The sequence below is a fragment of the Dipteris shenzhenensis genome, chromosome 17, assembly GCF_047967505.1.
Source record: "Dipteris shenzhenensis isolate YYH24624 ecotype China chromosome 17, Dip_SZ_1.0, whole genome shotgun sequence".
Lineage (NCBI taxonomy): Eukaryota > Viridiplantae > Streptophyta > Polypodiopsida > Gleicheniales > Dipteridaceae > Dipteris > Dipteris shenzhenensis.
The window spans coordinates 246,361-315,457 of NC_141612.1; the positions used below are offsets into that span (position 1 = coordinate 246,361).

The window sequence follows — 69,097 nt, forward strand, 5'->3', positions numbered from 1 at the left end:
ACAGTCTCATACACCGAAGTACACCTGTCTCATATGCAATACATGCACGGCCAACAATTGAGCAAACCACGCTCACCACATCTGCAAAACCCGTAGATCTAATGGCCAAACCAAGACCTGTACCTGTGGATATACCTGCAACTTGTGAAATGCATGTGTGACCTGTGGCACGAGAATGGTACTCAACCACAATCACATACATCAATGGAGCATGCTACACAAAACCCTATGCCTTAAACCACCCTGCAAATACCTTGCAGATCTGCAAAACAGGCTTCTTGCAGCAAGAAATTTTAAAACAATGTTTTGATAGCCAAAACGTCCGAATTCGCCGTTTTTTACGCAGACCCAGGTACAAAGTACCTGCTTTTGTTCAGAGCGGCCGATTTGGGGGGTGTATGATGTGCAGTCAAAAATTTTTGACGATTGGGAAGATTTCTGCCTGTTTTGCTGCAGATCTACTACCAAGATGCCCACACTGCTCCACCACAAAGGGAGCACACAAGGGGCAATCACTATGCAGCAAAAAACAAGTACCTTGAGCTCCACAATGAGCTCAAAACGCAGCACTCCAAGCTCTGATCTGCTCACCTCTCTCACACACATGCTCGCAAAGCTGCGAAGCTCGCCATAGCCAAGCTCGAATCCAAGCTCTGATACCAGTTGTGCGGATAGAAGGAGCACACACACAAGAAGAGAGGGAGAGAGGAAGAGGGACATAGGATATGGTGCTACCTCATGTAGCTTATTCTGCATCATCCACAATAGAATGGCTATACACTTATGTAGTGTATGTTAGTGTTAGTGGGCGTTCACACTGGGCGGCTAGCCATTGGCCTTTTACCCCAACAGTAATTCTCCATATAAACATACGCTCTCTCGAAAAGGTTACTCGGTGAGAGACAGACCTTGTTCTTTAGGTCGGATTGACCATAAAGAGTGTAAAGCTGCCTACCTCTTGTCATTTCTTCTGCAGTTACATTATGAGAGAAAAAGAGGAAATGAGTTTTATGCAGAGCTTTCATACAGTAGCCCACCATACCTTCAAAGGTGTGCATTTTCATTTGTCGCAAAGTGCGACACATTACGATGCCACCCATCGGCTTGCAGACATCCCATGCAAGAAACTTCTTAATTGTTTTCCCTATAGCAATCAAAGACGTAGACATCAGCATGACAACCATCTGGAAGTGCAAATGATGGACCGTCCCCCCCTTCTCCAAGGAGAACAAACCCTTCACACACTCCAGACGTACAAACTCCTCCAATGGCTCCCAGATAGCAAGGTCCACATCGCCATTGCCCACGTCTACGGTCACAGAAACCTCGAACATCCTTTTTCTCTTCTCTTTTGGAAAAGATAGACACTTGCTGACAGAAGGGGTGCTCTTCACCGAAGGGGCTGAGACAGAGCGCCCTACATCCGAAGAACCCGCAAGGGGAAAAAAAAAAAAGACAGAATTCAGATTTTTTATGCCAATAATATTCTCGGAACAAATGAGAGAGCGCACAGAAACAGGCAGCATGCAGCGTTCTGCAAAGAAGTATAAAATATGCACTCTTATTCAATTTCTTATTTTCTGCAGAAATCAGAAAAAGAGGACAGATTCGAATAAAAGACAGACCTATATTTTCTTCTTGATCTGCAAAAACAAAAGATGAAGGACAATCTTTCTAGAAATGCGAAAAAAGAAATCACCAGATGATCTCGCGTTTCTCTTGACGGATTTAAGGTTGGGTACCAGAGCCTGGGTGCCAGGAGGTGTCAACACACGTGGAGTCTTGCTCCGCTTTGCAATGGCGTTGCCCCAAGCTTCTAGAGTGGCAAAGTGGAAGGAGAGGAATCCAAAGGAGCAGACTCAGAGTGGCAGACGAGATCGGGAGAGTCCGGGAGACAAACCGAAGCACAGTTGGTCTTGTCTTTCAAGGGCTTCCTTCTAGGAGGCATGCAGGCAGAACCAGGCAGAGCAACACAGACATAAAGAAGACTGCGAGCAGGTTTTTTATAACAGGGAACGAGCTTACCTCCATGTGGTGAACCATGCGGAAGCATGTGAAGGTAAGACCAACCATGGTGAGTTGCCATGTTGGGCGACGCTCAGTGATTCAATAAGGACAACAGTAAAAAACAAAAAAGGGGAAACAGAACAAACCTTTGTATGATGAGCGGGGACGACGTTTGCGGATCGAAGGCCATGTGCAGAAGCAATCCAGCACCTACAGATTTTGCACGAGGAGGACGAGGACAAGGGTCGCGAGGCAAACGACACAACAACGTCCAGGGCATGCGGGACGCAAAGATGACGATTCAAAAGTGGAAATAGTGGAAGATAACTTACCTGCCGGAATTTCAAGTGTCTTGCAAGAGAAAGACGAGCCGCGAGATAACGCAAGATTGCATGCAAAGGCCGGCGCCATGCGGGACGGAAAGATGAAGATTAACAAGTGGAAATAGTAGAGGACATCTTACTTGGCGGAATTTACAGGGTTTTGCAAGGGAAAGAGGCGCACGGAGCTCCCGCAGGTTTGCATGCAATGGACGGCGGCATAGAGGACGAGCACGACGAGTGGTAGGCGAGGACGACGATGCGTACAAAGTGGAGGAGAAATCATATGCTCACGCGTGCGTGCATGCAAAGGCAAGGGCGAGCACGACGAGTGGCATCCGTGTGGCTTTATTGCTAATTTCAAGCATAGCATGCATGATGGATCGCCGCGTGTTAATATGGAGTTATTTTTTGTAAGGACCTAGCAAAAAATGAAAAAAACCTTATTACAACTAATTAATAGACCTTAATTTTCGACATAGTGGCCCCTTATTGATATGACAATGGCACAAGCCTTGTCCACCTTATGTTTCCAAAGCCAAGCTGACTTGATTCACTAGAGGTGGAATTTTAATGCTTGGCAATGAGGAGGGCAAGTCTAGGTATGGACATACCAGTTCCTTCAATGTTCGACACGTTTCCACATTGGATATTGTCTATGAGGATCAACCATGGAAGAGACGCCTCTCTATGGAGTTTTTAGAGCTCATTTTCATACTTGAGCCTAAGCACATTTGTCATATATAATATATATATATATATATATATAGGTACAATTCGGAGCAACTTCAAAAATTCACTTATCCGCCATGACGCAAATTGGGGAAAACGAGCAGGAAGCTCGAATCGAGGCATGGTTTGACCCTGGGATTAGTATGAGGTCTACCGAGCACAACGGTGCAATAAAACGCTAGGGATTAGTCGGGCACATCGGAGGTATAAGCACTTAGACCTTTTTTAGAGTTCATTTGTATTTTTTGTGTGAGAGAGCTAGAGCACCTAGAGCGGGTGACCTTCCAACGCTTCGTACGAGCTACACACGCACACCCACACTGATCCATGAGAGGTATAGTTCAAGTATACCTTAAAGTTGATGTGTATGCATGCCTTGAACGGTGAGAAACGGTTCTTTACAGAACCGCACACACAACACATTGCATGACAGCTCAAAACAAATCTAAATAGCACAAAAATTGCATCAGAGCATAGGCACAGATTGGGCATCAAGCACGAACAATCATAGTTTGAAAAAGAGCTGGCCACCACTATAAGAAGATGGCCAAACACCAAGGCCTATACCGATGTCGTAAGACTGGGCTTAAAATAGCCCCATCATTGGTATGCGCCTCAGAAAAAACGGCGGTCTCATAACGTCGGAATAGATACATACCGACGCACATACCCACGCACATACCAATGCACATACCAACTAGTATACCAACGCACATACCGAGGTACATTCAAAGGAGCATTCCAGTGCAAATACCAACGCATATACCGTCGTTTTGAGCAGTAAATGTTTTTAGACGGAATGGCTCCAAATAGAAACCAAATGTATATACTTCCTTGAGTACCATATCAGTTGTACTCTTTATTGTACATTAAGATAAAATTAAGAAGACCAAAAAGAGGCCAATAACGATAACGTTAAAAATAACAACATGAGACCAATAACCATAATGTTAAAAAGACCAACAATAGGCCAATAACCATAACCATAACGAAGAACCATAACCATAACGATAAAAAGACCAACGAGAGGTCGATAAATATGTGCAGGATAGAATTGATTACATCATAATGAGAGCTAAACAAATCTTCTCTAAATCCAAAAATTGAAATCAATGTTGAAAATACATCATGAAATGCTAAAGAAAATTAGCTCAAGTGATTACATCATAAGGATCTAAAAAATGTTCTTGAAATCCAAAAATTGGCCTAAATGTCCATGATACATCATAAAAAGCAATAAATATGCGCTACTCAAAACCCAAAAAGTGACATATAACCTACACAAACAAGCAAACACGAAAATGCAAAGAAAAATTAGAAAGTGTTGTACTTGTTATAATGCTAGAACTAAAAATGCACTAAGTTTAGAATACTTGCCAGGGCAATATGTGAACTTGGACCAATCAACTGTCTCACTCGTTGCAATTTCTTCAAACAAATCCAGCGTCCCATGTTTGTATGCATATCTTTCCTCCTCAGCCGTTCGCTCACGACCCACATAGCGCTTCTATATGTACAAATCACTTAAATTAAGTCTCATGTGTATGAAAAAATCACAAACAACAATTATGAAAATGCTTACAAAGACTGGGCGCATCGACTCGTATCCACTGCTCCCAAGATGCGATGAACCCACACTCTCCAGTCGTGTGGCTACGGCCTCTCTCTGCTGCCTGAATTTGTTTGGCGTATCCCTGGGCTCGTGTGCTATGATCTCCCACTCCTCTGCATCAAGCCAAGTTGGCTTGGGTCAACCATCTCGGAAATCATCCCTCGCCTCTGACCTACGATGGGACATGCACGGCTTGCAAACCTCTTTGATCCAATAGTTGCTTACTGTTTCCCTTGGATCAGCTGGCCTATACTCACTTTTGATTGCTTCAATAATGTAGTTCTTTCTTTCTTTATCTTGTTCATCCCATTTGGTCATAATTCTATGACCAAATTGTATGGTGCACATTAGGAGAATTTGGAGCTCATTTGGAGGGCCTTCTAAGAAATTCACGAAAGTTGTATTTTCTTGTTGGCATTAATTTCTCAACCATGCAAACTGCCTCAATGGCGTTTAGGCGAGCTGCCTCTAGTGTATCTCTCCGTACTTCTTTCGTAGAGATCCACTGCACCAAGGAGCTAATTTTGTAGATGGTGGCTCGTAACTCCTCGGTGAGACAATCTTTTATTGCTATGGGTAGCACAAATTGCAAGAATTTGTGCCAATCATGAGACTTGAGGCCACATAGCTCATCATCTTTTGTAAATGCCCCCTTCAAAGAATGCATGCATCTTGTTGGAGTGTGAAATCCATAAATGGATCTTTTTACCTGTTGTTGTTCTGTCTTGCTCAACACCCAAGGTGCTTTTGGTAGTAGCAAATTGCCATTAGGCCTTGTGCGTGCCCAAAGATCTGGCCTCCTTTCAACGTGTTGCCATAAGTTAGAGTGCCCAGCCGCCCATGAGATGTCCGGCGGCCGTCTTCTTCCAAATCCCTAAGCTACTAGCTTTGATGAGTACAGTCGGCTGTACATATGTTGTAGGCTCGGCCCGCATTTACAAAATATCCAACGCTTAGCGCGGTTTTCACAAAAAGGTTATATTACAAGCGCATCCGCGCGTTAGGGTGTTAGTGTGAAAAGGCGAGCGGACGGTCCTATTAACCCGAGGTGCGGATTGGGTTAACACGACCATACTCCCCTCAGAACCCAAAAACTTTGATTTCTCATAAGGTGCTGGCGGAGTCATCAAAGTAACATCCGCCAATCCCTAGTCGGCATCGTTTATGGTTGAGACTAGGATGGTATCTGATCATCCTCGAGCCCCCAACTTTCGTTCTTGATTAATGAAAACATCCTTGGCAAATGCTTTCGCAGTAGTTCCTCTTTCATAAATCCAAGAATTTCACCTCTGACAATGAAATACGAATGCCCCCAACCATAATCATTACTCCGGTCTCGAAGACCAACACAATAGGACCAGAGTCCTGTCGCGTTATTCCATGCTAATGTATTCAGAGCATAGGCTTGCTTTGAGCACTCTAATTTTTTCAAAGTAACATCGCCGAATCCGCGTCCCAGCCAATTAAGGTGAGGAGTGCGTCCCCGACAGAAACGGTGGAGCGACCAGTGCACACCAAAAGAGGCGGACCGCTCACCCCGCCCCGCCCCGAGATCCAACTACGAGCTTTTTAACTGCAACAACTTAAACATATGCTATTGGAGCTGGAATTACCGCAGCTGCTGGCACCAGACTTGCCCTCCAATGGATCCTCGTTAAGGGATTTAGATTGTACTCATTCCAATTACCAGACTTGAAAAAGCCCAGTATTGTTATTTATTGTCACTACCTCCCCGTGTCGAGATTGGGTAATTTGCGTGCCTGCTGCCTTCCTTGGATGTGGTAGCCGTTTCTCAGGCTCCCTCTCCGGAATCGAACCCTAATTCTCCGTCACCCGTCCCCACCATGGTAGGCCTCTATCCTACCATCAAAAGTTGATAGGGCAGAAATTTGATTGAAGCATTGCCGGCGCCAAGGCTGTGCGATTCGGGAAGTTATCATGATTCACCGCATAACCGGGCAAGCCCGCATCGGCCTTTTATCGAATAAATGCGTCGCTTCCAGAAGTCAGAATTTGGTGCACGTATTAGCTCTAGAATTACTACGGTTATCCAAGTAGCAGGTACCATCAAAGAAACTATACCTGATTTAATGAGCCATTCGCAGTTTCACAGTACAAAAGAGTTTATACTTACACATGCATGGCTTAATCTTTGAGACAAGCATATGACTACCGGCAGGATCAACCATGTAGCTATCCTCGGTCACACGAGCGGCCCGAATCACCGGAGCCGTGTGCTTCCGATTCATTCCACGCACTTCACGACGCGGATGCGGGCGGCCTGAGCCGGCCAAACGACCGTCGCGGGGCCATCGAAACGGGTTCGCCGCCAGGTCGGGCATGAGGCACTCGCGTCATCCACGTTATGCGATCGCATGGCTACTCACCATAATGCAGAAGGGCCGGACACCAGCAGGATGGGCCGACCGTCGATCGGCTCACCTCCCGCGGACACGCCCTTGCTTGCTTGTAACACGGGCCGGCAAGGACGTGACGATTCTGGCACCATCCTCGTCGTCTGGCATGTAACATCCAGGGGTCGGACCGGGTGGAGAAACGGAGGCCGCTGCCGTCTGCCAGCGGCTCCTACGTCTGGCAGGTCCGAGCACCGCCCCGTCGGGGGCACAACGCGCCTTGCTCGCACCGACGGGGGCATAGCTCGTACACCGACAGCTCCGCTCACCGTCTAAGGCACACGGGCTCGAGACCTTCCGTATCGATACAAGCCACACACGTCGTCGCGGCGGGCGAGGCCCGCCGCCTTCCTTGATCACGTTCTGGGAATTTGAGGAAGCATTGTCAGCGTGCATGTGTATCTCGATGTGCATATCGATCTGCAAGCAGAGCTGAGAATTTAGCGTCAACGGATTTGGACGGTTGTGCATACGAGGAGTCGCAAGAGAGAGACCGAGCTTTGCAATCAAGAGATTTTCTGTGTGGCTTCACCCGGCTCCATCGAGATCATCGGCTGCGTTTCTCCGGTTTATTGAAGGAAGTGTTTACCATCAAATTGATCGAAGAGCTGCGTCTCTATCATCCGTAGCTATTTCTTCTTCACATCGAAAGTGTGCAGTATAGAGGTGTTGGGCCGCTGGCATGGATGGGCAATGGACACAGGGTTGACAATGGTGGGAAATGTCCATCACTGCCAAGAGTGACCTCCATGGATGAACAAATGAGAAAACTTGCGCCTGGCAAAGTGTCCGAAGATGACAAGCTTATAGAATACGATGCTTTGCTGCTTGATCATTTTTTTCAGATACTGCATGATTTATACGATGAAGAGACACAAGAAAGGGCTAGTAAAAATCATGCGCGGAAGGTTTCTTGGCGATTTCGGCACTTTGCAATGCAGTGATTAGTTTTGGTGGTTGGTATTGGGTGCAATTGCCGCAGAGAAGGTCGTTATTCTAAGTTAGTGAGGCGAGAACGAGGGAAACAAAGACTCCACGAGCGAGGACAACGGCTCATCGCCCACATCCCAAGTTATGCTGGACGTTGAGAACGTGCTAATCACGGCCACCGTGGAGAGGTTGCTACATTCTGTGCGAGATCGCATAATTGCAGAGCTCCACGAGGAGATCGAGATTCAACACCGGCGTCCCAAATGTCGAATTGATCCTCAATGCTTCGATCCTATTCTCTATCTCCGCAATCGCTCAACAACCTTCTTGTTTTCGCCTGCTTTTATTGAAGGCAAAGGATTTTGCTCCTCCTCTGTAACGTTCTTGTTGCAAGCACATCTATTACCCACCTTGAAGCAGCTGCCATTTTTTTCTATTTCGTGTAGCAGAAACCAATTCTGTGAAGCACTGCAGAGACTAAACAAAAAGCCATCATAGCGACAATTATCACGAAACTTATTGTGGTTGTAAAAAGCTGGATCAAATTGGCGCCACCGCTGAACAAGGTGGATCAAATTGGTTTGAAAAGATGTAGAGAGATCATGAATAATATGAGGATCAAGGTGCCAAGAAGAGGTCTATGACTCAATCATTGGGGGGGGGGGGGTGTCACGAGGGCAAAGTTTTCCCTTAAACTTTTTCACTTTTTTCTCTTTTCCTTTGCTCCCCGGTTTGGTCCCCTATCGGGATCCCAAAGTACCCACTTGATCTCTTGGAGTTGCCACTGACTTGCTGACTGGAACCTCTACTGGACTGAATGTCCTTCACCTTCACAAAGCTGCCTGGCTCCTTTAAATGCTCAAAAGAAGAGCATAGATCTCCTCCTGGAATCTACGGTCCCGAAGAGTCTCTCCTTCCCAAAACACTTGCTGAACCTCCGTGCAGCAAAAGCAACGCCTGAGGCTTGCTCCAGAAACTCGGTACGAGTGCGGGAAGACACCTGTGAAATCAGCTCTCCAAAACTCCTTAACTGGCTAGTTATGACTAGCTAAACTTAGCTGGGGCTAAGTTAGCAAAACCGCCACAATGAAATAGCCGAGCCGCCAAAGTTAGCCGTCCCACCAAAAAGAGAGGCCACCCGCCCGATTCGAACTCAGGACTTGGAGGTAACCATGCGCAGAACTTTTCGTTGGGCTAGCCAAGTGGGCTGGTCTTTGCTATTAGTTACAAAAGATCCCCACTTGCTTATAGCATGACCTTGGCTCCACGCACGCGTCCTTCTAGTCTGCACAGTCGAGAGGCGGAATCGAACACACGACCCACTGCCTATGGGCTCATCACGCCAACCACTGAGCCAACCACTTGGTTGATGTAACCAAGCGCACCTCCTTTCCTATACTTTGTGAACCCGCACACAGTCATGCCAAAATGGTCGCGCACCTCGCGCATAGGGATTCAAACCCGGAACCTTGGAGCTAATAGTCGAAGCACTTATCGTTGAGCCAACCACAGGACCTAGTCACAGTAGGTGTAACCAAGTCAAGCCTCTAGCTTATATCATGTATCCGGTTGATTGACAAAAGGGGGTCGGCCCCCTCATCGGCTCGCGACCTGTCTCCCCTGCCCGGAATCGAACCCGCGACCTATAGGCTAGTGCTCGAAATACTTCACGGCCTGGCTAGCAACCGGGGCCATGGCCTTGCTTGAAACTCTTTTCCCACGCTACGGTTATATAGAATACTTGGACCTCCGAGCTATGGCGCGCTGCCCGTCGCCATGCACACGTCGAACACCTAAACTATGGCGTCGCCCTTCTTCTCTAGATCGGTGGGTATCTACAGGAGCGAGGATGTCGACAATGAAGCCTGTAATCGGTCGTGATGCTTCTTCCCAACCTCTCCATCGTTCTCCGTCGAGGGATTCCGTCGACGCTCGAAACCTCCAAGCCTTTCGTGGGCTTCTTCTCCAAGCCAAGGGGAAGCCCTGGCTCGAAGGTGGATCTCGAATACGCCCTGCACCTGCAACACTCAACGAAGGGGAGGGGGATACGAGAAATGCATCCTTTCTACCTTCACTTTCATAACGCCAAACACTCAGGGAGACGAATATTTTGGTATTCAAAAGGAAGGGTCCCTGTGGTCAAAACGCCACAGGGAAGATTACATTGATAGAAGAAGAAGATCTCACACTCTCTCTCTCAGGATTACAACAGGAGCTCACAGCTCTTGCATGCTCTTCAGTTCTGGTCTCTCACCCTTGGACTGAATCCTGCGTGTGAGTGTTTTGAATTTTGGAGGGAGTCCTCTCCTTGGTTCCAACGTCCAGCCGCCTTCATTAAGGCCTCATCCCTCCTTGGTACCTTCTCTCTCCAACAGTTACCTTGAGGGGCCAATCAATTCAAATCCTCCCGTTTGAATTGAGTCCCTTCAAGGCCAAGGTTGGGAGTTCCACCTTACCATGGGCTGCTCCCCTTGGTTAGGTCCAAGGATGTCAAGGGTGGTCTTCCCCTTGACCCAAAAGAGGGTAAGGATGTCCTCCTTGTTGCCGATGTCGAGTCCAAGGGATGTTGATGAAAGAGGGGCGGACTGAGGTTCAGTCCCTTGTCAACGGGCCACCCGTTACATTCCCCCCCTCTTTCTCTTGCTCTTTGGAAAGGGGTGTGATTCATTGTAGCCGCGCACGATGTCCACCAACCGCCATAGAGAAGGTTCCGTCCTCCACGAGTCTTCACTTGAAGGCTGCCCCTTCCAGTGACAATGGTACAACCTGTTGGGCCCGAACTGATCCGGTCTATCACGGTGTGCCATGATGCTCTCGAGGTCTTCACCCTCTCCTCGATCCATCACTAGAGCCGGACCTCTATTCCTCTACTCACGTTCTGGATCATCGTCTTCTTGAGCACCCTTCAACATAGAGACGTGAAAGGTGGGATGAATATGTAGATGGGGAGGAAGTCGTAGACGGTAAGCCAACTTGCCTACCCTCTCAAGGATCTCGTATGGCCCGTCGTACCTGCGTGCAAGATGATCCGTGAGCTCCTTTGGCATGCTGAACTGCTCAGGGTTCAGTTTGAGGTAGACTTTCTCGCCAACCTCGTACTCTACATGCCTCCTCTTCCGGTCTGCAATTTTTTGATCCTGTCTTGAGTTTTACCCAGCTACTCCCGGGCAGTTTTAAGCCTGGTTATCCACTCCTCGTGGAAGGCTCCTCCTACTAGAGCTACTCCTCCTGCAGTAGATAGTACAGCTGCTTCCCTTGGAGCCAAAGGCTGATACCCATAAGCTAATTCGAAGGGGGAAAATCCTGTAGAGGAATGCTGCCAGCTGTTGTAGCAGAATTCTGCTGCATCCAGATGCATGTACCAATCAATCTGGTCTCCCTGAACATAGTGTCTGAGAAAGTCCTCCACAAATTGATTGGTCCTCTCAGTTTGTCCGTCAGACTGAGGGTGATACGAGCTGCTAAATGCAAGCTTTGTCCCGCACATGGCAAACAGTGTACTCTAGAAACTGCCAGTAAACCGTCTGTCTCTGTTAGACACTATTTCCCTTGGTAGACCATGGTGTTTAACCACGAACTTGAAGAAGAGCTTTGCTGCTGCTGGGGCATCCAGTGTACCCATGTATGGAATGAAATGGGCCAGCTTGGTGAGTCTACACACCACTACAAATATGCCCGTATGTCCTCCGTTGTTCGGTAGACATGTGATGAAGTCCATGGAGGCACTCTCCCATGGCTTTGTTGGAATGTCGAGTGGTTGAAGAAGCCCTGCTGGCTTCATCCTTTCGGCTTTTTCTTGCCCACAAATGTGGCATGTCCTTACATATGCATCCGTATCTCTCTCCATCAGTGGCCACCAGAAATTTCTTGAGAGTAACTCAAGAGTCTTTTGCTGTCCCAGATGGCCTGCCCACTGTGGCTCGTGATGCTCCTGGATCATCCTCTTTCTCAAGCCTCCTATGCATGGAATATATACTCTCCGCTGCTTGAAGTAAATGATCCCATCACGTACCTCTATGTGTGGCCTCTTTGCATCAGTCCTGAGTAGCTTTTTGGCAAACTCATCCTCTCCATACCCTGCTTTGATCTCCTCCAAAACTGTAGATCCCTGCAGAATCTGAACTGCAGCTAGGTAGGGAACTCGGGAGAGGGCATCCGCTACTACATTCTCTTTACCGGTTTAGGGTTTAGGGTTTAGGGTTTAGGGTTTAGGGTTTAGGGTTTAGGGTTTAGGTTTGCAGGCAGTCAAAGTCGAAATTCGCTAGAAAATCTTGCCACCTAGCCTGTTTGGGTGATAGCTTGGGCTGAGTCACAAAGTAGGATGTTGTGACATTATCTATGAAAACAGTGAATTTACTGCCCAGTAGATAATGCTTCCAAGCTCTCAAGCAATGGCTGTCATTTCCTTGTCATGAGTGGGGTAACGGGTTTCTCTATCAATCAACTTCCGACTCTCGAAAGCTATGGGGTGCCCATCTTGAAGGAGTACTCCTCCTATAGCAAAATCAGAAGCATCTGTCTGTACCTCAAAGGGCCTCTCAAAGTTTGGAAGAGCTAGGACGGGCTGGCTGCTCATGGCTTCCTTCAATTTCTGAAAAGCACTTTCATGCTTGGGACCCCACTTCCACGGTGTATCCTTGCGGGTGAGATTAGTGAGGGGCGCTATAATCTCACTGTACATATCTATGAAGGACCGGTAGAATGAGGCTAACCCATTGAAGGCCCGTACATCATGTACACCCTTAGTGATATGCACATCCGCAAAAAAACATGCCCTTAGGTATGTTATCTGACCAAGTACTTATCGGATGGGTGTGCCTCTTTGAGAACATTTCAATACCACCTAGGTTAAGGTGTAGGAAAAGTATTGTGCCCATCGGATATGCTTTGCATGGTCCATCGAGCATTAAATACCATTTTTGCCTTAGTGTCATGCACATCCATAAAAAAACACGCTACTAGGTGTGTTATCCGATCAAGTACTTATGCGATGGGAATGCCACTTTGCATGTAAGTCTATTCCACCTAGTTGAAGGTGTGTGCAAAGTATTGTGCCCATCGGATATGCTTTGCATTGTCGATCAAGCATAAAACACCATTTTTGCCTTAGTGTCATGCACAACCATATAAAAACATGGCCGTAGGTGTGTTATTCAAACAAGTACTTATCGGATGGGGGCTCCACTTTTCACGCAAGTTTGTTTCAACTACTTTGAGGTGAGTGCAAAGTATTGTCACCATCGGATATGCTTTGCATGGTCGATCATGCATTATACACCGTTTTTTCCCTAGTGATGCACATTCGCAAAAAAACACACCCTTAGGTGTGTTATCTAACCAAGTACTTATCAGATGGGTGTGCCTCTTTGAGAACATTTCAATACCACCTAGATTGAGGTGTACAAAAAGTGTTGTGCCCATCGGATATCCTTTGCATGGTCGATTGAGCATTAAATACTATTTTTTCTCTAGTGTCATGCACATCCATAAAAAAACACGCTGCTAGGTATGTTATCCGATCAAGCACTTATGGGATGGGAGTGCCACTTTGCATGTAAGTCAATTCCACCTAGTTTAAGGTGTGTGCAAAGTATTGTTGCCATCGGATATGCTTTGCATTGTCGATCAAGCATAAAACACCGTTTTTGCCTTAGTGTCATGCACAACCATGAAAAAACACGGTCCTAGTGTGTTAATCAAACAAGTACTTATTGGATGGGGGCTCCACTTTACACGTAAGTCCATTTCAACTAAATTGAGGTGCGTGCAAAGTATTGTCATTATCGGATATGCTTTGCATGGTCGATCGTGCATTATACACCGTTTTTTCCCTAGTGATATGCACATCCGCAAAAAAACATGCCCTTAGGTGTGTTATCTGACCAAGTACTTACTGGATGGGTGTGCCTCTTTGAGAACATTTCAATACCACCTAGGTTACGATGTAGGAAAAGTGTTGTGCCCATCGGATATCCTTTGCATGGGTGATCGAGCATTAAATACTATTTTTGCTCTAGTGTCATGCACATCCGTAAAAGAACACGCTGCTAGGTATGCTATCCGATCAAGCAATTATGGGATGGGTGTGCCACTTTGCATGTAAGTCAATTACACCTAGTTGAAGGTGTGTGCAAAGTATTGTGACCATCGGATATGCTTTGCATTGTTGATCAAGCATAAAACACCATTTTTGCCTTAGTGTCAAGCACATTTGTAAAAAAACACGGTCCTAGGTGTGTTATCCGATCAAGTACTTATCTAACCGACATGCCACTTTTCATGCAACTCAATAACACCTAGGTTGAGGTGGGTGCAAAGTATTGTGCCCATCGGATGTACTTTGCATGGTATATCACGTATTAAACTCCGTTTGTGCCTCAATGTCATGCACAACCATAAAAAAACACGCTTTTAGGTGTGTTATCTGACCAACTGCTTATCAGATGGGTGTACCACTTTGCATGCAATGCAATACCACAATTTTTGAGACTCATGCAAAGTATTGTGCCCATCGGATATGGTTTGCATTGTCGAACAAGCATTAAACACTGTTTTGGCCTTAGTGTCATGCACAACCGTCAAAAAACGCGGTCCTAGATGTGTTATTCGACTAAGTACTTATGGGATGGGCACACCACTTTGCATGTAAGTCAATAATACCTAGGTTGAGATGTGTGCAAAGTATTGTGATGATCAGATATGCGTTGCATTGTTGATTAAGCATTAAACAGCGTTTTTGCCTTAGTGTCATGGACAACAATCAATAAAAAACATGGTCCTAGGTGTGATATTCTAAAAAGTACTTGTGAGATGGGGGAGCCACTTTGCAAGAAAGTCAATTTCAACTAGGTTGATGTGCATACACAGTATTGTGTCTATCGGTTATGCTTTGCATGGGGGATCACACATTATACACCATTTTCCCCCTAGTGTTATGCACATCCGTCAAAGAACACGCTCTTAGGTGTATTATCATACCAAGTACTTACTGAATGGGCGTTCCACTTTGCATGGAATACCATACCACCGCTTTTGAGGCACGTGCAAAGTATTATGCCCATCGGATATGCTTTACATGGTAGATTGAGTATTAAATACCGTTTTTGCCTTGGTGTCATATACAACCGTCAAAAAACACGATCCTAGGTGTATTTTTCAAACAAGTACTTATCGGGTGGGGATGCCACTTTGCACATAAGTCAATACTGCCTAGGTTGAGAAACGTGCAAAGTCTTGTGTCCATTGGATATGCTTTGCATAGTCGATCGCACAATATACACCATTTTGTTCCTAGTGTTATGCCCAATCATCATAAAATACGTTGAGAGGTGTATTATCTGAACAAGTACTTATGGGATGGGTGCACCACTTTGTATGCAAGTCAATACGACCTAGGTTGAGGCGTGTACAAAGTTTTGTGCCCATCGGAGAAATGTAGATGCGATAATATTAGAAAAATCTCGGTATGTGTATATGTGTGTGTGTGTGGCAAACAATTTTGATACAACAAAGTAAACACCTAGTGCACAAATTATGCACTTCATACCTTGAGTATTGTGTCAAAATAAAAGCTGAAATAAGCTTGTTGATGAGGATAAATACACCCTTGAATAAAAGCACAGTTGTTGTATGACCATAATAGGATCGCTTTGACACCTGTGATTTTGTCCATATGTAAGTTTGCAAATAGTATAAAAAATCATATAATAATATATTAATAGTTTGCAAATGTGTATAGCAAGTGAGTAATGGGAAGTGGAAGTGGGAGTGAGGAGGGAGGAGTGGAATGGGAGAGGGAAGTAATAGGGATGTATGATAATAAGTATAAAAAATAGTATAATAATAAATTAATAGTTTTCAAATGGCAAGTGAGTAATGGGAAGTGGAAGTGAGAGTGGGGAGGGAAGAATGGAATGGGAGAGGGGGAGGTAATAGGGGAGTAGGATAATAAGGGAGTGAAATGAGTCAGGGGAGTTAATAGGGGATGAAAAAGAGGAGGGTGAGATGGGGAAATATGGGATTTTGGGAAATGGGAGGAGTATGGGACATGGTGGAAATGTGGGATGGGAGTGGTGGCAATGGGGGAGGAAGAAGAAATGGATGGGGGGAGGGCCAATGGAAGATTGGGATGAGGGATGGGGGTCCAATGGGAGAGGGGGAGTAATGGGATCCAATGGGAGAGGGGAGAAATGAAAAGCCAATAGGAGAGAGGGGAGGAATGGAAAGCCAATAGGAGAGGAGGAGGAAAACCTAAGTTTTCTTATATATAGTCTTCCTTCTTCATTCATTCTCCCCTCATTTCATTCATTGAAGCAAGAAAGCAAGGACGAGCAAGAAAGCAAGGAAGGAAGAGCAAGAAAGCAAGAAAGACCAAACAAACTTTTTCCAGGTACTTGCAAATTGTTTTGATTAATTCTTTATCTAGATTTTTTTTTTAAAATTTGAAGAGAGAGAAAGAAAGAAAGAGAGAGAGGAACTAGAGAGAGAGAAAGTTTAGAGAGAAGGAGAGAAGCCTTGGAGACCGCGGCCTCCAGGAGGAAGAGGGAAGTGGAGGGGGATGAGAGGGAGGAGCCAAGGAGGGAGGGAGGAGCTCGGGGGGGGGGGGGGGGGGGGGGGGGTCGAGGGAAGGAGGGGATGGACGGGGGGAGGGGTTGAGGGAGGGAGGGGATGGAGGGGGGGGGGGTCCTGGCGGCCCAGGATGAGAGGCAGGGGAGGGAGGGGGGGGTCGAGGGAGGGAGGGGGTCGAGGGAGGGAGGGGAAGGAGGGGATGGAGGGGGGGAGGGGAGGGAGGGGCGAGGGGCAGGGTCGAGGGAGGGAGGGGGGGGTTCTGGCAGTCGTGGCCGCCAGGACCCCAAGGAGGGGATGGAGGGGGGGGAGGGGAGGGGGAGGAGGGGAGCAGGGTTGAGGGAGGGAGGGGGGGTGGGGGTCCTAGCAGCCGCGACGGCCAGGACCCCAAGGAGGGGATAGAGGGGGGGGGAGGCGAGGGAGGGGGCAGGGTCGAGGGAGGGAGGGGGGGTTCTAGCGGCCGCGGCCGCCAGGACCCCAAGGAGGGGATGGAGGGGGGGAGGCGAGGGAGGGGGCAGGGTCGAGGGAGGGAGGGGGGGTTTCTGGCGGCCACGGCCGCCAGGACCCCAAGGAGGGGATGGATGGGGGGGGGAGGGGAGGGAGGGGCAGGGTCGAGGGAGGGAGGGGGTGGGGGGGGTTTTGGTGGCTGCGGCCGCTCGGACCCCAAGGAGGGGATGGAGGGGGGGGAGGGGAGCGGGGTCAAGGGAGGGAGGGGGGGGTTCTGGCTACCGCGGCCGCCAGGACCCCATGGAGGGGATGGAGGGGGGGAGGGGAGGGAGGGGCAGGGGCGGGGTTGAGGGAGGGAGGGGGGGTTCTGGCGGCCGCCGCCGCAAGGACCCCAAGGAGGGGATGGAGGGGGGGAGGGGAGGGAGGGGCAGGGGCGGGGTTGAGGGAGGTAGGGGGGGTTCTGGCGGCCACGGCCGCCAGGACGCCAAGGAGGGGAGGGAGGGGGGAGGGAGGGGGGAGGGGAGGGAGGGGCGGGGGCAGGGTCGAGGGAGGGAGAGGGGGTTCTAGCGGCCGCAGCCGCCAGGACCCCAAGGAGGGGATGGAGGGGGGGAGGGAGGGGGGTTCAAGGGAGGGAGGGGGGGGGGTTCTCACGGCCGCAGCCGCCAGGACCCCAAGGAGGGGATGGAGGGGGGGGGGAGGGGAGGGGGGGGGAGGGGGGCGGGGTCGAGGGAGGGAGGGGGGGTTCTGGCAGTCACGGTCGCCAGGACCCCAAGGAGGGGATGGAGGGGGGGGAGGGGAGGGAGGGGCGGGGGGGATGGAGGGGGTGGAGGGGGGGGGTTCTGGCAGCCACGGCCGCCAGGACCCCAGAGAGGGGATGGAGGGGGGGGAGGGGAGGGAGGGGTGGGGGGTGGGGTCGAGGGAGGGAGGGGGGGGTTCTGGCGGCCGCGGCCGCCAGGACCCCAGGGAGGGAAAGGAGGGGATGGAGGGGGGGGGAGGGGAGGGAGGGGCGGGGTCGAGGGAGGGAGGGGGTTCTGGCGGCCGCGGCCGCCAGGACCCCAGGGAGGGGAGCAAGGGGATGAGGGAAGGGGGGGTAGAGGGAGGGAGGGGATGGGGGGGGTCCTGGCAGCCGCCGCCGCCAGGACGGGAGGGACAGGAGAGGGGATGTGGAGGGGGAGGGATGGAGGGAGGGAGGGGCGGGGGGGGTCGAGGGAGGGAGGGGATGGAGGGGGGGGGTGTCCTGGCGGCCGCGGCCGCCAGGACAAGAGGGAGGGGAGGGGAGGGAGAGAGAAAGGGGAGGAGGGAGGGGAGAGGAGGAAGGAGAAGGAGAGAGAGGGGAGAGGAGGGAGGGGGGAGAGAGGGAGAGAGAGAGAGGGAGAGGAGAGGAGGGAGCGGAAGGAGAGAGAGGGGAGAGGAGGGAGGGGAGGGAGAGAGAGAGTGAGGGAAGGGAGAGAGAAAGCGAGAGAGAGAGTGAGGGGGGGAAGGTGAGAGAGAGAGAGAGAGAGAGAGAGAGAGAGAGAGAGAGAGAGAGAGAGAGAGAGAGAGAGAGAGAGGAGGGAGGGGAGAGGAGGGAGCGGAAGGAGAGAGAGGGGAGAGGAGGGAGGGGAGGGAGAGAGAGAGTGAGGGGAGGGAGAGAGAAAGCGAGAGAGAGAGTGAGGGGGGAAGTTATGGGAGAGAGAGAGAGAGTGAGGGAGAGAGAAAGCGAGGGAGTAGAGGGAGTAGAGGGAGAGAGATCGAATTCTTACAAGAGCGACAAATAAGATTTGATTTAGGAAAAGAATGAAAGGGACTTACGAGAAGAAAGTATCAAGAAGAATGTTGAACACAAATTTGAATTCTTACAACTAAGAGTAGAACTATCACGAGCTCTTCAACACAAATTTGAATTCTTACAACTAAAAGTAGAACTATCACGAGCAAGAGCGACAAATAAAATTTGACTTACTATCACGAGCAAGAGCATGAGTGTCAAATAAGATTTGACTTACTATCACGAGCAAGATTGACAAATAAGATTTGACTTACGAGAAGAATGAAAGGGACTTACAAGAAGAAAGTATCAAGAAGAATGTTGAACACAAATTTGAATTCAAAAGGCAAGAAGACAAGAAGAAAGGGCCCTCTTTCGTACACACCACGGATCTCGTGTGCCATACCCTCAGCGTCTAAGAGCACTTCCAAAAGATATTCATGTGGATTGGCTACTTGATGAAATGGAGAAAGCAGAGAAAGACGAGGGGATGCATATCACGATGGAAGAATGGGAGTATGCTAGGGGATGCATGAGCAAGGTCGGTATATAGAATGTTATGCATAAGTTAGGAGGTTTTTATAATTTAGATTGCTTATTTAATTGATTTTTTCTTGGTGTAGTGCACTATGTTCAATGCTATATGGTGTGAGGGCAAGCATTTTCGAACACAACGGATTGATGATAAGAGAAACACACAAGATTGCGGCGTCATTGCTAGCTTTGAGGGAGCCAATGGAGTCTTATTGTGGCATAATCCAAGATATCATTATGCTTGACTTTCGACGCTTCTTTGTGTATGTTTTGGATGTAAAGTGGTTTAAGGACGTGGTGGAAAGAGGCCCTAATGCAACAATCAAACGCCATGCAAGTGGCTTTGTAACTATTGACTCCACAAAGTTTTGGCAAAGTAGGAAGGACACACTAATACTACCGCAACAATGTGAACAGGTACTGTGCACACACATAAAAATACTCGCTTTTAAATATTTGATGCAAGAAAAGTAACATGATTGTATTTGTGTTTGAATTAGGTTGTCTATCAACCAATGGTGGATAATAATAGGTGGTGGCATGTCATACCTATTATGCCACGTTCCAAAGTGATGTATAGTACATTTACTAATATGGAGCGTATGGAGGATGATCATGCCCATGGACGTGATGATGACCGTGATACAAGAGAGGAGGATGATCATGAGATAGGAGATATAGATATTGAGGCCGGCATTACCCGTGAGAACGAGCCTACCATTGGAGATCTTGATTTCGATGAGCACATGAGTGGCACAAGTAGTAGTGGGTTGAATGTATTTGTAGATCTAAACACTTGTTTGGATTTTGAAGTAGATAGTTTGGCAAGGGTTGATCTCATTGAGGATGAGATTGAACCGTAGCCCCACAATTGATATTGGCAAAACTATTTTACATATTGTCTCATTCTCCTCATTTCCCTTAATTCTTGTATATGTGGGCTTGCAAAAAATTATGTGCTTTGGTAATCATGGGCAATGTTTGGAAAGCAATGATGTACACCAAAATCTCACTTTCTGTATTCTCTGGATCGCGTCTAACCCCGCGTTTAAATGCGCGTCTGAGTCTCAGTGTAAACGCGCAAATACACGTGCAAATAGATGCGCTAATAGACGGGATGTTAAACGGGCCCGTATTTTCTCAGGTCTAACGCGCAAATAAACGCGGTGATTGACGCGCAAATAGACGAGCAAGATTGGAAGCATGGTGGGACAAGAACGTGCTTATGACTTGATGCATATGCTACATAGTGCAGGTAGTATGAATAGGCTTGCACACTTTGAATGCAAAGAGGATAGTCCTCTATTTACAAGGGCACATAAGAAGCAAGAACATGTCTAGAGAGAATTGAATCTCAAAGAGAACATGTGAGAAGCTAATCTAGGGGACTATGAGTGTGTGTCAACTGATGATAAAATCATCGAAGCATTGAAGAAGGGACTAAAAAGTGCTCAAGAAAGGTGTGAAAGTTTGCATAGGAATTCAAAGGGTGAGAATATGAAGTGGTGGATGGAACCTTGGTCAAATGGATTTGCAAATGCATATTCACAAGAATCTGATTCTAAAGAAGAATACCAATGTCAAGCAGATCATGTGTTAGAAATAGATGATAATGACAACGATGCCTACATAAGTGAAATCAGACATGTGGTGGATTCTCTCCTAGATGAACAAGAAGCAGTGAGCCCAGTTGTTACCATTGATGGTAAAACTCTCTTCAAGTCCACATTGGTAAGCCAACTTAATGGAAATCCCACACTCTCTAAAGATAGACTCACAAGTGTTCACCAAGGAGTATACTACTCTAAGGAAGATATACCTCTTGCTACATCAAATTAGAACCTATTTGGAATAGGTTCCGATTGTGCCGTATTCTCTCATGAAGAACACAAAACAAGGAAAAGCAAAAGGAAATGCAATCCAAGATCTTTGCAAAAAAAGAAAACACAAGCTATATGGTACCTTGGACGAGTTCAAAAAATGAGGAGAAAGGTTGGTGGGGGGTATGTGGAATATTAAAGAGGGTTCAACCTTTCAGATAGACCTTTTGGAGTAGAAGTCCAGCTTGGGTGGTATCAAAAGGCAAAAGGTTCAAGATGCTTCACGTATGACCTTACAGACCTTGACATGATAAATATTGAGAGCGTGATTGCATTGGCAAACCTCACCTATGAGTGTAATAGCAATAAGTATACTTTAGATGAGAATGATTGGAATGTATTCAATGACTTTGTAAAGGGGCATTAAATGCACTCGGTAGGGGCTTCTTTGTAATCTTTCTAATATGATAAAAGATTTATTATGATTATTACTATGTGCTAAGTTTAGTTTGATTTGTCTTGATGGATTTTTTAACTTATTTTTTTGTAGGACCTTGAATCACAGAAGTGGATGATTTGCAACCGCATGGGTACTTTTGTTTATATAAATGCCATAAACCAAGTTTGAAAATGCTATTTTGGCATCGAGTACAACAAGATGTTGTATGAATGTAGCCTCAATGGTTTTAATACCATGGTTTGATATGACTTAGTAAGGGTTTTCATGGAAGAAAAAAAGTGGAAAGGTCTCCTATAAATGTGATAAAGAAGAATGATATTTCCATCTTTTGCTTCTGCAACAATCAAGACATGGAAAAAGTGGCAAGGCCAATCGTGAATGTGGCCGAAAGCATGGTGTTTTAGTTTTTTCTTCTCTACTCCTTCTCTAACAATAAAGACATGGAAGAAATTACTAAGTCTCAGATATACATTGTTTAAACAAGTTTCCAATCTTTCACATAAGAAAGCTATAGATGTTTGTATTTGGCAAGAAATAAACATTATATATCGTCATTGAATGCTTTGTAAAATTGGCTAATCTATCATCCCTTCTCCTAGCTGAAATGCCCATACATATGGTTTTGTAAAAAATTGAAAGATATAAAGCATTTATAAAAGCTCCCAATCTTTCATGTAGTATTTTTATAAAGGTTGTTTCTTGAGCTCTTTACGTGTTTCAAGTGACTTTGCACAATTCTTTGCTCTTGGTGTATGGCACACATGATTTGTCTTGTTTGATATTTGTTCCTCTTAATTTTTGCACATATGTCTTTATTCTTTGTTTCTCTTGCCTTATGGCATCATCAAGACACAAACCCATTCATTGCCGATTATTGCAGTCAGTACCTCAATTTTTTGTGTGTAGATTCAAATAATGCAGGTGATGTAGAGATCTTGCATTCTAAATATCTCATCCTACCTAAAGGGACTCCAAAAGTAGTAGTGTATGACTTACATAAGGACTTTTAAAATTCCTCTAGGAAAATAAATATACTTACAGAAGGGGATTTATAAAATTTTCCAAAATTTACAGAGGGGATACTAGGAAATAGGTTACATAGGGATTTAGAAAAGAACCCTTGAACGCACGTGATATAGACATATTACACTAAGTGACCCCCCCGAGGGTTATACTAAGGTACAAAAAAAATGAAACCTTAGTTTCGAGCACCTAAGGTTTAAAATTTGAATACTTCGATTTTAATATTTTTTAAACGAAGATAAATAGAGCGTTAGCTATTGTTTTAACAATTCGAAAAAAAATAGAGGCAGAGCATTTACAACGTTGATTGCGACCCGCCCAACATATTCACAAACAAAACTTTGAAAAGCGAGAGACATATGTGTAAAAGCACAACCTTTATTCGTATTGGGGATCCCACAACTTTTTACAAGGCTGCTTCACAAGGGAGCAAAGCCCAAAACAAGAACCAACACTAGAAGCTGCATAATTCAAACTAATGCATAAGTGTTTTTTTACATTAGCTCTGAGACTACAAACTGAAAGTCAAGATATGAAGCAAGCATCTTTTTGAGGGCTCTTGTCTCCCAACGGGACAAAGTCCTTGCCTTCAGGTATTCCTTTGAGAAAGCTAGCACGACCATCCACAGTGGTAGGCCTCTCCCAAACGGAGGTGAACTTTTCATAGTACACAGGCTACGACGGGGAGTCCTCGTTGTGTAGAATATCGATGGGGTTCTCGTGCGAGACGATGGCCCCTAGCGCCTGCGCAACCTCCTCATCTTCATCTAGTACAACATCCTCGAACTCCAGGTCCTCAACCGGGTCCTCCTCTTCATCAATGATCCCTTCTTCTTTCCGTTCTCCAAAGTACCTGAAAGAACGAGATTCCATAAAGAAGATATTCTCTATGTTAACACATTGGCTCTCTTGTGGCATCTTCATAATCTTCCAAACAAAGGAGGCTCTCTTACTATCCATACCATTCTCGGCCTTTGGAATTACCCAAGATGCAGCTGGATAGTACTTCCCGGTTTTGAGCATTCTTAAAAGTGTCCAGCTCAAAGTTACCCCGAGCTTTTGTTAGACACGTAATTTGTGGGGATCGACGGAGCACACACACAAGGAGAGAGGGAGAGAGGAAGAGGGACACAGGATATGGTGCTACCTCATGTAGCTTATTCTGCATCATCCACAATAGAATGGCTATACACTTATGTAGTGTATGTTAGTGTTAGTGGGCGTTCACACTGGGCGGCTAGCCAATGGCCTTTTACCCCAACAACCTCCCACTTAAAAGCCAATGTGCTGATAAGTGACAGCCTAGTAGCCTACTAGTGTATGTACAATAGATGAGAGATATGACTGACTCTCAACCAATGCCCACACTCTCTCTCGAGCTGCATGCATGCATTTGTATCCGCTCCAACAATAACCATACATGTGTATCCCTACTAGAGCATGCACGCACATCCTGCAGGTATCTTGTAATGACCTGCGTAGCTCCACCATGCTCCATGCCAGTGTCAGTCACCATATGACTAACAACTCCCACTGCAAATGCTCCCACTGCAGCTGCTATGTCGGGTCTCGACACTAGAAGGTCGTACATGAGAATCTCGAACGCTGATGAAACCTGCACAATCTCGGATAACCTGACCATATCAGTCATCCCAGTGCAATATGCATCTACTGCATCATCATTAGGACAAGTCGAGTATGGATGTGTCGATCCCGGGGTACTCATCATCTTCCCCGCATCCATAGAGACTGGATCCCAGTGTCCTGGCATAACCATGTCAGCATCTGGCATAAGCATATCAAGAAATGACTGCATAATCGCTGCATCCGCAGCATCCAAATCAGTCATCTCTGCCATCATAGCCGATGGCTCGCTCTGCTGTGACTCAATAGAGCAAAGCCGCTCTACCTCTGCAATCGCTAACTCAACTGCAGACATATCATGCACAGCTGTATCCTCAAGAGAATTAGATGTATCAAACAAGAATGCATCCATTTCTGGCTCCTGAGCACACTGAAGCTCACCTGCGAATGAGACACGTCTCGTCTCTCGCTCATCACATGTCAGTGTCATAACTGAGACTATACCGTCTCGTATCTCAGAAACCTGCAATGGGTAAACAATGTAGGACCTAGCTCCTCGCACAATGACTAGGCGACCCAATTACATGCGAAATGACTGCTCTCCAATCAGTACACGACATCCACTGTGTGCTAGCTGTCTCATTGAGATCAAACTCTGTGCAATCCCAGGAACATATCGCACATGCCGTAGCACATAAGATGCACCACTAGGTAAAGACAAGCATACATCTCCTGCACCCTCTATGTCATACGCTGAACCATCAGAAAGATGAACATGGCCAAGTCTCACACTAGAGAAAGTGCTAAACCACTCAAGATGCGAGGATATGTGGAACTCTGCACAATCATCTAGCAACCAACGCGAAGAAGTGCCACCTGTACCAGACATGTAAACAAGAGGAACACTAGAGGTAAACGTGACATCACTGTCACTAGCATAGTCTGCCACCTCTCTAGTCTGTGTCAATACCACACATGCATCATGCATACATCGTCATTGTTGCCTCATACGTCTGAAGCAACGTCGTCTAATGTGTCCTGTGTGACCACAATGCCAACATCTGAACTGTCGACAAGAACAAGACCGCCGTCTCTCAGGAGTCATCATCGTAGACTCAAAATCATCACACATATCTGCTAGCTGGATGTCAAGACTGTATATGCGTCAAAGTGGGAGACCACTCAACCACTACGCTAATCAAGCACAAAACCGCATCAACCTGATGCTCGCATATGCAAACTATATCTCAAGTATAGCTCTATCAAAGATAACAGAAAGGCAGTATCTGACCTCTGTTAAGCCAAGCCGAAAATCGCAACGACTCAACACGGGGATAACAGCTCTCAACCGAGCGTTAAGCGCATAACCATATGCACAAGTAGTGAACAAACACAATGCTCAAAACGCATCCCACAAGTAGTGTTGCAAAATCTGACAACTGCGTAACCTGTACCTGTAAACCTGCAGAACCTGTAACTTGTGACTATGTATAACGACTATGTATAACCCGTAGCCACTATGAGCATACAAACAATCTCACTCCTGCGAGAGTGGATACAAGAACACAAATCCGTGTCCAAATGATATGCGATATCGATGAATCACATCACCAACCAAATTCAGCACTCAAACCGTGCATAAATGACCACCTGCAAAGAGGGAAAATAGCTGAAGCCCTCAAATAGCTGCAAAATCAGCCCACAAATGTGCCACAAATCAGCCCACAACTGAGCCGAACATAGGCACCTGCAAGGAGGGAAAGATGGCTGAATTTTCAACCCACAAAACAGCCCTCAAACCTGCAAAAAATCGGCTAACAAATAGCCCTGACAGTCTTCTGTATGCAAAGCACACACTGTTCGCTCACCTCCTGCAAATGTCAACCAGCCGAGTGAGCCATACATGAACCTGTAACCTGTCAAATAGCTATGCAAAAGTACGGAGACCACATGTCTCGTATCCGCACAGATCATACATCAAGACCATCTATAAACATGAGCCAAAGCAAAGCTCAAGCACCTCTCTAACGCATGTCACAATGCGCATAAACCAGGCAACAAATCCGGCAAGATAGCCTCAACTTGCATACATAACCATAAGTGCAAAACCGCACAACAAAAGATGACAACAAGTATGTCAAAAGAGTATGCAAGTCTTGTCAAGAGCAACAAATGCTTGAGATGCCAAAACACTCTTACCCGAGAGCAATCGTAGGGCGCAAATGATGCTCAATACACGCTGAAATCAGCCCATCATGTCACACGGAATCCCTGTCCGGAAAACACGCTACTAGTGTATCCACATGGCACCATAATAGAGCATCAAACTATGCACAAACCGTGCATCACAATAGCATCCACAATGGCTGCAAAATCAGCCCATACACATGCCACAATGCCTGTCACTGTCACACCTGTGTATCCAGTGCTCTCTCATGGCAACTAGCTCAAAACCATATGAGCTCACAGCATAATACTCTCCCACGTGAGCGAAATATGCTCAACACCTATGACTGCAACAAAAGACCTCAAGGCAAACCACCGAGTCAAACACCTGCAATCACTGTCACAATGCCACCTGCAAGTACACACTGTACTCGCATAAACCTGCTCACAACATGCGCACCTGAGCACCTGTAGCACCTGTAGTAATGTTTTGCACCTGTATGTGGGCTCTATGGGCTGCCAAGTAATACCTGTATGAGCTGAAAACTATTGCCCCAACTATTGAGCAATATGTGTGCACAACTTGGAGCGCAGCAAGCTCACAAAATTGCACAAAAAATAGCTCTAAATTCAGCCCAAAGCTGGCTGAACACCACCTGCAAAACACCACCTGTGGAAGCTCTGAAACATGCTCGAAATCATGTGCAAATGTCATACATCAAGTCGAAATGACTAAACATTCTCCAAACACCATGGAGGGAAGCAAGACAGTCTCATACACCGAAGTACACCTTTCTCATATGCAATACATGCACGGCCAACAATTGAGCAAACCACGCTCACCACATCTGCAAAACCCGTAGATCTAATGGCCAAACCAAGACCTGTACCTGTGGATATACCTGCAACTTGTGAAATGCATGTGTGACCTGTGGCACGAGAATGGTACTCAACCACAATCACATACATCAATGGAGCATGCTACACAAGACCCTATGCCTTAAACCACCTGCAAATACCTTGCAGATCTGCAAAACAGGCTTCTCGCAGCAGGAAATTTTAAAACACTGTTTTGATAGCCAAAACGTCCGAATTCGCCGTTTTTTACGCAGACCCAGGTACAAGCTACCTGCTTTTGTTCAGAGCGGCCGATTTGGGGGGTGTATGATGTGCAGTCAAAAATTTTTGACGATTGGGAATATTTCTACCTGTTTTGCTGCAGATCTACTACCAAGATGCCCACACTGCTCCACCACAAAGGGAGCACACAAGGGGCAATCACTATGCAGCAAAAAACAAGTACCTTGAGCTCCACAATGAGCTCAAAACGCAGCACTCCAAGCTCTGATCTGCTCACCTCTCTCACACACACGCTCGCAAAGCTGCGAAGCTCACCATAGCTAAGCTCGAATCCAAGCTCTGATACCAGTTGTGGGGATCGAAGGAGCACACACACAAGGAGAGAGGGAGAGAGGAAGAGGGATAGAGGATATGGTGCTACCTCATGTAGCTTATTCTACATCATCCACAATAGAATGGCTATACACTTATGTAGTGTATGTTAGTGTTAGTGGGCGTTCACACTGGGCAGCTGGCCATTGGCCTTTTACCCCAACAGTAATTCTCCATATAAACATACGCTCTCTCGAAAAGGTTACTTGGTGAGAGACAGACCTTGTTCTTTAGGTTGGCTTGACCATAAAGAGCGTAAAGCTGCCTACCTCTTGTCATTTCTTCTGCGGTTACATTATGAGAGAAAAAGAGGAAATGAGTTTTCTGCAGATCTTTCATACAGTAGCCCACCATACCTTCAAAGGTGTGCATTTTCATTTGTCGCAAACCACAACACATTACGATGCCACCCATCGGCTTGCAGACATCCCATGCAAGAAACTTCTTAATTGTTTTCCCTATAGCAATCAAAGACGTAGACATCAGCATGACAACCATCTGGAAGTTCAAATGATGGACCGTCCCCCCCTTCTCCAAGGAGAACAAACCCTTCACACACTCCAGACGGACAAACTCCTCCAATGGCTCCCAGAAAGCAAGGTCCACATCGCCATTGCCCACGTCTACGGTCACAGAAACCTCGAACATCCTTTGCCTCTTCTCTTTTGGAAAAGATAGACACTTGCTGACAGAAGGGGTGCTCTTCACCGAAGGGGCCGAGACAGAGCGCCCTGCATCCGAAGAACCCGCAAGGGGGGAAAAAAAAAAGACAGAATTCAGATTTTTTATGCCAATAATATTCTCGGAACAAATGAGAGAGCGCACAGAAATAGACAACGTGCAGCGTTCTGCAAAGAAGTATAAAATATGCACTCTTATTCAATTTCTTATTTTCTGCAGAAATCAAAAAAAGAGGACAGATTTGAATAAAAGACAGACCTATATTTTCTTCTTAATCTGCGAAAACAAAATATGAAGGACAATCTTTCTAGAAACGCGAAAAAAGAAATCACGAAATGATGTCGCGTTTCTCTTGATGGATTTAAGGTTGGGTACCAGAGCCTAGGTGCCAGGAGGTGTCAACACACGTGGAGTCTTGCTCCGCTTTGCAATGGCATTGCATGCAAGCTTCTGGAGTGGCAAAGTGGAAGGAGAGGAATCCAAAGGAGCAGACTCAGAGCGGCAGACAAGATCGGGAGAGTCCGGGAGACCAACGGAAGCACGGTTGGTCTTGTCTTTCAAGGGCTTCCTTCTAGGAGGCATGCAGGCAGAACCAGGCAGAGTAACACAAACATAAAGAAGACTGCGAGCAGGTTTTTTATAATAGGGAACGAGCTTACCTCCATGTGGTGAACCATGCGGAAGCACATGAAGGTAAGACCAACCATGGTGAGTTGCCATGTTGGGCGACGCTCAGTGATTCAACAAGGACAACAGTAAAAAACCAAAAAGGGGAAACAGAGCAAACCTTTGTATGACGAGCGGGGACGACATTTGTGGATCGAAGGCCATGTGCAGAAGCAATCCAGCACCTGCAGATTTTGCACAAGGAGGACGAGGACAAGGGTTGCGGGTCAAACGACACAACAACGTCTAGGGCATGCGGGACACAAAGATGACGATTCAAAAGCGGAAATAGTGGAAGATAACTTACCTGCCGGAATTTCAAGTGTCTTGCAAGAGAAAGACGAGCCGGGAGATAACGCAGGATTGCATGCAAAGGCCGGCGCCATGCGGGATAGAAAGATGAAGATTAACAAGCGGAAATAGTAGAGGACATCTTACCTGGCGGAATTTACAGGGTTTTGCAAGGGAAAGAGGCGCACGGAGCTCCCGCAGGTTTGCATGCAATGGACGGTGGCATAGAGGACGAGCACGACGCGTGGTAGGCGAGGACGACGATGCGTACAAAGTGGAGGAGAAATCATATGCTCACGTGTGCATGCATGCAAAGGCAAGGGCGAGCACGACGAGTGGCATCCGTGCGGCTTTATTGCTAATTTCATGCATAGCATGCATGATGGATCACCGCATGTTAATATGGGGTTATTTTTTGTAAGGACCTAGCAAAAAATGAAAAAAACCTTATTACAACTAATTAATAGACCTTAATTTTTGACATACTGGCCCCTTAATATTGGTATGACAATGGCACAAGCCTTGTCCACCTTATGTTTCCAAAGCCAAGCTGACTTGCTTTACTAGAGGCGGAATTTTAATGCTTGGCAATGAGGAGGGCAAGTCTAGCTATGGACATACCAGTTCCTTCAATGTTCGACACGTTTCCACATTGGATATTGTCTATGAGGATCAACCATGGAAGAGACGCCTCTCTATGGAGTTTTTAGAGCTCATTTTCATACTTGAGCCTAAGCACATTTGTCATATATAATATATATATATATATAGGTACAATTCGGAGCAACTTCAAAAATTCACTTATTCGCCATGACGCAAATTGGCAAAAACGGGCTAATTTGAGCTCAGCAAGCTCGAATCGAGGCATGGTTTGACCCGTAGCATTAGTATGAGGTCTACCGAGCACAACGGTGCAATAAAACGCTAGGGATTAGTCGGGCACATCGGAGGTATAAGCACTTAGACCCTTTTTAGAGTTCATTTGTATTTTTTGTGTGAGAGAGCTAGAGCACCTAGAGCGGGTGACCTTCCAGCGCTTCGTACGAGCTACACACGCACACCCACACCGATCCATGAGAGGTATAGTTCAAGTATACCTTAAAGTTGATGTGTATGCATGCCTTGCACAAAGACACTAAAGCATGAGCTAGGAACGGTGAGAAACGGTTGTGCACAGAACCGCACACACAACACATTGCATGACGGCTCAAAACAAATCTAAATAGCACAAAAATTGCATCAGAGCATAGGCACAGATTGGGCATTAAGCACGAACAATCATAGTTTGAAAAAGAGTTGGCCACCACTATAAGAAGATGGCCAAACACCAAGGCCTATACCGACGTCGTAAGACTGGGCTTAAATTAGCCCCATCATTGGTATGCGCCTCAGAAACAACGGTGGTCTCATAACGTCGGAATAGATACATACCGACACACATACCCACGCACATACCAATGCACATACCAACTAGTATACCAACGCACATACCGAGGTACATTCAAAGGAGCATTCCAGTGCAAATACCAACACATATACCGTCGTTTTGAGCAGTAAATGTTTTTAGACGGAATGGCTCCAAATAGAAACCAAATGTATATACTTCCTTCAGTACCATATCAGTTGTACTCTTTATTGTACATTAAGATAAAATTAAGAAGACCAGAAAGAGGCCAATAATGATAACGTTAAAAATAACAACATGAGACCAATAACCATAATGTTAAAAAGACCAACAATAGGCCAATAACCATAACCATAACGAAGAACCATAACCATAACGATAAAAAGACCAACAAGAGGTCGATAAATATGTGCAGGATAGAATTGATTACATCATAATGAGAGCTAAACAAATCTTCTCTAAATCCAAAAATTGACATCAATGTTGAAAATACATCATGAAATGCTAAAGAAAATTAGCTCAAGTGATTACATCATAAGGATCTAAAAAATGTTCTTGAAATCCAAAAATTGGCCTAAATCACTACAAGGCATAGGCCATTTTCCGACGGAAATACCAACGCTTTTTACATTAAATTTTTTTTTTTCACGGGCGCAAAGGTCGCTATAAAAGTCGCTAAAAGCCTCGGAAAAGGAGCGTCGCTATATAGCGACGTTTACGAGTGTCGCTATATAGCGACGATTAACAGTGTCGCTATATAGCGACGTTTGCATCGTCGCTATATAGCGACGCTGTTAATCGTCGCTATATAGCGACGATGCAAACGTCGCTATATAGCGACACTGTTAATCGTCGCTATATAGCGACACTCGTAAACGTCGCTATATAGCGACGATTAACAGAAGTAAAAAAAAAGGGTTAGTGGGGCTAAACAGGGCTCCCTTTTGGCCCTGTTTAGCCCCACTAATCCTTTTTTTTTTTTGTAATTACAAAAGAAAGTTTTTTATAACAAAATTTCCCTTGCTTGCAGGGTGATACAAAATTGTTCTTGTGAAACGATGAGGAAGAAATGCATATACATATACAACTGTGTTTGTAACAAAATTACCCTGTGAAAGGGCGATACAAAATTGCTCAAACGAGCGGATATACAAAATGCTACTACCACTACTCATCCGAATCCGAATCATCTTCGTCTTGTTGGCCTGTTCCTTGGTCCTCGACACCTGCGTCTTCTCCCTCGTCCTCGGTACCTACGTCCGATCCTTGCCCCTGTTGATCGCTCGCCTCCGATGATGGGACGCTTGAGCTTTGACCCTAAGAGTGAACCATATAAATCAAAAATTAGATTGGAACTTAAATTAAAAAGTGAGATTACAAGTAGGAGTAAACTTATACCGTGCGAGCAGCCACCTCAGCCCAATCGACTGTCGCTCCCATTGCCTCTTGCTCAATGAACCACAGCTTTGTTCCTATCCGAAATGCGCGCCGCGTCTCTGTATCCGTAGGAAGATGACCCATCGCAGCTTACTGTGGATCCAATTTACGAGAGTTAGAGTTAGCTAAAGTGCATGTAATATGTAAGTAAAACAAATAGAACAATACATTAAATGGGAAGAAGTAGACTTACCACGATTGCCTCGAACGCATACCGTCCGCCTGCACCAAAGTGCGAAGTACCTACGACATCCAGCCGTCTCTTCGCAGCCCTCCTCTGACCCTTGAACATTTCGGGATGGTCCCTATGTTGCTTCTTGAAGTACTTCCAATCAGCTTTGTCTGCCCAGCTGGGTTTAGCCAACCCCTTTGTAATGGAAGTACGCAAGGTTGATCTGCGATGCTTTAGGAACAAACCCATGCGCTCGAGCATATAATTGTTATTAAACTCCACATTTGGCGGATTAGGGTATCTTCGTTTTAACTCATCGATCACCGCCTGCTTCTTTTGGGCATCTTGATACCGCCAATCGGTATTTATGCCACTCTTGAAGTGATGACTCATCAACCTCCTCATGGCGGCCATCACTGCTTTGCCCTTTTTGTCTTCTATTATCTCTCCGGCAGATGTGATTTGATAGGAGAGATCCCTTGATGAGTAAGGGGGACTGACGGTAGCAGAGTCTGAAGGAGTGGAAGCTGCGCGACCGCTTCCGGATCGAGGAGTAGCAGTGGGAGTAGGAGAGGGAAAGGGACCTGACTGATACTGTGTCTCCGGACCAAGTGGAGACCTAAAGGAGCGTGAGTGTGCTGACTCGTCTACATCTCCTGAGTCAGCACAACATGAGCCGCCCGTCCTACTCTTCCTTCCCTTGCAGGAGGCATGCGCAGGTGATGATCCCGCGGTCGAAGGGGCGCGAGGGGATGGCTGGGCAGTACGTCCACCCGTCGGTGTGGGGGAAGGAATTGCGGAGGTCTTCTGAGAGAGCAGAGAGAAGAATCTCGCTGCCTCCTCATCGCTCATCTACGCTACAAACTCGTCGGGAGTCCCGACAAAGCCATGCGCGGCTAGCAAAGGAGTTACGCAACTTACATCTTGGGCTAGCCATGGACGGCGTGAATCCTTTCAGGTTACGCTCGACATCTTGGTCGACATGGCCCATAGTCGTGGTGAATTACAATATCCCACCATGGCTAACAATAAAAAAGGGACACCTCATGCTTGCACTACAGTGCCAGGAATATTCTGATTTATAAGGACTTTTTGCTTTGTCCCTCTATGTGTGGTCTTAACTTTTTGAGGCAAATGAGAGGAATTGCCTCTACAAATCCTCGTTTCGGAGCTCGAGGGTACGTCCCCCTTTATGACATTGTTCTTGAACACTCACCTCATGGCATGTGATGAACAATATTTGATAGGTACATATTCACAACTTTTTGATAGGTACATATTCACATTTTTTTGATAGGTACATTAACTAACGCCCCGCTGCTGCGCGGGGCATTAATTAATACCTTAGGTTATACTAAGGTACAAAAAAAATGAAACCTTAGTTTAGAGCACCTAAGGTTTAAAATTTGAATACTTCGATTTTAATATTTTTTTAAACGAAGATAAGTAGAGCGTTGGCTATTGTTTTAACAATTCGAAAAAAATAGAGGCAGAGCGTTTACAACGTTGATTGCGACCCGCCCGACATATTCACAAACAAAACTTTGAAAAGCGAGAGACATATGTGTAAAAGCACAACCTTTATTCATATTGGGGATCCCACAACTTTTTACAAGGCTGCTTCACAAGGGAGCAAAGCCCAAAACAAGAACCAACACTAGAAACTGCATAATTCAAACTAATGCATAAGTGTTTTTTTACATTAGCTCTGAGACTACAAACTGAAAGTCAAGATATGAAGCAAGCATCTTTTTGAGGGCTCTTGTCCCCCAACGAGACAAAGTCCTTGCCTTCAGGTATTCCTTTGAGAAAAGCTGGCACGACCATCCACAGTGGTAGGCCTCTCCCAAACGAAGGTGAACTTTTCATAGTACACAGGCTGCGGCGGGGAGTCCTCGTTGTGTATAATATCGATGGGGTTCTCGTGCGAGCCGATGGCCCCTAGCGCCTGCGCAGCCTCCTCATCTTCATTTGGTACAATGTCCTCGAATCCGGGTCCTCGACCGGGTCCTCCTCTTCATCGACGATCCCTTCTTCTTTCCGTTCTCCAAAGTACCTGAAAGAACGAGATTCCATAAAGAAGATATTCTCTATGTCAACACATTGGCTCTCTTGTGGCATCTTCATTATCTTCCAAACAAACGAGGCTCTCTTACTATCCATACCATTCCCAGCCTTTGGAATTACCCAAGATGCAACTGGATAGTACTTCCCGGTTTTGAGCATTTTTAAAAGTGTCCAGCTCAAAGTTACGCCGAGCTTTTGTTAGACACGTAATTTGTGGGGATCGACAAAGCACACACACAAGGAGAGAGGGAGAGAGGAAGAGGGACACAGGATATGGTGCTACCTCATGTAGCTTATTCTGCATCATCCACAATAGAATGGCTATACACTGATGTAGTGTATGTTAGTGTTAGTGGGCATTCACACTGGGCGGCTGGCCAATGGCCTTTTACCCCAACAACCTCCCACTTAAAAGCCAATGTGCTGATAAGTGAGAGCCTACTAGCCTACAACTAGTGTATGTAGAATGGATGAGAGATATGATTGACTCTCAACCAACGCCCACGCTCTCTCTCGAGCTGCATGCATGCATCTGTATCCGCTCCAACAATAGCCATACATGTGTATCCCTGCTAGAGCATGCACGCACATCCTGCAGGTATCTTGTAATGACCTACGTAGCTCCACCATGCTCCATGCCAGTGTCAGTCACCATATGACTAACAACTCCCACTGCAAATGCTCCCACTACAGCTGCTATGTCGGGTCTCGACAGTAGAAGGTCGTACATGAGAATCCCGAACGCTGACGAAACCTGCACAATCTCGGATAACCTGACCATATCAGTCATCCCAATGCAATATGCATCTACTGCATCATCATTAGGGCAAGTCGAGTATGGATGTGTCGATCCCGGGGTACTCATCATCTTCCCCTCATCCACCAACCTCTCTCTGAATGGGTCATGTAGGTCCATCTTTTCATCATCATCAACTGGGACATTATGATCTTCAAGGTAATCATCCATGTCATCAGTGTCCTTATGGTCTATCTCTTTTTCATAGCCTGTGGTTAGATCTGCTTGAAGCTGAAAATAAGCCATGAAATGATTATTTTCAATAATATTTGTGGAGTTTCCTTTTCTGAGGAGACCCTCAAATAAATATCCCATCCTGCACAAGGTGACCTCCCAACTTGCCGGTAGCAAATTCTCCATCATGGTAAGCAAGAGACTCCCAGTTTTTGCAGGACTTCCATAGTTGTTTTTTTGATAATGTATGGACCTGGGAATATCTTGCTCTTCTAGCATCAATCTCAAATTATTTGAATTCCCTCTTATGTTCTTTTGTAAGGAGTGATCAGGGTTGGGACACCGCATACACAAAAAGAATGATTCAAGAGATTGAATCGCTATGCCACATTCTCTCTTGCCTCTCTTTGCTGCATAAACACCACTATAGATCTTCAAATCTGATGAATATGCTTGCTCTAGAGTAACCTACATGGCTTCTTTGTCTTTTTTATCAACAAAAATGACAATGTTGCAAATTACCACTTTGCTAATGGTGGCATATACTATTCTATCAATGAAGTTATGGATATCATCGCTAGAAACTTCATTGATAAAGAATAGTTGTGGCTTATCCCATGCTGACTCATTCTTGAAGAAGTCATCTTCTGAGACTCCCCTGAAGTTCACAAGCTTTCCAGACTCTACCGTAGCCTCTACATTGAATTTAAAGCTTTGGTGCATATCTGTCGGCATCCTTAATAGCCAAAACGTCCGAATTCGCCGTTTTTTACGCAGACCCAGGTACAAAGTACTTGCTTTTGTTCAGAGCGGCCGATTTGGGGGGTGTATGATGTGAAGTCAAAAATTTTTGACGATTGGGAAGATTTCTACCTGTTTTGCTGCAGATCTACTACCAAGATGCCCACACTGCTCCACCACAAAGGGAGCACACAAGGGGCAATCACTATGCAGCAAAAAACAAGTACCTTGAGCTCCACAATGAGCTCAAAACGCAGCACTCCAAGCTTTGATCTGCTCACCTCTCTCACACACACGCTCGCAAAGCTGCGAAGCTCGCCATAGCCAAGCTCGAATCCAAGCTCTGATACCAGTTGTGGGGATCGAAGGAGCACACACACAAGGAAAGAGGGAGAGAGGAAGAGGGACACAGGATATGGTGCTACCTCATGTAGCTTATTCTGCATCATCCACAATAGAATGGCTATACACTTATGTAGTGTATGTTAGTGTTAGTGGGCGTTCACACAGGGCGGCTGGCCATTGGCCTTTTACCCCAACAGTAATTCTCCATATAAGCATACGCTCTCTCGAAAAGGTTACTCGGTGAGAGACAGACCTTGTTCTTTAGGTCGGCTTGACCATAAAGAGCGTAAAGCTGCCTACCTCTTGTCATTTCTTCTGCGGTTACATTATGAGAGAAAAAGAGGAAATGAGTTTTATGCAGATCTTTCATACAATAGCCCACCATACCTTCAAAGGTGTGCATTTTCCTTTGTCGCAAAGCACGACACATTACGATGCCACCCATCGACTTGCAGAGATCCCATGCAAGAAACTTCTTAATTGTTTTCCCTATAGCAATCAAAGACGTAGACATCAGCATGACAACCATCTGGAAGTGCAAATGATGAACCGTCCCCCCCTTCTCCAAGGAGAACAAACCCTTCGCACACTCCAGACGGACAAACTCCTCCAATGGCTCCTAGAAAGCAAGGTCCACATCGCCATTGCCCACGTCTACGGTCACAGAAACCTCAAACATCCTTTGCCTCTTCTCTTTTGGAAAAGATAGACACTTGCTGACAGAAGGGGTGCTCTTCACTGAAGGGGCCGAGACAGAGTGCCCTACATCCGAAGAACCCGCAAGGGGGGGAAAAAAAAAGACAGAATTCAGATTTTTTATGCCAAACACTTATTTCATTAATTTTGGACTTGTCAATGTACAAATTCATTTTTACATATACTTTTGGACTAGTTTTCAGATAAAATTTAAGAAAAACCCAATCTTCAAAGCACATATAAAAACATAAAAACAAGCATTTTTTTATATATTTTTTAAGGACATGAAACTAAAATTATAAAATTTAACGCAGCCTACATAAGTTACATGAAAAAATAAGATTCGGTTGTTGTAAACTCTCTTAATATTTAATGGTGTTAATAAACACCTTCAAAAGTTAAGCCTGAGATTTTCAAGACTACATAAGTTACATGAAAAAATAAGATTCGGTTGTTGTAAACTCTCTTAATATTTAATGGTGTTAATAAACACCTTCAAAAGTTAAGCCTGAGATTTTCAAGACTACAGCCATTCAATTTGATGAATTTTCTATTTTTAAGTCCTTAGCCTAAATTCAACCCATTCAAGAGCTGAGCTCATCTCTTCCTCATCGATGTAGTTAAAATTATAGAAGAGAAGTAAGGATTGATGAATTTTCTCCTGCATAACACTTTGTTTGTTCCGAATGGCTTGCGCTTCCTCGGGGGAAAATCTTCCATAACGAGCCACACGCGAAGATATCTCACTTTGAAAGTCTATCAACTCTCTCCTATATGACTGCAATTTATCTATTTCAGTAGTAGCCATACTTATTTTTCTTTCCTCTTCCTTCTCTAAGCCCTGACAAGCAAAGTCATCCTTCTCGTACTGGGTTAATGGAGCTGGATTTTGCTTTCTCTCCTCTCTCTTTCCTTGGTTCTCGGCAATCCATTCTTTGAGGCTGCTAATGGCTTGCTCGACAGAATCGATTACTTTAAAAAGATCCATAATGGCTGCAAGATGAAAGGAGTATGCTTGAGAAGAGGAGGTAAGGTTGCGGGCAAGATGGAAGGAGCAAGCTTGAGGAGAGGAGTAAGGTAAGAAGAGTAAAGTGGAAGAAGTGTGGAGAGGAGTAAGGTAAGAAGAGTAAAGTGGAAGAAGTTTTTGCTGCGGGTGAGATATAGAAGACGAACGAGGTGAGGAAGGTAACGAGAGTGAGGAAAGATATAGAAGACGAACGAGGTGAGGAAGGTAACGAGAGTGAGGAAGGTAACAAGAGGAGGTAAGGCAAGATGAAAGGAGTATGCTTGAGAAGAGGAGGCAAGGCTGCGGGCAAGATGGAAGGAGCAAGCTTGAGGAGAGGAAGGAGCAAGCTTGAGGAGAGGAGTAAGGTAAGAAGAGCAAAGTGGAAGAAGTGTCTGCTGCGGGTGAGATATAGAAGATGAACGACTACTAGGGAATTTATAGAACTACAGATGCAAGACCGTAATGCGAGATGACTAGATGCAAGATCGTAATGCGAGACATTATAAAATAAAATGATGGGATGCAAGACCGTAATGGGAGACATTTGAGACATATAAGATAGTGATAGTACATTGAAATCTATAAAATAAAATGATGGAACACAAGAATGATATAATTAATAGAATCTCATCATGAGATATTCTTTTAATATAATATAAGTTAGTAATTATTAGAATCTCATCATGAGATATTCTTTTAATATAATATAAGTTAGACTTGCTGTACATAATAAATGATAGATTTTGAGTACATTGAAATCTATAAAATAAAGTGATGGAACATAAGAATGAATTCTTTTAATATAATATAAGTTAGACTTGCTGTACATAATAAATGATAGATTTTGAGTACATTGAAATCTATAAAATAAAGTGATGGAACATAAGAATGATATAATTATTAGATTCTCATCATAAGATATTTATTGTACATAATAAATTAGACTTTCAAAAAAGTAAAACCTAATGTATTGTAATGAATAAATATCATAAAATATCCTAATGTATTGCAACATTTAACATAAGTTTTAAAAACACTATCATTAATCAATACAAACAAGATAAAAATCTTCAAGGACTCATGTTTCTTTCTACATGTTTTACAACTGAATAGAGTCTGATGAGTCCTCTTGAGGCTGTGATTCTCTAAGAGTACATTGAGTCTCTACTTGTGTGGATGGTGTACATTGAGATTCTACTTCTGGTGCAATCGGGATAGACTTAATCTCTTCCTCCTTTACAAGATGTGATGTTGTAGATGCACATTGAGTCTCCACTTCTTGTGTAGGAAGAATGCATTGAGTCTCTAATTCAAGTGTAGACTGTAATGCTTCTACTTGAGGCTGTTATACAGAAGGAGACTGAATTGTCTCTTCTTTTTCTTTGGCTCCCTTAGGTTCTTCATTGAGTCCATCATGTTGTTTCCCAATGATAGCAGCTAGATAGTGAACAGTCTTAGCCACAAAATCTTGTAGCTCGAGCTTGGTATATGCTTCTACAGAGACATGTTCAAAAATTTCATTGAGATACAACATGAAGTTGTAGGCAATTCTCCACCCACTACTAAACATGTCTTTTTGCTCCACTGCGAGGCGTGTCTGGAAATTTGGTTGGTCTTGATGCTCCCTAATTTTCATAATCGCAGAAACTAACTTGTTTGCAGACCTGTCCATCATGACATATGACAAAGTGAATTTGTGTAGTAAATAGTAAGATGCATGTTCATAATGATATGATAAAAGAACACTTACCTGAACACCGCGTGAAAGCCTGTAATTGAGTTGACAAACCAACAATGGTTGTCATCAAGGTCCCATACTATCAGGCTCCAATGTGAACTACATCACCAATAAAGAGCGATAAGATTTATCACAATATTAAGTATTAATTGACACAATATTATAAATAAGAGAGTAAAAGAAAGATTGAGACCATACTTACTTCTCATAGTATGGCATAAAGACAAGTAGTATGCCATCCAAGTCTAAAGATTGTAGAATTGAACAAACATCATCTACTGTCTTCTTGGTATCACTAAGTACAGCTGAAAGAAGAGAATCGAGCATACAGACGCGATTCTGTACTGATCTAGGAAAATGAGATATAACCGTACTAAATAAACAAATGTTAGAAGCAGATTGAATCAAATGATTGAAGTATCAAGTCAAGATATGTTCATATCAAACCTAAGGATGGCCATCATGACTTTGTCATTAGCCTCTTTCAAAGGGTCGGAGAGGATTGTAACTTCCTCGCTACCAAAAGTCAAAACACGAGGTTGCTTGCTAATGATGACCTTAACCTCAGAAGAGCTCCCCATTTCGTCCAATACAGCGGTTACATCAGGACAACTTATGGGCGTAGCAACCAATGTTTCCTCTGGATGCTCCACCACGTTATCAATAAATGCCTTAATGATAGATCACATAAATGCATATAGATGCAAGTCTGTATATGTGGACAATGAGGTTTCACCGCCTCTCAAATTAAAAATTTGAGCAAGGAGCAAAAAGCAGTTATATCCAACTCTCCACCCACAACTATGGTCATCATTCTGCTTCGCTACAGGGAATGTTACATACTCTATTTGATCTTCCAAGTCACCCTCCATTTGCATAAGTGCATCTATAGCACTTACCAACTTTCGAGCAGATCTACACATCAAAATAGAAAACATAAATGAATGTGCGCATTGCATAGGATGCATCTCATTGACATAATTATGACACAAGTAGGTTATACTTACTCTGACACACTGCCATGGATAGATGCTATTGAATTGACAAAGAAGCATTGCTTGGCTAAGATGTCCACAATTACCAAGCTCCAATGCAAGCTGCATTATCAATTAAGAATAATTATTATTTGATATAATCCTCCACAATGTAAGAGATAAGCTAGGTAGGGATTGATACTCACTCCTCGTGATATGCGGTAAAGATAACTCGCGCCGCAGTCAAATCAATAGGTTGCAACCACTTAAAAACATCATCTATGGTCTTCTGCTTATTGCTAAGTACACTAGAAACAAGAGGATCGACCATATATGCACATCTTTGTATATATAGCGGAAGCTGTTGTAAAACCATACTGCAATAAAAAGAAAAGAATATTAGTTCATTTGATCCAATGGAAATACAAAAGCATAAAGTCAGTAAAAAGTTTGTGTCAAACCTGAGGATGGCTATTATAACCTTGTCATTGACCTCTTTCTTGAAGTTTATGAGGATTGAAATGTCCTCTTCATCGAATATAAAAGTAAGAGGTTGTTCTCGAACTTGAAACCTAACTTGAAATGACTTCTCCATTTGCTGCAATGTATGATTATTTTCTAGAGTCATCCGATGGATAGCCAGAGCAGCTTTGCTTTCTTGAGATGAGCTTTCTATATTCTCTGCTCCAGCTATGTCCTCCTCATCCTCCTCCTCTCCCTTCTCCTATAAAAGGATAAAATAATTATGAGATTCAAAATTTTAAATTAAAATTATAAATTTAAAAAGACCTTTAAATGAATAAAGAAAATTAAACATAAGTCTTCATACCTCTACATATCTTCGTGGTCTTTTTATGTAACCTTCAGAGGCAAGGTCAGTGTCATATCCATCTTCTTCTGCTTCCTTGCTATCGCTGGTGTCCTCACTATTATATCCAGAGCTTTGATCATTTTCATCATCTTTCTTGCTCTCATCATACATGATCATCTCTATGTCATCCTCTTCATGTGAGATCGGACCTTTCTTATCAAACTTTATTGCGAGAGAAGCCACGGTATCAAGGTATTCCAAGCAAGCAGGGCTCTCAATAATATTTACATTGTGTCCTTTTCTGATAAGAGCTTCAAACAGATGTCCCATTCGGCACAATGTGACTTCCCATCCGGACGGTAGCAAAAATTCCATCATACTAATTAAAAGATCAGCACTTTTTGCTGGCCTTTCATAGTGATTTGCGTTGCGATGGAGGGGACTTAGAGCTTCATGCTCTTCCAGCAGTAGTTGCAATCTCTTTGCATTCCCTCTTATATTGTTTTGTAAGGAGTGATCATCATTTATCTCCTCTCCCATTGGCCTCTCTATTAGATTATCTTCTCTCTCTCTCCCACCCACTCCCATCCTCCCACCCCATTCCCACTCCCACCCCATTCCCACTCCCACTCCCACCCCCATCCTCCCACCCCACCTCCCCCATTCTCACTCCCACGTCCACGCCCATTCTTTCACCTTCCCCATTCCCACTCCCTCTCCCACTCCCATCCTCCCACCCCACCCCTCCCACTCCCACCCTCACCCCACCCCCACCTCCCCCATTCCCACTCCCACTCCCACTCCCATTCTCCCACCCACTCCCATCCTCCCACCTACACCTCTCACTCCCACTCCCATCCTCCCACCCCCACCCCTCCCCCCCCATTCCCACTCCCACTCCCATTCTCCCACCCTTATCCTCCCACCTCACCCGTCCCACTCCCATCCTCCCACTCCCTCTCCCACTCCCACTCCCTCTCCCACTCCCACTCCCACTCCCATTTTCCCACCCCCCCACCTCCCCCATTCCCACTCCCACTCCCATTTTCCCACCCCCCCCACCTCCCCCACTCCCACTCGCTCCCCCATCCTCCCACCCCACCCCTCCCACTTCCACCCCCACCTCCCCCATTCCCACTCCCATCCTCCCACCTCACCCCTCCCACTTCCACCCCCACCTCCCCCATTCCCACTCCCTCTCCCACTCCCATCCTCCCACTCCCACTCCCCACCCCTCCCACTCCCACTCCCATCCTCCCACCCTCACCCCACCCCCACCTCCCCCATTCCCACTCCCTCTCCCACTCCCACTCCCATTCTCCCACCCCCACCCCCACCTCCCCCATTCCCACTCCCTCTCCCACTCCAACTCCCATCCTCCCACCCCCACCCCCACCGCCCCCATTCCCACTCCCTCTCCCACAGCTCTCCCTTTCTCCCACTACCACCCTCCCACACTCCCTTTCTCCACTTTCCCACTCTCCCTTTCTCCCACTACCACCCTCCCAACTATCAATTCCACTATTACTTATGAATTCTAATTAAAACTATTACTTAAATAAATGATATTACTTGAAAACACTCATAGGATTTAAGGTTTAGGATTTCGTGGTTTGGGTTTAGGATTTGGGGTTTGGTGAGTTAGGGTTTAGGGTTTAGGGTTCAAGGTTTGAGGGTTAGGGTTTGGGGGTTAGGGTTTAGAGTTTGGTGGTTTAGGGTTTAGGGTTTAGGGGTTAGGGTTTAGGATTTAGGGTTTAGGGTTTAGGATTTAGGGTTTAGGGTTTAGGGTTTCGGGGTTAGGGTTTAGGGTTTAGGGTTTGGGGGTTAGGGTTTAGGGTTTGGAAGTTAGAGTTTAAGGTTTAGGGTTTAGGGTTTGGGATTTAGGGTTTAGTTTTTGGGAGTTAGGGTTTAGGGTTTAGGGTTTGGGAGTTAGGGTTTAGGGTTTAGGGTTTAGGGTTTAGGAGTTAGGGTTTAGGGTTTAGGGTTTAGGGTTTGGGGGTTAGGGTTTAGGGTTTGGGAGTTAGAGTTTAAGGTTTAGGGGTTAGGGTTTGGGGTTTAGGGTTTAGGGTTTAGGGTTTGGGAGTTAGGGTTTAGGGTTTAGGAGTTAGGGTTTAGGGTTTGAGGGTTAGGGTTTAGAGTTTAGGGTTTGGGGGTTAGGGTTAAGGGTTTAGGATTTAGGGTTTAGGTTTTAGGAGTTAGGGTTTAGAGTTTAGGGTTTGGGGGTTAGGGCTAAGGGTTTAGGGTTTAGGGTTTAGGAGTTAGGGTTTAGGGTTTAGGGTTTAGGGTTTAGGGTTTGGGGTTTGGGAGTTAGGGTTTAGGGTTTAGGGTTTAGGGGTTAGGGTTAATTGTTTAGGGTTTAGGGTTTAAGGTTTGGGAGTTAGGGTTTAGGGTTTAGGAGTTAGGGTTTAGGGTTTGGGGTTTAGGGTTTAGGGTTTGGGAGTTAGGGTTTGGGGTTTGGGGGTTAGGGTTTACGGTTTACGGTTTGGGGGTTAGGGTTTACGGTTTAGGGTTTAGGGTTTGGGAGTTAGGGTTTAGGGTTTAGGATTTAGGGTTGTTATTGGTTAGGGTGTAGGGTTGTTTTGGTTTACGGTTAAGGGTTTAGGGTTTAGGGTTGTTATTGGTTTTACGGTTGTTATTGGTTAGTGTCTAATTAAATTTTCAAACACGTTCTGGATTTTTAAATCATTAATAAAGTAGATTATTGAGAACAGACTAATGTTCTTTATAATGGTTGTTACAACTTGTTTGCAAAGGAAACTCACAAAGGAGATGGCTACAAAATTTATTCCGGGGATGGAGGTGATTTTATGTTGCAAAAGAGTAGTTGCATTTGCTACAATCCATGAAAGTGATCCAAATTCTATTTGTCACTTTAGAAGACTTGGCGAAGATAAGGTGGCGGTTATCGTATCAAGGATTCTTAGTGCACATGTTGAGCTAAAGCATAAGTGTGGGGATATGGAAATCCTTGGAGATGTTATGCCCTATAATAATTCCAACAAAGCATTTATTGCATGGGACAGAGATGAGACTTATCCAACACATGTCATCAGGAATACAAAGTGCATATCTTTGGATTTTAGAGTGGGAGATATTTTACAAATGTTATCATTTACAAATAAGTATGTAGCAGAAGGTCAAGTCTTGGGATTTGAACAAGTTGAACACTGGACATTTGCGCAGATGAGAATTCAAAAAGTTACTGATGATGGTATGGATGATAACTCAATGTCATTGGATGGTCCCTACTATGAGGTAGGTAAGGATTTGAGATGGAGCATGCAATTTTTAAAGATTGGAAAGACTCGGCATGTGGTTTTTAATGATAAACATAATGTATACTACAACATCAAAGAATTGAAAGAATATGCCAATGTACCAAGCTCTATTCCTTCAGAGATGGATGATTCCAATGCACTCAACTATAGCACTGACGTCTTATCAGAAGTCGATGAGTTCATTGGTACCGAGAAAGAAAAATATTTCACAAGTGATGCCTTATCCGGGGTGGATGAGTTCATGCACATTGAGAACTTGGGCAAAGATGTCAAAAGTGTTATATCTTCAAGCATGGATGGCTTCATGGATACTGATAAAGTTCTTGGAGTCAAAGCAGGTAACTATGGAATTATGGAAATCATGCACGATAGTATAATGAGTGATGTTCTCTCTGGAGTAGAGGAGTTTCAAGACTATGGAGTTATGAAATCCATAGAAAGTGCATCAATGAGCGATGTTCTCTCAGGAATAGATGAGTTTGAAGATCATTCTAGACACTCTATCACCACTGACTATGGAGTTATGAAATCCATAGAAAGTGCATCAATGAGTGATGTTCTCTCAGGAATAGATGAGTTTGAAGATCATTCGGGACACTCTAATGCCATTGTGACAAGTGGTTCTACGATTGTATCAAAAGTAGGGATGAGATCAACAAAGGACTATTCGGTGTTTGACTTTGATTGTGAACTTGTAAATGCTACAAATGGTTTGACGAATGTATCAAAAGCAAGGATGACATCAACAAAGGAATATTCAATATTTGACTGTCAGAGTGATAAGATCAAGGATGCAACATCTCATGAAAACAACGTGACAAATAAATCTTACAAGGAGAACTACACAAATCCAAATAAGAATGTACAGAAGGTCCCAAAACGAACATACAGATGCATGAAAAGACAACGAGTGCAGGCAGATCCAGAAAAGCAACCAAAGAGAATAAGAGTAATGAATGAAGATGTTATGCTAAAAGCAATGCGATCTACATGCTGTAAGCATACATGTATGCGATCCATTAACTTACATGACATCAAGGGTTGTAGAGAACATGTCTGGCAAAGGAAAGGAAGCAGAAGAAATGAATACCTACTCACGAGATTGTCTTGCTTTCTTGTAAATGATAAGAGAAGGCGAAGTTCAGGACATCAAATAAGGCCTCTTATAAATGGAAAAAGTATATGCAATAATGCATATCGCATTATTACAGGATTATCACATGGCACATATTGGAATTTGGCTAATAAAGCAAAGTATGGAGTTAAATTTAACATTCATGGAAACATAGGAAGGCCCAAAACAAGAGCCTCAACGGTTGCGGCAACAGCAATTTTGAAAGATTACATTTATGAAAATGCTTTACCGCAACCCCACCTATCAGAAATGCATCTTCCGATAGGTTTGACCAAAAAAGAAGTATTTAACTCTATTGGAGAAACACAGAGGCAAAGAGGGCATGCACCGGCATCTTTTCATACTTTGTATACTCTTTGGAAAAAAAGCTTTGGACATGTTAAAATCCCAAAGAGGCAAAAAATGTCAAAGTGCAACGACTGTGATGATCTAAAGCGAGCACTTGAGAGTGCAACATCTCCAGAACAAAAAGAAGCTTACAAAAGAAAGAGAGAATTTCATCATGGACTTGTTCGACATTCTAGAATAAAATATGCATTTTGGAAGGAGCAAGCTATTTCTCACCCAAATGAGTACATGTGCATTATTGTAGATGGTATGGATCAAAATACAACAACATTACCTCGATTCGTTAACACTCCACCTAAGCTACAAGGCAAATACTTTTTAAAGACACATCTATGTGGAGTGTTAGTGCACGGATTTAAGTTTTTTGCAGACATATGGATTGATTCCTTGCATCTACACGATAGAAATCGAGTTGTAACATCCGTTATGAAGGCAATTCACAATGTACATGCAGAAAAAGGTCGCCTACCAGCAACTTTGAGAATACAAGCAGACAATTGCGGACGAGAGAATAAGAATGTACTCTTCTTTGCATTTTGCTCAATGCTAATCGCTCATAGAATCTTCAATGAGATTGAAGTTGGGTTTTTGTTGGTTGGGCACACACATGAGGATATCGATCAGGTATTTAGCACAGTTTCAAGAGAACTAAAACACAAGGACATGGAGACAATGGATGACTTGATAAGAAAATGTGGGAGGCAAGTTGGTGGCCGTAAGGAAGGAACAATATGCTCAATGGTTGAGAGGATGTATGATTGGAAGAGCTTTATTCTACCTTTCATACAAAAAGGTGGTGATGCCCTGATTGGTCATAGCGCTCCACACTATTTTCGATTTTTCTTAAAGGATGAAAAACCAGTGATGCAATGGCAACACTATTCTCTTGATACAAAATGGGAACCTGAAGAACCTTACTCTCTCTTAACTTCAATCCCGAGCAAAGAAATGCATCCAACATGGGCTCGTATAAAAGAATTCAGCGAGAAATCCAAAGGTGAAATAGAAGGCTTAAAAGCTTTTATTGCATACAAAGAGGAAATGCTCCGGAGATTTCCTGATTGGAAGCCCTCTTGGAAGGAACACACTACTGTTGTAATTAGCAAGACCTACCAATTGATAAAGGACCTTGCAAAAATGCGAGAAGATGATATTAAGGCAGAACGGCCTTTATTTTGGCCAAATGTTGGTAATGACTTGCATCCAGCATGTGGTCTCTTTGAAAATGAGTTTGAATCGTTGCTCCCACGTCCATATTGTGGACCCAAGAAGAGAGAGTTTATGCCACAAATAGACATAGATGTCCATTGTTTTGTTGCAGTTCGACCATCGGATGATGAACATGAGAACGTGAAGTTTTGGGTTGCGAAAGTAGTTGACGTGAGCATGGATGACCGGGGGAGAGCTACAACATTTACAGCGGTATGGTATGAGCCAAGGGGCAGGAAGGAGAACCAAGATAACAGTACATTGTATAGTAGTTGTTTGAAAAAGGAATGGGTCCCAAACCATGAAGCAATTTCAAGACATTCCACAGAGACAGTCATAGTATCCTGGAAATCAAGGTCAAAGAAAACAAAGAAGCACATGGGGTATGATGTAGAAGACAAAATAAAATTACCGCAACCAATTATTACGCACATTACAGAGTTCACAAAGATGCTCGCCCAGGAGGAAGTAGAAGGAGATAGCGCAAATGAAGAATGCCCATGATAACACCATTCAAATATCGAGAAAGAGTGAAGGTGGTGGTGGTTGTCAGATGAGAGTGAATGAAGATGGCACCCAAGCGACAAGTGACGACAGAAAGGACATTCTGAACAAGCAAATGTTTGGATCGCTCATTTCTGTGATCATGATAGAAAAGGACATTCAAACAAGCAAATGTTTGGATCGCCCATTTGTACTAAACTCATTGTAAAGGAAAAATTAAATTATTGAAAAGGCCACAGGAGATCCTTTGTACAAAGACTCATCCAGAGCAATATTTGTTGTAAAACTTATGACATGATAATGTAAAATTGCAAGCATAGCTATTGCTATTTTTTGGAGTACAAAAGAGGATTCCATCATGTATCATGTGTATATAAACCTTTTAATTTCTTGAATATTCAAGAGTGTTATAGTTTTCTGCATTGAAAGTAAAAAGAGTCTTACAGGTCTCTTATGTATACATTTTTAAAATGTTGTGAATCCTCAATAGCATGGTTTTTCATGGATTTAAACTAATAACTTGGATTTTTTATTTTAAGAATATGATTCTTATAAACAAGAAATACAAATTTAGGATTTAATAGTAGTTTTTGCATAATTATTTGTACAACATTGTAGAGAGATATTTTGAAATGTCTTATGTGAAAATGATAGTGCCAGAGAGTAAACTTTTGATTCTCGAATGACAGTTTCATAAAGTAAACTTTTCAGTTGGGAAGGATTTTAAGGAATAGTCCAAAAGTAGACATATGAGTCCAAAATTAATGAAATAAGTGTTGCCAATAATATTCTCGGAACAAATGAGAGAGCACACAGAAACTGACAACGTGCAGCGTTCTGCAAAGAAGTATAAAATATGCACTCTTATTCAATTTCTTATTTTCTGCAGAAATCAGAAAAAGAGGACAGATTCGAATAAAAGACAGACCTATATTTTCTTCTTGATATGCGAAAACAAAATATGAAGGACAATCTTTCTAGAAACGCGAGAAAAGAAATCACCAAATGATCTCGCGTTTCTCTTGATGGATTTAAGGTTGGGTACCAGAGCCTGGGTGCCAGGAGGTGTCAACACACTTGGAGTCTTGCTCCGCTTTGCAATGGCGTTGCATGCAAGCTTCTGGAGTGGCAAAGTGGAAGGAGAGGAATCCAAAGGAGCAGACTCAGAGCGACAGACGAGATCGGGAGAGTCCAGGAGACCAATGAAAGCACGGTTGGTCTTGTCTTTCAAGGGCTTCCTTCTAGGAGGCATGCAGGCAGAACTAGGCAGAGCAACACAGACATAAAGAAGACTGCGAGCAGGTTTTTTATAACAGGGAACGAGCTTACCTCCATGTGATGAACCATGCGGAAGCACGTGAAGGTAAGACCAACCATGGTGAGTTGCCATGTTGGGCAACGCTCAGTGATTCAACAAGGACAACAGTAAAAATCAAAAAAGGGGAAACAGAGCAAACCTTTGTATGACGAGCGGGGACGACGTTTGCGGATCGAAGGCCATGTGCAGAAGCAATCCAGCACCTGCAGATTTTGCACGAGGAGGACGAGGACAAGGGTTGTGGGGCAAACGACACAACAACATCCAGGGCATGTGGGATGCAAAGATGACGATTCAAAAGCGAAAATAGTGGAAGATAACTTACCTGCCGGAATTTCAAGTGTCTTGCAAGAGAAAGACGAGCCGGCAGATAACGCAGGATTGCATGCAAAGGCCAGTGCCATGCGGGATGGAAACATGAAGATTAACAAGCGGAAATAGTGGAGGACATCTTACCTGGAGGAATTTACAGGGTTTTGCAAGGGAAAGAGGCGCACGGAGCTCCCGCAGGTTTGCATGCAATGGACGGAGACATAGAGGATGAGCACGACGAGTGGCAGGCGGGGACGACGATGCATACAAAGTGGAGGAGAAATCATATGCTCACGTGTGCGTGCATGCAAAGGCAAGGGTTTCCACATTGGATATTGTCTATGTCATATATATATATATATATATATATATATATTATATAGGTACAATTCGGAGCAACTTCAAAAATTCACTTATCTGCCATGACGCAAATTGGCAAAAACGGGCTAATTTGAGCTTAGGAAGCTCAAATCGAGGCATGGTTTGACTCGTAGCATTTGTATGAGGTCTACTGAGCACAACGGTGCAATAAAATGCTAGGGATTAGTCGGGCACATCGGAGGTATAAGCACTTAGACCCTTTTTAGAGTTCATTTGTATTTTTTGTGTGAGAGAGCTAGAGCACCTAGAGCGGGTGACTTTCCAATGCTTCGTACGAGCTACACACGCACACCCACACCGATCCATGAGAGGTATAGTTCAAGTATACCTTAAAGTTGATGTGTATGCATGCCTTGCACAAAAACACTAAAGCATGAGCTAGGAACGGTGAGAAACGGTTCTGCACAGAACCGCACACACAACACATTGCATGACAGCTCAAAACAAATCTAAATAGCACAAAAATTGCATCAGAGCATAGGCACAGATTGGGCATCAAGCACGAACAATCATAGTTTGAAAAAGAGCTGGCCACCACTATAAGAAGATGGCCAAACACCAAGCCTATACCGACGTCGTAAGACTGGGCTTAAAATAGCCCCATCATTGGTATGCGCCTCAGAAACAACGGCGGTCTCATAACGTCGGAATAGATACATACCGACGCACATACCCACGCACATACCAATGCACATACCAACTAGTATACCAACGCACATACCGAGGTACATTCAAAGGAGCATTCCAGTGCAAATACCAACGCATATACCGTCGTTTTGAGCAGTAAATGTTTTTAGACGGAATGGCTCCAAATAGAAACCAAATGTATATACTTCCTTCAGTACCATATCAGTTGTACTCTTTATTGTACATTAAGATAAAATTAAGAAGACCAGAAAGAGGCCAATAACAATAACATTAAAAATAACAACATGAGACCAATAACCATAACGTTAAAAAGACCAACAATAGGCCAATAACCATAACCATAACGAAGAACCATAACCATAACGATAAAAAGACCAACAAGAGGTCGATAAATATGTGCAGGATAGAATTAATTACATCATAATGAGAGCTAAACAAATCTTCTCTAAATCCAAAAATTGAAATCAATGTTGAAAATACATCATGAAATGCTAAAGAAAATTAGCTCAAGTGATTACATCATAAAGATCTAAAAAATGTTCTTGAAATCCAAAAATTGGCCTAAATGTCTATGATACATCATAAAAAGCAATAAATATGCGCTACTCAAAACCCAAAAAGTGACATATAACCTACACAAACAAGCAAACATGAAAATGCAAAGAAAAATTAGAAAGTGTTGTACTTGTTATGATGCTAGAAATAAAAATGCACTAAGTTTAGAATACTTGCTAGGTCAATATGTGAACTTGGACCAATCAATTGTCTCACTCGTTGCAATTTCTTCTAACAAATCCAGCGTCCCATGTTTGTATGCATATCTTTCCTCCTCAGCCATTGGCTCATGACCCACACAGCACTCCTATATGTAGAAATCACTTAAATTAAGTCTCATGTGTATGAAAAAATCACAAACAACAATTATGAAAATACTTACAAAGACTGGGCGCATCGACTCGTATCCACCGCTCCCAAGATGCGATGAACCCACACTCTCTAGTCGTGTGGCTGCGGCCTCTCTCTGCTGCGCCTGAATTTGTTTGGCGTATCCCTGGGCTCGTGTGCTATGATCTCCCACTCCTCTGCATCAAGCCAAGTTGGCTTGGGTATACCATCTCGGAAAGCGTCCCTCGCCTCTGACCTACGATGGGACATGCACTGCTTGCAAACCTCTTTGATCCAATAATTGCTTATTGTTTCCCTTGGATCAGTTGGCCTATACTCACTTTTGATTGCTTCAATTATGTAGTTCTTTCTTTCTTTATCTTGTTCATCCCATTTGGTCATAATTCTATGACCAAATTGTATAGTGCACATTAGGAGAATTTTGAGCTCATTTGGAGGGCCTTCTAAGAAATTCACGAAACTTGTATTTTCTTGTTGGCATTAATTTCTCAACCATGCAAACTGCCTCAATGGCGTTTAGGTGAGCTGCCTCTAGTGTATCTCTCCGTATTTCTTTCGCAGAGATCCAGCGCACCAAGGAGCTAATTTTGTAGATGGTGGCTCGTAACTCCTCGGTGAGACAATCTTTTATTGCTATGGGTAGCACAAATTGCAAGAATTTGTGCCAATCATGAGACTTGAGGCCACATAGCTCATCATCTTTTGTAAATGCCCCCTTCAAAGAATGCATGCATCTTGTTGGAGTGCGAAATCCATAAATGGATCTTTTTATCTATTGTTGTTGTGTCTTGCTCAACACCCAAGGTGCTTTTGGTAGTAGCAACTTGCCATTAGGCCTTGTGCGTGCCCAAAGATCTGGCCTCCTTTCAACATGTTGCCGTAAGTTAGAGTGCCCAGCCGCCCATGAGATGTCCGGTGGCCGTCTTCTTCAAAATCCCTAAGCTACTGGCTTTCATAAGTACGGCCGGCTCTACACATGTTGTAGGCTCGGCCCGCATTTACAAAATATCCAGCGCTTAGCGCGGTTTTCACAAAAAGGTTATATTACAAGCGCATCCGCGTGTTAGGGTGTTAGTGTGAAAAGGCGAGCGGATGGTCCTATTAACCCGAGGTGCGGAGCGGGTTAACACGACCATACTCCCCCCGGAACCCAAAAACTTTGATTTCTCATAAGGTGCTGGTGGAGTCATCAAAGTAACATCCGCCAATCCCTAGTCGGCATCGTTTATGGTTGAGACTAGGACGGTATCTGATTGTCCTCGAGCCCCCAAATTTCGTTCTTGATTAATGAAAACATCCTTGGCAAATGCTTTCGCAATAGTTCCTCTTTCATAAATCCAAGAATTTCACCTCTAACAATGAAATACGAATGCCCCCAACCATAATCATTACTCCGGTCTCGAAGACCAACACAATAGGACCAGAGTCCTATCGCGTTATTCCATGCTAATGTATTCAGAGCATAGGCTTTCTTTGAGCACTCTAATTTTTTCAAAGTAACATCACCGAATCCGTGTCCCAGCCAATTAAGGTGAGGACTGCGTACCCGACAGAAAGGGCGGAGCGACCAGTGCACAGCAAAAGAGGCGGACCGCTCGCCCCGCCCCGCCCCGAGATCCAACTACGAGATTTTTAACTGCAACAACTTAAACATACGCTATTGGAGCTGGAATTACCGCGGCTGCTGGCACTAGTCTTGTCATCTTGACTGCCAAGTTTTGGCAGCCCAATGCAGCCCCGGGGGATTCACTCTTCATTATAGGGGGACGTCACCTGCGTGCATGAACTTTAAGAAAACCCCCTATTTAAGATCCACGTAGGATAATAAAACACCCCTATTTAAGCTTATAAGATACCACCAAAATTCTATTATGTCTTCCCCTTTCCTTAAATCTACGTTCTTTCTCAAGTATTTAGACTACACAATAAGAAAATTTTGATTACTTTCCCTATGACTATTTAAAACCATATATAAAACCAAACTTGTTTGGACTAGTTACCCAAGGTAGCCTATACTATGTCCCCCCCTCTTAAATATGGCATGGCCCCCTAACTTAAATACAATATTGGGAAAAAATAAAAAGAGCCCCCACCCCTAATTTATAAGCTTATGCCTCATTTCAAAAAACCCCCCTATTGTACACTCACGTGATATCATAAGTTTCCTCCTATGAATCCCCCGGGAATGCAGCTTCCATACTTTATTAACATGAGTGATGTTGATCTGGCATTCCACCACCCATACTTTATTAACATGAGTAATGTTGATCTGGGATTCCACCAAGTGTGCATAGATGCCTTTAGTACTCGGTGATAGTAATGGTGTGGAGTCCACCCAAACCCAATCCTTTAGCACTTGTTACAAGCCATTGACACCTACATCTATTGTACCTAAGCCGTGACCTCCTCCAAGAAAGTCTTGCATGACCTTGGGATCTTGTACGTGACCATTAGATGGTCGCAATCTCTACATCCCAAAGTAGGACCATCCCATAAGTTCATGAAGTGAGAAAGCCCGAGGTTGTTCATTTTATGGGCTAGCACTTCATCTTGCAAAGCCAAAGGGGGTTTACAAATAGGTAACTTTTGAACTATAGCAATGCTATTGGACCTCTACTTGCTAAGCTTGGGTCGTTAAGGGGGGTGCCGTGTTGTAATGATCCCAAAACACCATATTAGAGAATTTGGGAACTTTTGAGGGGTTGTAATTATGTAACATTCAATGTTTTTCATTTATTTTTCCCATAGATTTGGCAGTCCATCCAAATCTTGCAAATGTGCATGGTTTGCATCAACATAAATAAAATGTCAAATGTTGAGGTTTCGACCAATGCATGGTATTTTTTGAGGGGTTACAATTACAATGCATTGAGTGCACTCCATTGACTTTCTCCCTGGATTTTGCCGTGTATATGAAACTCACAATTTGGAGTGTGCCTGTTTTGCATTAGCTGAGAAAAAAACATCATATGTTTGAGTTTAACGAAGCATTTTTTGCCTCTTCTCGAAAAAAGGTGGTGTTCAAAAACACCATTTTTAGTTTAGTTGGAGAAAAAGTAAGAATGCAACACTAGTCCTTGATGTCGAGTGTGCAGAACTTGCAACCACAAAGCAATGGTCTGCAAAAAAAAAGATAAAGAAAAAAGATCAATGTCATACCTTCCAAATATTTGTCAGTATTCAATTAAATTATTGTTGTGCAAGGAAAAAAAAGTCATGCTTTTCAAGTACCTTCACTCCATTGTGGAGTCAGCATCAGAGTCGGAATCTGTTCTATGAGACAAATTGGATAAAGCTCGCTTGCGTGCAATGGTTGGTATCTTCACCTTGATGGGGAGGTTGCTGCTCTTTGAGGAAACCTTCTTTGAGAGGTTACATTTTGGAACCCATGACCATACAATAGCATCAACAGATTCCCAACGTGGAGGATCACCTTTATTGCACATCCAAACCTTGTTCCAACAATCTGCATATACCTCCTCAATTTGTGCATTGTGTCTTTTGCATATAGGTGCCCAATATTGTATGAAAACCTTCTTGAAATTTTTAGATTTATTATCCTTCTGTACATCAGTTTGAGCAATGCCTAGCCAAATTGGGTAAATTTTTTCTGCTAGTCGGACCAAAAGAAAGTGTCCTTTTTGTACATCAACCATTGGATCAAATGATTGTTTTGGCTTTTTCCTTTGAGGTCCACAGTAATGATCATTCAACTCTTCAATTCCTTGAAACTCATCGTTTTCATTATCAACTACTTGCACACAATCAATATGTTGCGTCTTTGGCCAAAATCTCTCGTACATGCCCTCTACACTATTGTTTGGTTTATCAAGCTCATCAATCATGCTCTTCCAGTACTTCACTACTGGCTTGTAAAACTTTGTGAAAGATGCTTCTGGACCTTGCAAGTGTGCCCATTTTTCCCAAAAGCGTACATACTCCTTGATACCAACTATCACATCTAAGTGATCCTTCACATACTTGAACATGGTTACATAAGGTGGCTCTCCACTTGGTAGCATTGGATGACCATCCGGATGTCTCTTCCACAACTAATGCCACCTTCACTTGGTTGCCAATCTAATGATCGTGGATGCACTTTATATTGCATGATAGGAACTTCATTTCGCATAAAGAACCGAAATTGGAGAGGCTTTGAGTGTCCCACTAAAGAATCTTTCCCATCGCATAGGCATCCATCAACATAGCTCTTGAAATCAGGGACTTCCGTTACCAAAAATGGCGTTGGAGAAGACTCCTCACATTGTCTAAAAGTATCCATGAGATGTGCAAATGTCAATGTTTGGCTAGTTCTTAACCTCTCTGAAAACCTGCTAAACATTGCATCAATATCCTCATGTGTATGCCCAACCATCAAGAATCCCAATTGAATTGACTTGAAAATCCCTCGAGCAACAAGTAATGATAGGTATGCAAACAAGTACCTATTCTTGTTTTCAGAACCACAATTATCCAACTGCAACAATAGGTGTTCAGGTAGTTTCTTATAAGGATTTTCTTGATGGGAACTTCCAATTCCAAGGTCTTTGAATGTTCCACCCACTGCTTCAAGATGAAGTTGTTGCTTGCCATTAGAAACATAGTGAGAATCCAATGCTTCTCTTGAGGTTAGTGCATTTAGAAGAGCATTGTCAGACCTTGGCATCCCATCATGTACCAAATCTCCAAGTGCATGGTTATCAAATCTTTCAAGATTTCTCAAACACAAAGCCAATGAACCAATTGTGAAGTTAGGATCCGACGGCCAAAAGGATAAAGAAAAGTGACCATAACGTCCTTGACCATGTCCATGTGTTATCATGCCAGTCAAAGCCACTGGGAGCTGAAAGGATTTGTCTGTGTCCTTTGAACGATTGCGTAATCTAGGGATGGCTGTCTTCTTTTGGTCCATCTTATCATGGATAATGCACAAGTATGTCTGAGGATACATTTCAGAAAATCTGCGCCAAGTGTAGTACACATTTCTACAACTTTTTTGTTGTAACATGTGCTTTCTTCTATCTTCCATCAACTTATTATGTTCATTTTGGCATTTTGTCGCTGCAAGATGAGCCTTGATTGCACTACATAAACCACACTTAGAGAATTCACTTGTTTTTGACAAAGTTACATGCTTGAATTCAAAGTTCCATATGCAGTTGAATGTGGAAGTTGACATCTCCTTACAACCCAAACTATGCTTTAATTGCATGTTAACTTCATAGAGAATATCAACCTGCTTGTATACATCCGGTATCACCAACTGTGTTTCCCTTGATCCATCCTGAAGTGTTCTACTTTTGTGTGGCATACGCTCAAAATTGTTATCCACAAAATCTTGGATTATGGCTCTACCCAGTTCTGTGTGGTCCCAACCTCTCCGCACGATTCCTTTATTACCATGTATGCACCTTCGTATACCAATTTCAAATTGCTCCTTGTATCGATAAAATGTTGTTTTTGGAATACCATGCATTTCATACCATGCTCTACAACAAACTTGAATACCATTCAATGAAAATACATATTTGAACTGCCCATTGTCATCTTTTCAACAAGCAACCCCAAGAGTGTCATATACATAATTGGTGCGAGCCTCCAAACTTTGGCCCCAATACTCTATGCGTAATTTGGATATCATTTGACGATCGGCGAATTGACAACAATTTTGTTTACAACAATCAATCATAGATACTTTTATGACTGCATCCCTTGTGAGTCTAGATTCATGATGCTAATGGCATGCCATGTTTTTTAGCTTTTCTCTTTATCATGTAGTAACGCCTCTTTTTTGTGGATTTTTCCATTGGGTCCTCATCTTCCATGTGCTTTTTCCCAGAACCACTTGAAGAATTCATGGTGTCATCGATTCTTAATGAAGTTCCATCTAAAAAGGTTATTTGTGCAATGGGCCATTTTATTAAGTGGATGGTATCGATGCCTGATACATCACTGTGATACTTTTCAATTCCCACACCTAGATTACCTTCACCAAGCATCTCAAAATTTATAGGTTCAAATGGGTAGACATACAAAACAACACCCTCTGCAATGCTCTTGGTTTTCTACTCATCCCATATTAAGACTTTCTTGTCCTTCCATGATTCTCGAATGGAAAACTCATCATATTCACATAGAGGTTCAACGTCAATGGTATCTAATGTTATATCATTCATTGGTACAATAGCTCCATTGACATTGTCCACACAACTCATTGATCATGCTTTCCAACGAACAACACTACCCAAAGCCTCATAGACTAAGAATGCATCCATTGTAGGAAATGGAAGAAGTGCACTTTCATCCATACAAATATCGATCGCCACCGATACATTGTTTTCTCCCAAGGGCACACCTTGGCACATGTCATCATGTGATGTAGAGAATATTGTCCCAATGGCAACAATCTTTCCACTGACAAGCAAGTTGACTTTAACCCCCACTTTCAATGTGGCACCTGCATAGTACATAGCATTTGTTATAGTTCAATATTGATATCTGATGGTGTGACTTAGGATGAAAATGCTTTACAAGATTTCATTGCAAGACCAAATCTTCCTAAAGCTTGGTGCTTTGAATTTTAGGCAGCAAAATTTGGCTACATGGCCAAATCTTCACAGACCATGGTGCTTTGAAAGGGAGATAGCAAGATTTGTCCACACAACCAAATCTCCCGAGATGCTGGTGCTTTCAAGAAGCCATAAAGATTTATGCACACATCCAAATCTACTTAGACCTTGGTGCTTTGAAAGAAGCCCACAAGATTTGGCCACATGGTCAAATCTCCCTAGACCCTGGTGCTTTGAAAGGAGCCAACAAGATTTGGCCACATGGCCAAATCTCCTAAGACACTAGTGCTTTGAAAGAAGCAATAAGATTTGGCCACACGGCCAAATCTGCTCAAACCTTGGTGCTTTCAAAGAAGCTAGCAAGATTTGGATGCACGGCCAAATCCTTCGAGACCTCAGTGACTTCTTTCAAAGCACTGAGAAGATTTGGTTGTGGCGTTCTTTCAAACTTGGGGAGATTTGGTCGTGTGGCCAAATCTTGTAGGCTTCTTTCAAAGCACTAGGGTATGGAGAGTTTTGGCTGTGCAACCTCCTCTTGCATGCTTCTTTCAAATCACCAGGTTCTGGGAGATTTGGCCGTGTGGCCAAATCTTTCAAAGCATTAGGGTTTGGGAAGATTTTGCCGTGCTGCCAAATGTTGCTAGCTTCTTTCAAATCACTAGGAAGATTTGGCCACATGGCCAAATGTTCTTTCAAATCACTAGGAAGATTTGGCCACATGGACAAATCTTCAAACGTTAAATTTAAAAATTGAAGATCCAGATTTTAAAATTTAAAATTTAAAGTTTAAAATTCAAAATTCAAAATTTAAAATAAAAAATTCAAATTTCAAGTTTCAAGTTTCAAAATTTGAAATTCAAATGTAGAGATCATACTTTCAAAAAAATCGTACATGCTTTTCATGATTCACGCTATTACACTTTAAAATCATACTATTACTTTAAAAGCAAACTAGAAAATCTAAAACTATTAAAAAACCAAAACTTTAAAAGGCAAAGCTAAACAAACCTTTTAAACCAAGCATAAAAAGTAAACCTATGAGAAGGAATTGAATTCGTCTTCATGGGGAATCAAGTGCTAGGCTCACCTTGTTCTCTCCCTTCCTAGATCTCCAATGTGTACCTAGGGTGGTTTGAGAGCTTTAGGACAACGTCTTAGATGGGGTAGTTCTTGGAAAACACTCCTCCACCCTTGCTTAGCTAATTGCAAGCAAAAAAGTTCAAAACTATGTCAAAATAAGAGGTCCCGGGAGGCTCCCCATCCCAGTTTTGTCCTAGCAATGTGTACTTAACTATGTAGGTTTTAAAATTCCATTACCAATTCAACTCTCCATAGATTCCACACACAATAGTTGGATTAGAAAGAGGTCTCTTTTTTTTTTTTTTTTTTTTTTTGCCTCGTCCTCCTCCATCTTCCGCCTCGTTGCCCTCTGCGTCTTCTTCCGCCTCATCGCCCTCTGCGCCTTCTTTTGCCTTCTTTCGTCCTCCTCCATCTTCCGCCTTCTTTCGTCCTCCTCCATCTTCCGCCTCATTGCCCTCTGTGTCTTCTTCCGCCTCGTCGCCCTCTGCGCCTTCTTTCGCCTTCTTTCGTCCTCCTCCATCTTCCGCCTTCTTTCGTCCTCCTCCATCTTCCACCTCGTTGCCCTCTGCGTCTTCTTCTGCCTCGTCGCCCTCTGCACCTTCTTTCGCCTTCTTTCATCCTCCTCCATCTTCCGCGTTCTTTCGCCTTCTTTTTGGGTTGCTTCTTCCGCCTCGTTTCTCCTTCTTCCTCCTCACCTCCATCTTCCTCCTCGTCACCCTCTGTGCCTTCTTTCTTCCGTGCGCCTTCTTTCTTCCGTCCGTCTTCCGCCTCGTTTCTCCTTCTTCCTCCTCGTCACCTCCATCTTCCTCCTCGTCGCCCTCGTCGCGGTAAGCGCCCGGCATATCCCGCAAGCAGGTCGGCATTCACGGTACCAGCAGTAGCAGCAGCAGCGAGAATGCTACAACAAGACGCTCCCTCAACAAGGCTCAGTCCCTTATCCATCCTGCAACCACTTGAGATTGGATTCGTGTGACAAACTTCTCAAATTGGTTGTCAGTTCTTGAAGATTTATTTCCCTCTCGCTTCCTCCTCTTCTCTCCGCGCTTCTCCCCTTCGGCTCCTCTTCCGTTTGCCAGCAAGAAAGACAACTTCTACAATTGCTACAACTACTCTCTCTTTAGCTCCTACGATGGCTACTCAATCATTCAAGTAAGAAAATGAAAGAAATCAAAAGTGTACCTAATTCTTGCATGTTCTCCATTTTCTCCATTTCGGAACACCACGATTTGAAAGAAAGAGTCTTGTAAAAGTAGGAATCTCGAAGTGTGATTTGAAAGTAGGGTCTTTAGTATATGATTTGACTTTCATATCTTCAAATTTGAAATTTGAATTCTGTATCTAAGATTTTGAATTTTGAATTTTGAATTTTGAATTTTAAATTTTGAATTTTGAATCTAAGATTTTGAAATTTTCAGATTTGAAATTTGAATCTTAAGATTTGAATTTTAAATTTTAAATGGGGAGATTTGGCCATGCGGCCAAATCTTCTGGCTTCTTTCAAAACATACAACATTTGGCCGTACAGCCAAATCTCCCTAGATCTTGGTGATTTCAAAGAAGCTATAAAGATTTGGCATCACAACTAAATCTTCCTAAACCTTGCTGCTTTGAAAAGATTTGGCCACACTCGTGATTAGAAAGAAGATAGCAAGATTTGGCCGCATGGCCAAATCTCCCTCGACCCTCGTGATTAGAAGAAGCTGGCAAGATTTGGCCGCATGGCCAAATCTCCTTAGACCCAGGTGATTTAAAAGAAGCTAGAAAGATTTGGCATCACAACCAAATCTCCCCAAATCCTATTGCTTTGAAAAGATTTGGCTGCACGGCCAAATCTCCCTAGACTCTGTGATTAGAAAGAAGCTAGCAAGATTTGGCCGCACAGTCAAATTTCCCTAAACCCTCGTGACTTATAAAAAGCTAGAAAGATTTCGCATCGTAGCCAAATCTCCCCAAACCTTAGTGCTTTGAAAAGATTTGGCTGCACGGCCAAATCTCCATAGACCCTTATGATTACAAAGAAGCTAGCATGATTTGACCGCACACAAATCTCCCTAGACTCTGTGATTAGAAAGAAGCTAGCAAGATTTGGCCGCACAGTCAAATTTCCCTAAACCCTCGTGACTCATAAAAAGCTAGAAAGATTTCGCATCGTAGCCAAATCTCCCCAAACCTTAGTGCTTTGAAAAGATTTGGCTGCACGGCCAAATCTCCATAGACCCTTATGATTACAAAGAAGCTAGCATGATTTGACCGCACACAAATCTCCCCAAACCCTGGTGCTTTGAAAAGATTTGGCAGTATGGCCAAATCTCCATAGACCCTCGTGATTAGAAAGAAGCTAGCAAGATTTGGCCGCACGGCCAAATCTCCCCAAACCTGGTGCTTTGAAAAGATTTGGCCGCATGGCCAAATCTCCATAGACCCTTGTGATTAGAAAGAAGCTACCAAGATTTGACTGCACACAAATCTCCCCAAACCCTCGTGCTTTGAAAAGATTTAGCCGCATGGCCAAATCTCCATAGACCCTCGTGATTAGAAAGAAGTTAGCAAGATTTGGCCGCACGACCAAATCTCCCTATACCCAAGTGATTTAAAAGAAGCTAGAAAGATTTGACTGATTTGAAAGAAGCTAGCAAGATTTGGTTGCACAGCCAAATCTCTCCAGATCCTAGTGCTTTGAAAGAAGCCCACAAGATCTGGCCACAAGGCCAAATCTCCCCAAACTTTGGTGCTTGGAAAGAAGCCCATATGATTTGGCCACACATCCAAACCTCCCCTTCCAGTGCTTTAAAAGAAGCCCATAAGATTTGGCCGCACGGCCAAATCTCCCTAGTGCGGCCAAATCTCCCTAGAATCTAGTACTTTCTCAAATCTACTACTATGTCTAGTGCCGATTCTAGATTCTATTTCAGATATGTTTATCGATAATGTGTTTTGTCTAACATTAAAGATTATAAAGATGATAGTTTGTATATTGCTTGGGTCTTTTACAGGAAAGACACAAATGTGAAAAAGGTTGAGAAAGTTGTAAGTGGATTTGCAGAAAAAAGCATACCTTGGTACTTTGACATATATAGTATTGAGGGAGCACAGTTGACACGAGTTCACTTATTTGTTTTGTTACCTAATAAAAGTGCATACACTTGTGTTGGATCGGTACATCAAATCACTGAAGATGTGGTTGGAAAAGAGGGAGATATTGGATTGTTGATCATTATAAATCAAAATAAGAAGTTTCTCTTGGATCCCAGTGATTATGAAGCATCTCGTATGAACTCTGATGTAGATGACAACATGCACTCAAGAGGCTGGATAAGTGTTGAATCAATTGATTGAAATGAAATTCACACAGTGACAACAATCATTGAATCATATCGCAAAGTTTCAACAACATTAAAGAAGCGTAAGAGTGGGGAAGATAGTGGGGAAGGAACAAAGAAAGGTAAATCGACTATGGTTCAAGCACCAGGTGGTAGCGGAGAAGGAGCAAAGAAAGGAAAGCTAACTATAGTTGATGTACCACAAGAAGGAACACCTCCAGAGGGTATGCTAACAGTTGTGGAAAGAAGCAGTGGTAGTGAATTGGAGCCAAGTGGAAAGGTCATAGGAAAAAAAGGGCAAAAGAAACCATCAGGCTTGGTGGAATATGAAAAATACTACCCATTCGGGTTGCATGCAACATTTTCAATTCCAGTTGCAAGATGTCAAGAAGCTCCTCCAAGCTATGTATATAGAGGGTTGAACAAAGAGCATGTGGAGAAGCTTGCTACAGACTTCGGTTATAACTCTAGGCCTCCTACTACTGTAGCAGATTTAATGCCTTTCAATCCTGAAACAAAGCAGCCTCTGGAAAGGGTAGATAAAAAGGATTTAACCAAGTGCCACTACTGGATACTATCTGGACAACATTCAATATATGCTGCTAAAATATTCACATCTAATGATGATAACAGCACGGCCCAAAGAAAGAACTAGTACCGCACCCGCCAGGCGAGGATTGTAGTGAATTGTCCCGCACGCTTTTGTGTGGAGATATCAAAGATGGCAAACCTGGAGTCTCAAAATATCTTGAGACAATCTCCATACATTGATATACTTAAGCAGGTGAGGGGACAATGGATTCTCTTGAACAGACCCAAGAAAGATTCGCACAGATTCTCAATCTCGATCCTACTAGTGTGTGTCATTTTCAATGATGTGGTGAGAAAAGATGTGTGGTGATAGTCACAAAGGTGAGATTTGACACACTAGGTGATTTTCTACAATGTGAGATTGCTGATATGCAAGCACGCAGGATCCTTTGGGATCGAGATGTAGTGATTCCCAAAATGTTTCTTCATAAAATCAGTAAAACCTATATTGAAGGAGACAAAGTTGACATGTTGTCTCGTTCTGGAAAATTATTGGTTGTCGGCACATTTAAGGGCTGTGTTCATAATATTCTCTTCATGATTGAGGTGGTCAAGTTGACATGTGAAGGCACCATTGAAAGTGCAATGGATAATAATTCACCGTTGCAAGTCCATAACACTATTATATGGGGTGTTGCTTTCCTAAAGTCACAATTGCCCAAAAAAGTTTCCTTCAATGTAACAGAGGACACACAAATGCATTATGAAAGACAACAAAAGGATATGAGTGTTGAAAATTCAAGCTAAAAAATAAGAGGGATTAGTGGGAGAATTGATCGAATAGTTGAAAATTCAAGCTAAAAAATAAGAGGGATTAGTGGGAGAATTGATCGAATAGTGGAACCTGATGATGTTTGGAACTTTGATCATGAGGTTCTTACTAGTGTTGAGGAAATGGACATCGTTTACTATGGAACTGAAAGCGAGCATCACATTCTTATTGGAATTGAGGACAGAGAAGTACTTTGTGGTAAAAATGATGAATTATTAGAGATTCAAGCACAAGATTTCATAGAAATTGACCAAGAAGTCCTTAATGGGGTTGAGGATATTATTATTGGATGCAAGAAAAGTGATGCAATGAGAGGGATTCACGATAAATGTACTAACATCGGGCATGATGTTCTTATTGGACACGAAGATATGGATTTTACTAATGGGGGAAATGATGTAGAAAGAGAGATTCAGAATATTGTTAACAATGAACATGAAGTCCATACTGGAGTGGAGGACATGAATATTCAAAATATGGTTGAGAATGAACATGAAGAGTGGAGGACATGAATATTGATTGTAGGCAGGTTGATAATATTATTGAATCAGAACTTACTCAATCAATTGTGTTTCGTAATAGATTGACTTGGAGCATCTTTTCCAAAAGATTACCATTTCCACGATACTATAAAGTGTCGAACAGGCAAGACCATTCCAACTTTGAATTTACAGATGACGAGGGAATGTACTCAATGGGCCACGGTGTCACTACTGGAAAATGAAAACTATCACAGTCAAAGAGAAAGTATGTAAGTCTTAAAAGACGATGAATCATGGCACCAATGCCAGAACCCAAAAGGCATGTAATGCTATCTGAAGAAAATATACAACAAACTATCATGAAAGTTTGTTGCGATAAGCTTTGCATTAGAAGAGTCACAAGAGAGGATTGTGAGGCTATATGAGTGGGTATATGGATCAAAACAGGCACGGATAGACACAACCATATTCTTCAGGAGTTTTCTTGCTTACTTCAACAATCTCAACATAAGTCAAAGACAATGCCAAGTAAACCTTGGTTAAAACCAATGGTTAATGGGGTGCCCATTTGCAATCAAGGATATCAATGGTTGACTGGATTATTGCAGAGAACATACTGGAGCATTTGGGTGCAAGTAAAGGACAAGGTGATTTATAAGATGCATGGAAATACAAGCAAGTTAAAAGGGCAAAGAGAGACTGTGAGCGCATTTGCAACTTTAAAGCATATCTTTGAAGAGAATGCTCTACCACAACCACACCTCCAACAAACGATGCCAGATAGAAGTATGGTGTGCTAACATCATCTGCATTGTGCTAGAGATTGTGAATAGAAGTCTGCAAGAAAGAGAAGGAAGATAGGTTTCAAGTTCAACAATACACAGAATATGGCGGCAACAATTCGGAAATGTGAAAACACCATCAAAGCAACGAATGTCAAAATGCAAGATTTGTGATGAATTGAAGAATGCTATTGAACATAGCAAATGTGAGCAGCTTCGAGGTAGACATATAAAATGGCGATCAATCCATTTACATCATGTGCAAGACTCAAGAAAGTTGTATGCTAATTGGAGGGAGGAAGATATATCAAATATGAACAAGTCCATGTGTATAACCATTGATGGAATGGATCAAAACACGACAACTCTGCCAAGGTACAGACGCACCCCACCTTCATTAGAGGGTAAATGTGGACTGAAAACTCACTTATGTGGCGTCTTAGTACATGGATACCGACTCTTTTGTGATGTGTGGATTGATAGTCTACATGAACATGATAGTAACCACGTTGCAACATCTATCATGAAGGCTACATGAAAAGTTCAAGATGCTTGTGGATCTTTACTTCGAATCTTGAGAATACAAACTGATAATTGCTGGAGAGAAAACAAGAAAAGATACATATTTGGCTTGTGTGCTATGTTAGTTGCTTTGAAAATATTCGAGGAAGGGAAGATGGGTTTTCTTCTTGTTGGCCACACACATGGGGACATTGATTGTGTCATATTTGGAGACTTGAAATCAAGGGATGTTTTGAATATGGAGGATATGCTGACCAGAATTGGAAAAAAGATTGGCGGCTCTCGTAAGGAGTTATTGGAAGTTGCTCTCTTGGAGAGGATGGTAGATTGGAGAACGTTAATAGAGCCACATTTAGAAAAGAAAGATAATGCACTAATAGGTCACACAAACCCTAATTACTTCAGGTTCAACATGCATGGTGATATTGCAATGATGCAGTGGAAGTATTACTCTATAGACGAAGATGATTTATAGAGTCAGCCATATGCTCTGCTAGAAAAAGTAGTATCTCTACAAGAAACTCGATTTGTTCTCACAAAAAACAAAGCACTTGACAGTGATGAAATGAAAGGTTTGGAAGCCTTCATTTCTCATATCAGAAATTTGATGCAAAAATATTCCGAGCAGGCTGAAAAAATATGGAGATAATAAAGTCAACCGTTTCTCTTGTCGAAGATGATCTATCGAGCACGCCGTACTTGGATTTATTTTTGCCACATCAAGAAGAGTCAAGATGATATTGTGTTATTAAAGATACTACAACTATAGATACAGAAGAAGCAGAGCAATGCCTTCTGCCTTGCAAGTACTATGGTAGGAAGGGTGATAAGCCCTTGCCAAAGTTTGTTCCAACTAATGAAATCGAAGAAGGTGCTTTTGTTGCCGTTTGGGCACCTGATCCTGAAACAGACATGGATGATCAAGATGGGCCCATATGGGTGGCAAAGCTCGGTCAAATAACAAAGGATGAAAATGGAATCCCTAGCACTTTCACGGCTTTGTGGTATGAGCCAAAACCAAACAAAAGTCTCCCAAAAAGATATACCATGAAACAACTCTATGGAGGATGCTTAAAAAAGAAATGTGAATGGGTTCCAAACAAACAAGGCTTGACTGAAGTGGAAGTGAGTAGTATCATTCATTGTTGGAAATCAAAGACTCAATGTATGGAAAGAAAGCTTGGATATGACGTGGAAAAATGCATCACAATTCTAGACACTAGCCGCACTCATATAATGCATCATTTGAAAAGACTTGATATGAGTAACACTATCAGAGCCTGAAGAGTGCGAAAGAGACTCGGAAGCATAGGAAAATATTTTCTATGCATCCTTTATAAAGTAATGGTGTATGTTTATACCACCACTTTGCTGGTTTGAACAACTCTTGCATAATCATGTTTACCTTAATAATTGTGCTTAAAATTTATTCGATGTAAAACCATAAAATTATTCAACGATTGGACAAAATTTAAGTAAATTAAGAGAGAAAGAGATTAAATTTTTTTACATACGTACATTTTAAATGTAGTATATATTCAATTGAAAGCATTTGGGGAGAGTGAACAAAAGATAGAAAAATGGCAAACAACTTCATTTGTGAAGTCAAATGCTAAACATACTATACCAATTTTTTTGTATAGTTGCCTAATTTTATGCAAAGTTGATGTATGTAGTGCACCAATATTACCCTTTTTTGAGTGTATGGGGATGAATATGGGTTGAGGTGATCGACTTCGAAAAAAGTTCAAAATGGGAGACAAAGTCCAAAAATTCTGAATACGGTGTTAATACTAATACTAATACTAACACCAATACTGAAACTAATAGTATTACCAATACTAATACCAATACCAATACCAATACTAAAACTAATATTAATACTAATACTAATACTAATAATACTAATACCAATACTTATACTAAGAGTATTACCAATACTAATACTAATACTAATACTAATACTAATACTAATACTAATACTAATACCAATACTTATACTAATATTATTACCAATACTAATACTAATACTAATACATACAGTCCATGTCAATACGGCCCTTGAGGGGTCCCCTTTAGGGGCAAGGGGCATATTCTCAAACCACATACAACACCTTGCATGGGGGGTGTTGTACGTGGTTTAACAATATGGCCCTTTCCCCTAAAGGGGACCCCTCAAGGGCCATATTGACATCTCATTGACATGGACTATGTCGGTATTGAAGATCACAATAAGGTGTAGGTTCTTACAAATGGTGAATCATTAGAGGAGAGTTAGAGGATTTAATACTAATACTAATACTTTAAATACTAATACTAATACTAATGAAAAGGGATTGAGTGAAGATCACAATAAGGTCCAGGCTCTTTAATGGAAGATGATCAATTGATGCATGTGAGTCAAGAGAAACAAGATTGTGAATTAGAAAAGTTGAGTGGTCCAATTGTGTTTTCAAAGGGGTTTCTTGGTCAACCTAGTTCTTTTGATTTTGAATATGAACAAGGAATGGATGATGATAGTCATAGAGTTGGGCATGTTGAACATGAGTGGATGAGATTGGAAATCATGAATGCTTATAGAGAAGAAGTGCTTGTATATTCAATTTATCTAGCTAGAGATGATCCCAGGAGTATAGTTATGATTATGATGGAGATGCTAGTTCAGTGGTTGAGGAAGAGGTTGTTGATTGGTGTGGTTTATTTGTGGAATTTGATGGAGAGATTAAAGATAATAGGTCATACTCTAAAAATGAGTTTAAAAAGATTCACAATGAAAGGAAGGATTGTGTACAAGGACATAAGGAAAGCTTGGGAGGAAACATGGTAATCAGCCAGACTTGGCATTAGGAAAAATTTGGACTCAAAAGAGGGCTGTTTCAATATCAATATAATAATAACCACCTGGGTTTAGTGGCAGAATATCCTCCCAATGAGCTTCACTGGTGGTGGGTCCTTTGTACAAACCCACCCAAAACGTGGGGATACTCCAAATCTTTAAAAAATATTAAAAAAACCTTCGTGTCAGTCCTATAATAATTTAAAATTCTGTTGTCACGCCAACTGTCTGTCCCTTATATAATAAAACAACTTTTTGTTGCTTCATTTGTCAAACCCTGAGCAATATAAA

At 43.3% G+C, this 69,097-nt stretch overlaps 5 pseudogenes; all 5 read right to left on the minus strand.

Annotated features, from left to right (window-relative positions):
• Nucleotides 1-5,707: 5,707 nt before the first annotated feature.
• On the minus strand, nt 5,708-6,863 carry LOC147891492 (18S ribosomal RNA; annotated as a pseudogene).
• A 16,273-nt stretch (nt 6,864-23,136) lies between these two features.
• LOC147891493 (uncharacterized) lies at nt 23,137-23,782 on the minus strand (annotated as a pseudogene).
• A 180-nt stretch (nt 23,783-23,962) lies between these two features.
• On the minus strand, nt 23,963-30,691 carry LOC147891494 (uncharacterized; annotated as a pseudogene).
• Nucleotides 30,692-34,193: 3,502 nt separating this feature from the next.
• Nucleotides 34,194-34,839, minus strand: LOC147891495 (uncharacterized; annotated as a pseudogene).
• Nucleotides 34,840-51,682: 16,843 nt separating this feature from the next.
• LOC147891496 (uncharacterized) lies at nt 51,683-52,101 on the minus strand (annotated as a pseudogene).
• Between the last annotated feature and the right edge of the window lie 16,996 nt (nt 52,102-69,097).